Here is a 72,089-nt window from a genome sequence, read left to right as displayed (position 1 = left end):
ACTTGATTAATACCTTTGACTGGAACCGATTTCATTGTGGGAAGTGTTCATCATATTCATATATCGTGTACTGTATGGCCAGTAATTAAAGTACATAAAGCGGTAGTGGTTTAATGATACCATACTTATCAATACAGTCAGGGAATTGTACCCCTCAGTTATGTAACTTGAGTCGGTTGGTCACATGACTCAATGTTACCGTGACTTTTCAATCTACGACTCACGTGGGAAGTCTCTCTGAGGAGTTCCGTCTCTCCTCTGTGGTGAGGGTGGCGGGATGTAAAAATGTAAAAAAAAATTACCCTCGGCTGCGTCACGTGGGATTCATGTCAGTCTGTGTTTCTTTCTTTTTTAATAAAAAAGAGTGGAGAATATGAAGCACGACAACCTTCTTGTCGTTCTCCCAGGCGCCTTGAAGGATCAATGTGGGGTCTGGTTAGACTGTCCATTGATATGTTTTGGGTCCCGACGCATACATAGTGCTGGCTTGGGGTGTTTCTGTTAAGAATCATGCGGGAGGCTGGTACGCCTTGGTTGCTTGTTATTAAAACAGCGTTTTTATAGGGCAACTGGGATGGGGGATTTTTTCCTCTTCCGAGAGCCTGTTACTGGGTCTCGACGGATTCTCGTTCATATCTGGGGGATGTTAACGGAATAGATCAGAACATAGGTAGAGGGGTCTCACGCCCTTGGGGTGGGCCACTGAGCGCGGTATAAATAGGACCGTCTGGGTGGCGCCCTCTTTTCATGTTTTAGATCAACACGCATACCTGCCCCCTCTCCTGGAGTGGGCATGTCGGCGTGGTTAGGGCATGGGACTGGTTCTGGTCGCGCTGGTCCAGGTCAGTTAACCCGTTGTCCGCCGGGGATGCGGATCTGCTGTTCTGGTACCCTGAGGGACTTGTGCTTTTTTCGGGGGGGGAAATGCCGGGTCGGCCCGGGTGTCACGGGGTTAGGCGTTATGGAGACCCTTTGTTGGGTACACGTTGTACCTGGCACTATTATAAGGGGCTGGTTCTCCTTTCTTTCGCTCCTCTCTCACGCATGGCGAAGCGGGGGCTGTTGGGGTGGTCTTCTGGACCTCCTCTGGTAACCCTGTGTGCTTCCCGAGCCGCCGGGCCCGGTCCGAAGTAATGTTTCGTTGAAACCGTAGGCCTGGGATAACCCTTTTTTCTTGAGGGGTTATAGGAACAACCACCGTATGTGGTACCAAGAGGGTGGTTGATTCCCTGGTGTGTTGGAGCAGAGTCAACTCCCGGGTTACCCGGTTGAGTGTGCCCCTGCACGTTCATGACGTCTGCCAATCGTGTCAGCCTTCTTTGCCTCGACCCCTCTGGGTGGGTTTTTTTTGGTGGAGGCTTTGTCATGGTGCGCAACAACGCCAGCATACGCCCCTTCCGCCGGGGGGGCTGTTTTCAGTTGACCCCTTTGGCGCCTGTCTCGTCCGCAGTGCTCCAGGCTCGGGTCTACAGCCTGCTGCCTGGTTTCCCCGGTGCACTGCCTGCTTCCGTTGGTTAACTTTTTGAAAGCTTTACGGCAATGCTGACTGCCTGTGTTGCAGGGTCAGTGTGCCAGGCGGTGTACTAATGGGGGGAAAGGGCTCGCTCTTGGAGGGGCCCTGTCCGAATACGCTGGCGATGTGGTGGGCGGTGTCACTAAGTGACTGCCTGGTGGGGTCTTGATGCCTGGCGTCATTGACCTCTCCGGGTCCCCCTTTTTCCAGGGGATCCAGTCCCTTCAGTGGGTCTGGGTCTTCCTTCGCGCTCCGCTGCTACGGCCTTGCCACGGGGTTGAGTTTGCTCTTGACCCCGTGATTTTGGGGGCAGTAACAAGGGTTGTTCCTTCCGTTCGTTCCCTGGTGGCATGCGGGTTGTGCATGTGCGTAGTCGTGGGGTCAAGCCACGATCTGCTCACCCTGTGCGTTGAGTTGCTTGAGTTCCTCTTCGCACGGTCGGATCCGTCTCCCTCCCGTCCTCCAATAGGGAGGGTATCCTCCATTAGGGAGGGTCGGGGGGCTCGGTCCTCCCCGGTCTGATGGTTGTGGGGGGGCTCAGCGGGGTACATTTGTCGAGCTTCTGGCTTCCGCTCAGCTCCTCTTGTGCAGACTGACGCTGAGCGGAGCCAGAATGAAATAGAACGTAAGGTTATGTATATAACCAAGTTCTATGAATTCTGGTGACGCTCAGCGTCAGGACGCCACTGCAGCCCTTGATCTCACCTTGTGGTGAAAGTTTGGGAAAGAGGCGAGTATGAATGAATGAATGAAAACTTTATTTAACAGATTGCAGAATGGGTACAATACAGTATGGCTCAATACATACAATTGTTAAGGGGATGCAGACCTGAGAAAGACGTTTGTCTTGTTTCCATCAGGGTCCCCCATTTTCAATTCATATAGACATATATGACATACATGACATACAGATAGTCAGTACTGCTACATCTATACATTTATGACATACCAGATTTGCAAATACAGTACTGTTTGTGATACAGAAGGAGTCAAGAAAAGGGAGTATATACATTTGACGTAGAAACTGTACATTGGAGGAGGTTGGGTGGGGGGGGTTGGGTACATTGGGATATTGACAACCATACTGGGTAATTTACATTGGAGGTGGTTGGGTTGGGGGGGGGGGGGGCGGGGGGCACACTGTATAAACAAGTAACACTGTACATTGAGGGGGGGGGGGGAGGAGACACTGTACAAACAAACACAATTGTACATTGAACTATTGACAAAACCATACTAGGTAAATGACTGTACATTGGAGGGGGTTGGGTTAGGATATTTACAGGGGCCAGTGTTGAATTGCAGTCTCCCGTAGGTGTCCCTTGAGAGAGGTTTTGAAAGTGGGTAGTGATCCACATTCCTTTACAGCTTTGGGTAGGGCGTTCCACATTGATGTGGCATAATTGCGAAACGTGTTTAGTCCCTTATTTGAGCCGAATCTGGGTTTAACATGATTTGTGGAGCTCCCTCTGGTGTTGTGATCGTGGTATTCACTGACCTTTGGGAAGTATTTTGACATGTACATGGGTACCTTGGTCGTGTAGTGTATCTTGTAGACCAGGCCCATTGCAAGTTGTTGTACTCTGTCGTCTACTCTAAGCCATCCTAGGTTGTCAAAGTGGGCAGGGGTGAGGTGGGTTCTAGGAGTAAGGTCAAGCAGTAGTCTGACCAGTTTGTTTTGAGATGTTTGTAATTTTGTTTTTAGCGCCTTTGAGGTGCTTTGGTACCATGAGGTGCAAGCATAGTCGTAGTACCCCTGAATGAGTGCTCCTGCCAGAGTCTTCAGGGTGTTCTTGTTTACCAGAGAGGAGATCCGGTACAAGAATCGAGTTCGTTGGTTGACTTTTTTTATTACATTGGATGCCATTTTGTCACAGGAGAGATTAGCCTCTAGGATGGAACCCAGGTAGGTAATTTCATCTTTCCTTGTGACAATATTGTCACCCACTGTAACTGAGAAGCCGTCGGTCTTGCTGAGTTTGTTATTTGAACCGAAGAGAATGGACTCTGTTTTGCCCATGTGTAATGATAGTTTGTTATCAGCGAGCCATATGCAGATTCTGCCTAGTTCCGAGCTGAGGGTTTTTTCAACCTGTAACTTGTTCTTGTCAGAGACCAGCAGGGCTGAGTCGTCCGCAAACAGGAACAAGTTGCAGTCACAAGCTGACGACATGTCATTTGCAAAAATTAGGAACAGTAGCGGTCCTAGTATGCTTCCTTGTGGAACACCACAGCTCACTGTGAGGGGGGGGGATAGGGTACCGTTTACCTCCACCATCTGTTCCCTCCCCTCAAGGTAGGATTGCATCCAGCTCACTGATAGACTATCAAAACCAATTGCTTTTAGCTTGTCAATCAGAATGGAGTGATTGACCGTGTCAAAGGCCTTTTGTAGGTCCAGCATGACCATGCCGCAGTATTTGCCTGCGTCCACCTCTTGTTTGATGTGGTCATTCAAATAGAGAAGGCATGTGTCAGTGGAGTGGGATGTTCTGAAGCCAGATTGGAATTCGTAGATTAGATTTTTTTCCGCTAGGTACTTTTCGACCTGTTCGTAGACTATTTTTTCCATGACTTTCGAGATGGAGGTGAGAATAGAAACAGGGCGGTAGTTGCCTGGGTCTAATTTGCTGCCCTTTTTGTGCAGAGGGGTCACCCTCGCAATTTTGAAGTCCTTGGGGACGTGTCCCTGTTTTATGGAGAGGTTTATTATGTGTGTGATGATTGGTGTGATGGCGGCTGCTGAGTCTCTGAGGAATTTGGAGGGGATGTTGTCATGGCCAGTGGCCTTGTTAGGTTGGAGGGCGCTCAGTTTATTGAGTACCTCATCTGTTGTTACCATTTCCAGCTTGAAGTCGTCCTTGCGGACCCCTAGGTTTTTGTAGTAAGCTACTATGTGTTCTACCCCATAAAGCCCTGAGTGGGAGGGTAGTTTGTTTACCAGTGTTGTGGCTATGTTTGTGAAGAAAATGTTTAAGTAATTGGCTACATCCAGCTTGTCTGTGATGAGCGTGTTGTCCGTTTTTATGTTTATGTTTGAGAATCTGGTTTTAAGTTTTTTACTGCATCCTAGTTGATTATTGAGTAATTTCCAAAGTGCACGTGGTTTGTTTTTGTTTTCCTCAGTTTTGTCATTGATGAAATTCTTTTTTGCAGTTTTGATCATGGAGTTTACGTCGTTTCTTAGTCTGTTTCTTTCTAGTTTGAGTTCAGTCACGTGGGCTTGGAGTTCACTGCTTGTGCTTTTAGTAAGCTTTGACTGACTTTTACGAAACTCAGAGCATTTTTTGTCTCTGGTTTTCATAGCGGCCAGTATTTCGGAGTGCATCCACGGCTCAGCGCGATTTTTTACCCTGGTGGTTCTTAGGGGGGCCATGTCGTTTAGTATTGCTGAGAATTTGGTTTTGAAACCAAGCCATGTTTCGTCAACCAGTGTACCATTGAGTTCATCTGACCAGTCCAGACTCTCCAGTTCAAGGTTGAAGGCCTCGCTAGAGTAGGTTTTGAGGTCTCTAGATGTGACTGTTTTGTGGCAGCCAGCCTTTTGTTTTAGTTTTTTTCGGGTACAGAATATCATATAATGATCACTTAACCCACATGCTATAACCCCTTTATTTGAGATCTTGGACTTGTCGGAGGTCAGAATGAGGTCAATGGTAGTCTGAGTTGATTCACATACACGTGTGGGTTGGGTGATTAGCTGGCTGAGGCCATGCAGATCACAAAACCTACTGAAGGCCTTGAAGACGGGTGCATCTTTTCGTTGCATATCCGTGTTCCAGTCTCCAATAAGAATTTTGTCTACATCCTCAACTCCAGCTAAACACCCATCCAGTGTATCATAAAAGCCACTATGATCTGGCGGCCTGTAGACTGTGCCAACCAGTAGGGATTTCGCCCTTTCGAATAGGATTTCCACCCATACAGTTTCAATTGATTTATGATTCAGGTCATTTCTGTTGATGAATTTGGTGTCCTTGTGTATGTACATACAGACACCACCTCCATGTTTGTTCCTATCATTCCTGATTATTGAGTAGTTCTCAATCTCTATCTCTGGATCTTTTACAGAATCGTCGAGCTTAGTTTCTGAGAAGCACAGTATGTTTGCCTTACCATTTATGAATATTTGTTTGATTTCATCCAATTTGTTTTTTAAGCTGTTAATGTTAATGTGAAAAATGTTCAGTCCATTGGCGTTGGTTATTTCATTGATGTTGGCAGGTTCGAAGTATTGTTCGTTTGTGATCTGTTCCTCTGTGTTGTTGTGGGTGGGAAGGGGGGACCACACACCTGCTTATGAAGGTAAGCGGATAGGGGTGTGGCCAGACGAATGTTGGGATGTAAAGGTACATTGTGGAATTTTTTATTCAGTGCTCGTGCACGAAGTGAAGTGCATGCAGACTGACGCTGAGCGTCACCAGAATTCATAGAACTTGGTTATATACATAACCTTACGATATATATACTTTATTATAACTGGCATTGCAAATTAAGTTGTATTTGGCTTCTAATATAGCAATTCACTTTTCCAAAGTAAAAAGGTCTTCTTTAATATTTATTTTACTGGCTACTTCTTGGGCGGTTTCCTTCTCTGTCTCTGTTCTTTGCACAAGGGCCTGATAAATCACACTCTAATGTGATCACAGGTTTTCTTTGTGTATGTTCCTTTGAAGCTGACCTAGGTGTCTGTATGTAAAGTTGGTCTCTCGGTTGAGACATCCTGCTTGCAGTGGTTAGACAACTCGTCCCTCTATATGACTTTCTAGCTAAGTCACCCAAGGATTTTAATCTAAAGAATTTATCTTGGGTTCCAAAATGGAAGTTTAACACTGATTACTAAGAACAAGTATAATTTAACACAGCAAATTATACTACAGTATTTTCTAATGCAACAGATTGTTGAGATATTTAATGCAACAGATCATTGAGGTATTTTCTAATGCAACAGATCATTGAGGTATATTTAATGCAACAGATTGTTGAGGTATTTTCAATCTAATGCAACAGATCGTTGAGGTATTTTCTAATACAACTGATTGTTGAGGTATTTAATGCAACAGATCGTTGAGGTATTTTCTAATGCAACAGATCATTGAGGTATTTTCTAATGCAACAGATTGTTGAGGTATTTAATGCAACAGATTGTTGAGGTATTTTCTAATGCAACAGATCGTTGAGGTATTTTCTAATGCAACAGATCATTGAGGTATTTTCTAATGAGATCGTTGAGGTATTTTCTAATGCAACAGATCATTGAGGTATTTTCTAATGCAACATATTGTTGAGGTGGACGGTGTTATGTTTGTTGTTTCCTGTATTCCTAACTAGGAATAAACAGGCTAGGCTAGGGTTTCTTTACTGGCTTTTATTCACGTTGTCTATCCGTACATCAAGGCACTCTCTCTCTGTTGTGCATCCGTACATCAAGCACTGTTGCTCTACCCCGGTCCTCGGTCCGGGTACTACAACAGGGCGGAACCAATATTATGTATTATAATAACAACACATCTTCCCTTCTTTTAAACAGAAACAACTTGTTCTTTTCCTGTAGTCGTCTATAACAATATGTTCGTTTCCGACTGTTCTTAAACCTGTACATTCCAATAATAAACATAAATTTTAAACATGAACGTATGCATTCAAACAATAAGCATATGCATCAAATCTTTCTTTAAAATCCTCTTTTTTTTTTTTCATTTAACCATCATCATCAAGTGTCCTCTTTTCTTTACCCTATCCACGTCCACAGTCCACATGCCTTTCAGCACTGTGCAATAAGTCTCTCAGGAGGTTTAACAGTCCTTTTAGGCCTGCAGCAGTATAATAACAACACAGACGGGAGGTCCATTTTGTTGACATCCTAAAGTTCCAGAGCATTGTATTGGTATTTTTTTGTGTTTGCCCTCAACTGCAGAGTGACGCAACTCACATACAAGTAGTAAGTACTTTTTCCAGAAAGATTTCTTTAGACTAAAGTAAAAAGGAAATAATATTGTGAATTTTTTTTGCACAGTAATACCCGACAACATTGGGAAAGCCGACAATGTTAAATAACAATATTTAAAACCTCTTAACCTACAATGTCCCGCATGTGGGAAGTTTTTAGGACTATTTGCCCACCGGCACTTTGGCGACCCCTAGTGGCTCGGATGTGCATATTTTGTAATACAATATATATATATCGAGTTGAAGGCTTATTTGTTGCCTGTCGATAGTGACAAAATCTGACAAAATCCATTCAGCGGTTCTCAAGTTACATGCCGGTATTTGAGGCTTGTGCAAAGTACACGGTATTGCGCAAAATACCACTCCCGACTCTTGGGGCTCTAGTTCCGTCAATCTAGATCCGATATCGAAAATGATTGTGGAGGGTTGTAGCCAATGAGGGTGGCTTTCCATGATACCACACCTGGGGATGTATGAATCAGGGATCTGGTGAAAAACTAACAAGCAAAAACAGGAAGAGAAAAACAGCAGAATTAATTGAAGTCTATGAGAAAACTCAGTTATTCTTTTGTACACAGTTTACCAAAATCACTCCTAATCACTCATTTATGAATGGATCTTTATGAAATTCGGACATGTACTACATAAGGCTTCAGGCTATGGGTCCGTATGGATTTGTAAGCCATACCACCTTCTGGAGAAATACTACCTCTGGACTACTAACTACTACAGAAAGACTTGAGTAACAAGTTTTTCTACAACTCAAGTTCAGACCTATGTTACTCTTTTATATTAGCACAAAATGGAATTTTCTTTCTGGAATCAGAAACTTCAGAATGTCATCTTTCAAAAGAGACCAGGCCCATGCATGTGCTATAAGTATAAAGTATGTTGTTTTGGTTTGCAAAAGAAGTATGCAGTCCTCAAAAATGAAAACTAAAAAGGCCACTTTTGGGGGTGGCAGGTATAATAAATACGATTGCATGGGATCTCTGGGTGGCTGGCTCAATATCATCCTTGATTTCATCCAGAGTGATATTCTCCTTCTAAATATTCGTTCACAGTCACGCCTGGCATTACGATGCCTGCGTCTAGCAACAATTACTGCTGCCATAATAATAATAATAATAATAATAATAATAATAATAATAATAATAATAATAATAATAATATAATAATAATAATAATAATAATAATAATAATAATAATAATAATAATAATAATAATAATAATAATAATAATAATAATAATAATAATAATAATAATAATAATAATAATAATAATAATAACTTTATTTGTATAGCACTTTTCATACAGAGGTTGCAGTTCACAGTGCTTCACAACAGTAAAAATACAGACATGGGTGAGCATAGCAGGGCATGGTAAATCACAGTGTTTCACATTAGGATCTAGCATCCTAATAGGCTCTCTATTCAGTAATACAAATAATAAAGTAGTTTAAAATGATTAAGTTTAAACATTATAAAATAGAACGGACATACAACAACAGTAAAAAATGTAAATAGCAAGGTTACAGTAAAAAGTGTGAAAAATTGTTTAAAATGATTCAGTTTAAAAATAGTCATCAGTAAGAAGTAAAAAGTGTGATAACCGACACATGAATTTGATAAGATAAAATTAGCATAGAAAAGTAGGCAGGGTAAGAATAGTGCAGGTAAATCATTGAAATGCCTGAGCAAAGAGGTTTTAAGCTGTCTTTTGAAGATGTCTAGCGAGTTGGCTTCCCTGATGTTTTGGGGTAGTTTGTTCCACAGTTTTGGGGCATAGTTGATAAAGGCTGCATTACCGATCCTCTTTTGACTGTTTCTGGGAGCCTCTAGTAGTCCAGCAGCTGATGATCGCAGTGTTCTTGCTGGCGTGTAATTTATTAGAGTGTTGGTGATGTAGCTAGGTCCCTGTCCATTTAGAGCTTTGTATGTAAGGAGAAGGACCTTAAAGTCAATTCTAAATGTTACAGGAAGCCAGTGTAAAGCAGCTAAGACTGGACTAATGTGCTCTCTTCTTTTGGTTCTAGTTAGCAGTCGGGCTGCGGAGTTTTGGATTAGCTGAAGCCTCTCTGTGGTTTTCTTAGGGAGACCTGTGAAAAGTGCATTACAGTAGTCTAACCGGCTAGATATGAATGCATGAATTAGCTTCTCAGCATCGTTCTGATTAATAAATGGTCGTACTTTTGCTATATTTCTGAGATGGAAGAACGATGTTTTCGTTACTTTGCTAATATGAGAATTGAAGTTCAGTTCTGAATCTATGATAACCCCGAGACTAGTGACCTCAGATTTGATCCAAGGGGTTAGTCCTCCTAGGTTCTTTATTAACGTTTCTTTTTTAGTTTTGGGGCCGATAATTAGAATTTCAGTTTTGTTCTCATTTAGTTTCAGGAAGTTCTTACTCATCCATTTATTTATTGCCAGTAAGCAGTCTGTAATGGAGCTAATCGCTGTATCATTTGGTTCAGCAGATATGTATAGTTGTGTATCATCCGCATAGCTATGGAAATCTACATTATGTTCTCTGATGATATCACCCAGCGGTAACATGTAAAGGGAGAAGAGTAAAGGACCTAAGCAACTCCCTTGTGCAACTCCATAGTTGTTGTCGTATATATCAGACATGTGCTCTCCTAGTCTAACATAGAATTTCCTCCCTCTGATGTATGTTTTGAACCAGCTTAGCACATGTTCTGAGAAACCGACAAGGTTTTCAAGACGATCGATTAGAATATCGTGATCGATTGTATCAAATGCTGCACTGAGATCTAGCAGGAAAAGGATGGAGATCTTATTCTTGTCAGAGTTTAGCCTGAGGTCACTGATTATTTTGGTGAGGGCAGTTTCAGTGCTATGATATTTTCTGAAACCCGACTGAAATTCTTCTAAGATGTTGTTTTCTTCAAGAAAGGAATTTATTTGAACTGAAACTATCTTTTCAAGTACTTTGCTAATGAATGGTAGGTTGGATATTGGACGATAATTTGCCATTTCATTACTATCCAAGTTAGGTTTTTTTAGTAATGGCTTTACAACTGCTGTTTTAAAGGCATCTGGGAAAATACCAGTTCTAAGGGAAGTGTTTATGATATCTAGCACAGGGCTTGAAACACTATTAAACACCCGTTTGAAGAAAGCTGTAGGTATAGGGTCAATGTCTGAGGGGGAGGAGTTACATTCTGAGACAGTTTTGCAGAGTACATCTAATGTGATGCATGTGAAACTTCTCATGGTTACATTGCACGGTTTGCTGCAATCAGCTTTATTTCCATCATGAGTAATGCTGGCCCTGATCAAGGTTATTTTGTTGTTAAAGAATAGTGCAAGTTCTTCACACTTAACCGTTGATGACTGAGGAGGTGTAGGGGCAGTGTTGAGTAGTAGATTAATAGTGGAAAAAAGGATTCTGGAGTTTCCAGCATTTTCTGTAATGATTTTAGAGAAGTAGTCTTTCCTTGCTAAGCGGATGGTTTTATTATAAGCAGTTAAAGCATCTTTGTATATATCACAGCATATGGTTGTTTTTGTTTTTCTCCATTTTCGCTCTGCTGCACGACATTTCCTTTTTCCTTTGTTTACAGCATTATAGTTCAGCCAGGGCGAGGCTCTGGTTGTTTTCTTTTTCATTTTTAGTGGGGCGACAGAATCTAATACAGATGACAGTGCATCATTGAGATTTTCTACCATTTCATTTAGAGAGCTGTCATGATTGTGTGGTTCATGTAATCTGATAAGATTAATGAACTTTGATTCAGCCTTGTCGTTTAGGAGCCTCTTTTTAACTATGATTTCTTTTTTTGTTTTAGTAAGGGTTATTTGAGTATCAAAAAATATACAGTGATGGTCGGAGACAGGTAATTCAGTTATTGAGACATTTGTTATGCTTAGCCCAGTTGTTGTTATAACTAAGTCTAATGTATTTCCAAGCTTGTGAGTTGCATTTGTTATATGTTGTGTTAGGTCAAAGCTATCCAGTCGATTTTCTAGCTCTATAGTTTTGGAGTCTGTTTTCTTATTAAAATGGATGTTCAAGTCTCCATTTAGGATCACCTTATCATATCCGGTAACACATAATGAGATCAGTTCAGAGAGCTCCTGTATAAATATTGGTGAGTGTCTGGCGGTCGGTAAATTGTGACAATAATGGTTGATTCTGTTTTGAGCTCAATGGCAAGATATTCCATCGACATGAACTCGCCTAGTTCCGTGATTCTAAACAAGCGTTTTGAGGAGAAAATGGCTGCAACTCCGCCAACCCTTCTATTTTTTCTGGGTATTTGCTAAAAATTATAGTCTGGTGGAGAAGCCTCAATCATTATTGATGTAGCTGTGTCATTATTTAGCCATGTCTCTACTAGGCAAATGCAATCTAAGTTATTTTCTTTAATCAGATCATTTACTAAAATGTTTTATTATTCAGTGATCTGACATTTAGGAGGGCTAATTTTATTTGTTGGACTTCTTTAGAGGAGGTCTGCTTTGGCTTGACCTTGATGGCTTTGAGGTTAATAGCAGGCGAACGCATTGATGGTGTATATCTGTTATGGCTTTTACCATGCCATTGGCTGGTTAAGATTACCGGTATGTTTTGAAAGATGGCATGGTGTTTGTACTATTTATTTAATACCCTTGTTGGTGCTAGCAGACTGTCCATCTCCTCTAGTGCATGATGAGCTGATTTGATTAGCTCTCTCTGGGACATTTGATCAAGCGGGTTGCCGGTGGCCATGATGGCCTTGTCTGGGGACAGGACGCCTTGTGCTCGTGCTTGTATCATGAGTTTGATGCCCTTGGAAGTCACTAAGGTATGACGTAGGTTTGCTGCTAGAAGCCTCGAACCAAGGCGGTTTGGGAAGAATCCATTCCTCTGAAAGCGTTCAGGATTATTCCAGAACACACACAAATTGTCAATGAAATTCAGTCCGTGTGTAAGACAGGCAGATTCTAACCATGAATTAAAATTTAGGAGTCGACTAAAGCAGGGGTTCTCAACCTTTCTGCTGCCAAGGCACCCCTGTGTTCAATAAAATATTCCAGGGCACCCCTACATACGATAAAGACTTTCCCGGTCCTGTCTTTTTTGCTACAATGATGATACAATGACTCTTTATTTGCCGTGCTGTCGTTGAGATGTTTTGTTGTTTGTTTGTCTTTGTTGCTTGTTGGTGAATCTGCAAATATGAATTGCCCCACGCAGGATCAATAAAGTTGTCTGAATCTGATGACAAAAGTTTTTTTTTTAAATACAGAAAAGGATCACTAAAGTGCTATCTGTTGCAGCTGCACTGTTCTCCATAAAAATAGCATATTTGGATAAGTTTGACAATTTCTCAAAAACAGAAAATCATGTATTTTTTTTAAATACAGAAAAGGATCACCAAGTTACCATTTCTCAAAAAATATAAATAAATACAGAAAATAAGCACTTGTTCACTCAGTGGACATTTCTAGCTCAATGCGAGGTCCGCTGCTGCTGGCTAATAATACGGTCAATACGTGGGGAGATCTTTGACAAGGCAACACGCATGTCATCATCAAGGCTCAACTTGGCCCTATATTTTGTTTTCAGAGCTGTCATGGATGAAAAGCCAGCTTCACACAGATATGTGGGGCTGAATGGTATCAACACCTTAACTGCAGCATCATGAGATACTTGGTACTCAGCACCACACTCTGAAACTAGCTCTCCAGGTGGTATCAGATGGGATTTCAATGAGTTCTTCCAAGAGTTTGGATGGAGATGTGTCAGGAAGCTTTGTCTCAATGTTGTCTGTAAAGTTTTTTTTTATCCAGAGTAACTTGGTGATACTTTTCTGTGTTTTATTAAATAATGATTTTCAGATTTTTAGAAATGGTAAAACTTATCCAAATATGGTATTTTCATGGAAAACAGTGCAGCTGCAACAGATAGCACTTTAGGGATAATTTTCTGTAATCCAAAAAGAATTTGGATTCACTATAAAGTGCCTGTTCACTATAAAGTGCCACGTTTTGATATATTGAGCTTTAAACTTTAAGTACATTTTTTGGAACACGCAACCTAAAACACCTTCCTCTCCCAAACCGTTCCTGCAATTGTTTTATGTTGCATGATGATCATGGATACATTTATTATGTATTGTATTTTTTATGTTTAAATATCAACATAATCTGTCTGTCCACCCTCAGTACATTTACTATCAATATAATATAGTAGTCTGACTTCATCATCTTTTCAAACGCACACACATAGAGGGAGAATGCCCCCCGCCCCCCCCCCCCCAGTCATCCTTCCAACTAAGTCCCCACCCTGCTGTTCTCTGTCGCTCTGAACAGGGCTTTTAGCTTGTTGTTAGCTTATGGTAACGGGACATTAATTCCGGTCTTAAACACAACGTGGTCATAAAGGAATGGCAAGGATTGCAAAGCATGTTATATGCATTTGACCCGTTGCGGAATAAAACAGCAGGGATTTGTTTTGGGTCGCAAAAACACTACCCTTGCTGTGTTTCAATGTCCACGTTCCAGATCCAGACGCTACTACTACTGCTGAGCTGAGAGACGCTACTGCTCACTGCTCAGCCTGCCTGAGATGCATCCTATTGGCTGTGTGCTGGAGCGGATATGAGTCACGACACATGGATTTTCAAAATAAGAGTATCATAATGACCTTAATGTTGCTAGCTTTCGGAGCCTAGTTATTATAGCTGGAGCTGCGCGTGGGCATAAATGAGACCCGCTATAGGATTTTCAAAATAAGACTGTTGTCATTCTATATTTTTAAAGAACATTGCCAGGCATCTCGCGGAACCCCTGACAGCTCTCCACGGAACCCCTGTGTGCCGCGGAACCCCTGTTGAGAACCGCTGGACTAAAGGCTTCTTGTCCTCTGCGATAGCATGCAATTGGTCCACTGATGGATACATCCTGATATTTGTCTAGTGTGTTCATTAAACAAGTGAAATCCTCTTTCAATGTCTCTGTGCCCGTTTTCCTTCGCAGGATGTCAAACGATCCAGAGTGAATGACAATTTTTGTTATGTCTGGCCCGATGAGTGTTGGAAGTATTTTGGTCAGCTCCTTCACAGATGTGTTTTCTAGACATCGATTTTCTGTGTTTGCCATTTCCACGTACCTTGTTGTGGAATCTCCAATCAATATGCAGTCTGTTTTCTGTGTGAAGTTAGTATTTTTCTTTCCAACAGTTCTGGGGCTGTTTGTTTTTGGATTAGGCAGAGTCTGCCGGTTCTCACCACAGTCTTGTGGCCTTGGTGAAATAGCCTCGCTAGCTGTACCACTAGCCTTCTCAGTAGCCGTCATGTTAATGTTAGTATCGTACCTTCGGCGTCGGCTACTGCGACGCTCTCGTGGCTCTGTTTTCCTCGTCGACTCATCGTTAGCGTGTGCTCCGATGTGCCGGCTGTTAGCTTCGCCAGCATTAGCGTGAGCTCCGGCATGCCAGCTGTTTGCTTCGCTAGTGTTAGCGTGAGCTCCGGTATTCCTGCTATTAGCGTCGTTAGCGTGAGCTCCGTTACGCTCGCTGTTTGCTTCGTTAGCGTCGTTAGCCACGCTTCTAAGTCTCTTTGCTTTGGGTGTTGATATGCATGTTTCCGAGAGTAGGTTGAAACTATTTCCTGGCGGTACCGGGGGTGAGGTCCTGGTTCGTTTATTTCTCCTTTTATCCTTGGTCCACTGCTTTGGTTTAGCTCCTTGGTTGTGCCAAGGACCGTCTTTTGGGTGGTGCTGTTCTGTAGCTACTAGCATAGGCCAGGTCCCAATCATGGTATCGTTGGCTATATTTGTAGTAGCTTCAAAAATAGAGTCAATGAGTCGCTCATCCTGTTGGATTTGGTGCAGGGTAGAAACCCGAGCCTCCAGCTCTACAATCCTCATACTCATCTTCAAGCAGTTAGTACATTCTGTGGGAGAGCCGAGTCCCGGCATCTTCCCTTATTTCTAGGGATGCACCGATATGAAAATTTGCCACCGATACCGATTGTTCAACTAACACAATCGGCCGATACCGATTCCGATATTTGTGGCAACAAATTTTTTTTAAATATTTTTTAAATATTTTTTTTTTGTAATATTTTTTTTTTTTTAATATATTTTTTTTTTTTGAAACTACTGTATATTTGTGTTACAAATTGTGCTCACCGATATGAACATAGGCCTCTTTACTTACTTAAAAAAAGGAAACATCAAGAAATAGCACTATCTCTCTCCCAGTATGTTCTTCAGGGCTGCAGCTAGATACTAGTTCTCCCAACATGGTCTACCTGCTGGGCTGCAGCTAGATACTATTGTCTCAACCAATGAAATTTTGATTGACAGTCGATTCTGCCAATTACGTCACACACCGCTTGCACCCGCCTCTGCTGTTACCACCAATCGGCAAGCGCGTATACATTTTTTACTTCAGCTTTTGTCCGCCATTGATTTTGAGTTGACGAGAGCTTTTCTACAACAACAACAATGGCGGCGCGGCTGACGTTTAGCTTTTAGCTCCGCAGGATGACTTAAATAAGGCATAATAATTTTACTGCAACTAATGTTATAATAAAACAAAGCCTTTCTATACATGTGTCTGATTGAAAACGTTATTAACAGATTGCAGAATGGGTAAAACTCAGGGCTCTGTGAGCAACGGAAGGAACTGAGCTAGTATGAACGCTTGCTACGTTCGGGTAAATAATATGCTGATGTTATTGAACGTGTAACACTAACTATATAACGTTAATGCCACAAAACAAATGCCTTGTTAATCATAAGTAGTAACTTTGATGCAGTAGCTTGTGTGTGTGTGTGTGTGTGGGGGGGACTGGGGACGGCGTTGTGCAGGTTGCGAGTGAACTTTTTTTTGTCTTGACGCTACACAAATTGATGGATATTTATCGGCTACTGCCATCGGCACATTCGAGCTTATAGGCCGATTGCAGTCAACAAGGCACTTATCGGCCGATACCGATACCCGACCGATACATCGGTGCACCCCTACTTATTTCCTGTCTTTTCAGGTTAGGCTAAACTGATGCTAAGCTAGGTACTTAAGAGATAAGATAAGATAAGATATTCCTTTATTGATCCCCTTGGGGAAATTCAGGCATCATAGCAGCATGGGGGGGAGGGGGGAGGGGTACAGGTAGTAAAACAACAGAGCATACAGGTACATTAGCACAGTACATACAGTATTAGCTGGTGGTGGTGGTAGTGATGATGGTGGTGATGGTGGTGGTGGTGATGGTGGTGGTGGTGGTGGTGGTGGTGGTGGTGGTGGTGATGGTGGGTCACTTCACAACCGGGGTCTTTATGAAATATCATACAACAGAGCTGTCTGTCACTCTCTCCTAAACGGGGCAGTTTCCGTCGCCCTGGAGATGTCCGTTTCTCTCCCCTACACAGGGCAGTTCCGTTGCCCTGGAGCTGTGCGTTGCGTTGCTCTATTACTCACACGACCAAACCACTGTCGTCTTCCGTCAAAATAACAAGGAAAACCTCTGTATTCCTCGTCTTTCATAAATATCCTCGCCTTCAGTGGCCGACATAGTCCTTTGTGTGTAGCTGATAAGACGGCTCGCTATTCCTCCCACGGAGAGATCTTGCTACTCGTCCTTTCGACGGAGCACTGTGGTCATAAATCTGAATAGATAAGAAAATTCACAGTACCATAGGAACTGGGAGTTAACGTACAGAGTAATTCAAGTTGAAAGGGCTATAATAAATCATTATAGCGATAGGCAGAAAAATACGGAGCGACAGTAAAAAGCAGCTTGCTTTGCAGAAGCAGGAAGTAGGTAATGATCACCTGTGACGCTGGCATGATGCCTCTTTATAGCGCTTAGGGATTTGCGCTTATTTACCACCATGTCTGTGAAGACGGTAGGTGCATAGCATTAACTGGTCGGTGCAATTGGCGCCGGCCTTTGTGGATATGGAGTAGATTTGGATGAGACTCATTTACATAGAAAGTGGACATGTTCCGCCCATATTATCTCATTTAAATATGCGCCAATTGCACCGGACGCAATGCTGACGGAACGCAGTTGCCACCTCATTTCACCCGTTGCACGTCCTCTGTGGATACCAAACAGAGTTTCGGAGCGATACGCGCCGGCTTTGCTTAGGAAAAAGCCACGCAAACCCTTTGTGGATCCCGCCCCCAGTGATAGAAGCAGTTGGCGCACTGTTAGACCTCAATAGGAGAAGAAATGTTTCCCTGCCATCCGAAGACATCTCCCAGTGACTCACCGCATCTCGTTCTAAGTCTACAAAATTGATTTAATTGATTGAAAACTTTATTAACAGATTGCAGAATGGGTACAGTACAGTACAGCTCAATACATACAATTGTTAAGGGGATGCAGACCAGAGAAAGACTTTCGTCTTGTTTACATCAGGGTCCCCCATTTTCAATTCATCGTAACATATATGACATACATGACATACAGATAGACAGTACTGCTACATCTATACATTTATGACATACCAGATTTGCAATTACAATACTGTTTGTGATACAAAAAGAGTCCAGAAAAAAAAGAGTATATACATTTGACGTAGAAACTGTACATTGGATTGGGTAGGTGGGGGTGGGGGGGGACTGTACATTGGAGGTGGGGGGGGGGGGGGGTTGGGTAGGAGTGGGGGGGGGGGTTGGGTAGGAGGGGTGGGTGGGGGACACTGTACAACTGTACAAACAAAACTGTACATTGGATTATTGACAAGACCATACTTGGTAATTTACTGTACATTGGAGGGGGTTGTGTTCGGACATTTACAGGGGCCAGTTTCGAGTTGCAGTCTCCCTTAGGTGTTTTTTGAGAGTGTTTTTGAAAGTGGGTAGTGATTCACATTCCTTTACAGCTTTGGGTAGGGCGTTCCACATTGATGTGGCATAATTGCAAAACGTGTTTAGTCCCTTGTTTGAGCCGAATCTGGGTTTAACATGATTTGTGGAGCTCCCTCTGGTGTTGTGATCGTGGTATTCACTGACCTTTGGGAAGAGTGGTAATTGTATCAAACCCTTTGTCAGTTGTAAGAGGCTGAGGTAATGTGTTAACCCTTGAAGTGTGGCTGATATCACATTTTATATTCAAAGTGAATATTCCCACTGCAGAGTTATAGAGAGCTTATTGCAGAGTATATGGAATTGTGATAAGTGAACTGCCATATCGTGTGATATATTGGAATATATATGCATATTGTAAATTCATGTTGAGTAACTGTATTGAGCATTCAAAGGAATATTATTACTGTGAAAGTGATACATGCATTATTGTTGTATGACGACCCTCCCCCACATTGTGTTGGCCGGTGTGTCCCAGTCATGATATTAGAGAGAGGCTGCCTCTGGTCTCTGGCTAACTCCCCACATATCTGGTTCCTTTGATTCTTTGGTTGGTGTTTTGGTTTTGCACTTACAACACGCATGCTGCACATACACCACATCCACACACTGCACCAGGGGTGCTGTGGTAATATCAGAAGTGCCTGTATTCTTGTTTATAATGACGTCACGTGCATATACGCTCCCGCATACATGTTCCCTCGTGTGCGCACAGAACAGATGATTATTATGCATAGTAGGAAACATGTTTGTATAGGAAATTACTCGTTTTAGTTTAGTTTTTGTAAATATTGCCTTGAAATAGAGAAGCTGAAAAAGGTAGCAGGATGTAGCACTCAATATATAAAGAAATTATATTGTCAACAGATATGGTTGAAAAACAAACAATGTTTTAAATGTAATTGTAGATACAATATTGTAGTTACAATTTATTTAATTGAATTAACTTAAACTAGAAAAGTAAATACAAACTAAATTAACAATGTAACTTACAGTTTACAGAAGGACAGTTTCCTTCTGAAGCACGAAATGTCTCATCCTTCCAGTCGGGACCAGTATCACATAGTGAGAGCTCCACAGCTCAAGCAAACCCCCACAGGGCTTGTATTTTGGTTTGGCTCTTCTCATTCTTTGTTATGCTATTGGTATCCTATTGTTATAGAAAGACAAGTAGCTAGATAAGTATTAAGTACCGGTACTTGGCGCACGGCACGACGCCGCACGACAAGTCGAGTGGAGCGCATTTTTGTGTGCGCGCGCGTGCACATCCGTGCACGTACTTCTGCTCAGAAAAGTGCTGGGATGGCGTGGTACCGCGTGGCATGACCACTGCATCCCTGCACTGCACACACACTGATACTCATATATATTGGCTGCTGACAAGTTTAATTATAATATATAATAAATTCTTTGTTATTTCTTAAATTGTGCCTGTCTCCCCATTCTTGTTGCGAGCTTAAGCCAGTTCGTAACAGTTTGAGATAATTGACCTCTTCAAAGGAAAGAGTTGCAACGGAAAATATACCAAAGAGAAAGAGAATATTTATTTTTGAAGAATAAATATTTAATTTGATTGACAAATTGAATTAACTTCTCAGGTGTTTGTGAGAAATGGTTTACCTTGGAGTAGGGGCGTCTCACCTATCCTGTTAGACCTAGGGAGGGAGGGTTTATGCTTTATCTAATACTGTTAAGAGCATAATTGTAATTGTAGCGTGAAGTCTTGTGTAGTACATGTCTACATTTCATAAAAATCTGTTCAGAAATGAGTTATATAGAGCAATTTTGGTCAAATGTGAGAAAAAAAAGGTCTGCAGGTTTCCATTTTCTCATAGACTCCAATGCATTCGGTGCATTTTTTACGTTTTCGGTCCTGTTTTTGCTCGTGACTTTTCACCTACTGTAGATCCCTGATTCTATCATCCCCATGTGGGGTATCATTGGAAAGCCACATTCATGGGTTACAACCCTGTCCAATAATTTTCGAGATCGCCAAATGATTGACTACTAGAGCGTCGGGAGTCGGGAGTGGTATTCGAACAAATAAAAAGTCTGCTAAAGACTTTGGAACATGCCTCACATATCGGCATGTAACTCGAGAACCGCTGAGCGGATTTTGTCACCTGAAACGGCAATCGACAACAAATAGGGCTTTAATTCTATATATATATATATTCTATTATATGCAAACATTTTAAACTATGCACACCCGAGCCACTAGAGGTCGCCAAAGTGGCGTCAGGGCACCGGCGGGCAAATCGTCCTCAAGAGCCACAACTTATCTTCTCTTCTCTTTTTGTAATGTGGTAGTGAAAGGGTTAGCCTTATGTAGTGTGGTTGTGAAAGGGTTAACCCTTTGTCGTTTGGTAGTGAAAGGGTTAACCCGGTTGCTGTTTTCCCATAATGTGACAAGAAATTCTGTCAATGAGATGTATTAGGATTTTTTTTTTAGGATAAAATCAGGGGGAAAACAATGACAATAATTCATCACCAAAAAAACATTCTCCCCTTTCTTCCCTGTGCAGCCAGCAACAACCTCCTACCAACTACTACAAGTCCTACAATACCAACTACCTCAACTCCTACAACACCAACTACTACAACTCCTACAACACCAACTACTACAACTCCTACAACACCAACTACTACAACTCCTACAACACCAACTCCTACAACACCAACTATAACTTCTACAACACCAACTCCTACAACTCCTACAACACCAACTACTACAACTCCTACAACACCAACTCCTACAACACCAACTACAACTCCTACAACACCAACTATAACTTCTACAACACCAACTCCTACAACTCCTACAACACCAACTACTACAACTCCTACAACACCAACTCCTACAACACCAACTACAACTCCTACAACACCAACTATAACTTCTACAACACCAACTCCTACAACTCCTACAACACCAACTACTACAACTCCTACAACACCAACTACTACAACTCCTACAACACCAACTCCTACTACACCAACTACTACAACTCCTACAACACCAACTCCTACTACACCAACTACTACAACTCCTACAACACCAACTCCTACTACACCAACTACTACAACTCCTACAATAATACCAACTCTTGCAACTTCTTCAACACTAACTACCACAACCTATACAACACAAACGACTACAAATTCTACAACACCAAGTGATCCAACTCCTACTACTGCTACCAGTCCACCCATGATGCCCCAACCAGTGCACTTCAAGGTTTTGCACACGGGTGCAATCCAAGGCTACAATATATACATTCAGTATGAGCTCGTCATGGACAACACTGGCTCTGGGTTCAGTAACAATGTCTTCACGGCACCCTTCCTCGGCGTCTACTACTTCTTCTTCACGGCCCAGCCCTGCGACTACACTCAGAACAGCTCCTGGGTTATACTGGTCAACCGCAGACAGGCACTGTCTTGCTACTTTACACCTGGTAGACTCAACTGGCAATGTTCCCACCAGCTGTGTCTGAATTCTGGAGACAGGGTCTGGGTTTCTCAGAGGAACGGCTGTTCCTCGCGCATCACCTTCTCGGGGGGAATGTGGGGAAGTAATCGGCGCTGAAAATATCTGTAAATAGTGATAGTTGCCGCATGATGTGAGGCAATGTACTGTAGAGTTAGAGGCGTTTCGTTAAAACAATATGCCATTGCCGTTTTCAGCCTTGTCTGCTAGATCTTTAGAATGTTGCCTATGTGTGTGTGTTTTACATGTGTACTCGGGCTACTGTGTACTGTATTTCACTCCCTGGTTAATAAATACATTCCACTTCCAAAGCCCTTTGTCCAATGCCTGTGTAGCTTGCTGTAGTAGACACTGGGGGGTCCAGAAACCTGTATCTCTACATCTACATAGATCAGTAACCAGGGGTGTAAAGTACTTGAGTAATTGTACTTCGTTACAATAGTACTGTTTTGGGGGATTTGTACTTTACTCAAGTATTATTAGGTTTGTATACTTGTACTTTTACTCAATTACATTTCAGAGAAAAAAAACATACTTTTTACTCCTTACATTTAAAATGCACACCTACAAAGTACAAAGTACAAAACTCTTGCGCAAGTCCAACTATCTGAATTAGTATATTTGTTTCTCTCGCCGAACTAACGTTAACGTTATTAATCCTGCGGCCGCGCTTTATTTAAAAACAATCAATCAATCAATGGAAGATTAACCCGCCTATATACCCATGCTGATTGGTCCTTGTGCACGACTAGAAAGTGGGGATCTTTGATTAAACACCTGCTATCAGAAGAATAGACAGTCAGAGTGACAAGCTACAGAAGATGGCCGCAAACTATAGTACGAGTGATGAAGAGGACGAAACGGAACATTTCATTGCCCAGGAATTAAAAAAAAAGTTTTTACTTTTTAGTACTTAAGTACATTTAAAAGTAGACACTTTTTGACTTTTACTCAAGTGTGTTTTTAGCCAGATACTCTGACTTTTACTTGAGTAAGATTTTGAGACGGTACCCATACTTTCACTTAAGTATAATTTCTGGGTACTTTTTACACCCTTGTCAGTAACTAATTGGACCAACGCCTTAGAGACTTTAGGTTCGTTCGTCACAAGAGAAAGGAGCATCAATTGGTAAGTGTAAGTGGCAAGAGTAAAGAAGACTCAAAGACCAACAGGTAAGTTGGAAAAATTATAACATGTATTCAATATTGACATGTTATAATTCAAGGTTCTTCCAACTACAATTTCACTACAATTTCATTTCACTACAATCCTTAGAGGAATCCAACGTGCCTCTGACTCGAATTGTGGGGACAATGGAAGAAAAGATTCTAGACTGAAGAATGTTAGGAAAGTCAAACGATTTTCATGTGGATGTCCAATCTTGGGTTGATGGTAAATGTAGTCCATTGAAGCAATGAATTTCTCAGTGTGTGCTATACTGACAGAGAAATCTCTGTTTGCTCGCTCACAGAGCTGTGCCGGAATTGCCTACAAATACCAGGATTTGTGCGCAATAAATAATATAAATATAGTGTTCCTCATTTACTCAGCTGTTTATGTTATTAAATACACCTCACTATACTTTATATTCCTCATGTATTCAGTTGTTTATGTTATTAAATATACCTCACTATACTTTAGATTTCTCATTTATTCAGTTGTTTGTATTATTCAATACACCTCACTATACTTTATATTCCTCATTTATTCAGTTGTTTGTTATTAAATACACCTCACTATACTTTATATTCCTCATTTATTCAGTTGTTTATATGATTAAATACACCTCCCTATATACTTTATATTCCTCATTTATTCAGTTGTTTATATTATTAAATGCACCTCACTATACTTTAGATTTCTCATTTATTCAGTTGTTTGTATTATTCAATACACCTCACTATACTTTATATTCCTCATTTATTCAGTTGTTTGTTATTAAATACACCTCACTATACTTTATATTCCTCATTTATTCAGTTGTTTATATGATTAAATACACCTCCCTATATACTTTATATTCCTCATTTATTCAGTTGTTTATATTATTAAATGCACCTCACTATACTTTATATTCCTTGTTTATTCAGTTGTTTATGTGATTAAATACACCTCACTATACTTTATATTCCTCATGTATTCAAGTGTTTATATTATTAAATGCACCCCACTATACGTTATACTCCTTGTTTATTCACCTATATTATTTCAGTACATACCTGTATAAGCCAGTGTATGTCAGTGTAATGCAGGTGTCAAACATTGCTGCTAGCACATCGGCTTGGAACACATCAGAGTGTTGTGGGTGGAGGGTTTCAGTCATACATACTTTTACTATACGCTATTTTTAAAACATTCTCTTCTTTCTTCCGCTTCCAGGCTACCCATTGACTACTGCTGCTACTACTGATGTTACATCCCCTGGTATGTATTCATATGTGGCAGCATTTCTAGTTCAGAGATTTCTTTTTATTGAATTTCAAACCTTTATCTATACTCGAAAGGCAACTGAGGTTTCCCTCATTCACAGTCACGTTGAGTGTACATACAGAGTTAAGCAAACACCCAGAGTTAAGCAAAAAAAAGGCATATACAATCACACAGCATATACAATCATAAAAATTAGACAAGTAACAATCAATTAAAACATTTAAAGGCCAAATTTCCCACTGGATGAATAAAGTATTTCTATTCTAAAACATGTACAACTTGTTTGACAAAAGTTGGAGCTCAAGGTTTTAAACTCTGCAACAGAGAGGAGAATATCAAGCCTCAAGTTGGAGTTCATTCCATGAGCTAGGGGCATCATAGAAAAATGCAGATTTAATAATAATAATAATAATAATGCATTTTATTTAAAGGCGCCTTTCAGAGCACCCAAGGTCACCGTACAGGGTTAAAAACAAATACAATTATAGACAGTAAAAACACAGTATTACAGAGTTACATAGGGGGAGCAGTTATAATAAACTTAAAATTAAAGTGAATATGCCAGAATGAACAGATGTGTTTTGAGACGGGAAACACAGGTGGGGAGATTGTCTATTGCACGGATGTGTTGTGGTAGGGAATTCCAGAGGCGGGGGGCACAGCGAGAGAAGGCTCTGGATCCCATGGTAGTCAGACAGGAAGGGGGAGTGACAAGTTGGAAGGAAGAGGAGGATCTGAGTGACCGATAGGGAGTGTAGGACTGGAGAAGTTCCGTGAGATAAGGAGGGGCTAGGTTATGGAGGGCCTTGAAAGTTAGTAGTAATACTTTGTAGTCAGTGTGTGACTTAACAGGCAGCCAGTGAAGTTGGTGGAGAACAGGAGTGATGTGGTTGGTGGAGGGAGTTCTAGTGATAATGCGGGCGGCTGAGTTTTGGACCAGTTGGAGTTTATAGAGGTACTTGTGTGGGAGACCAATGAGGAGGGAGTTACAGTACAGTTATCCAGGTGGGATGTGACCAGGGCGTGAACAAGAGTAGCGGTGCTGGTAGGTGTAAGTGAGTGGCGGAGACGATTGATGTTGCGTAGGTGGAAGTAAGCAGACCGTGTGATGTTATTTATGTGGGATTTGAATGACAGTGTGCTATCGAGGATGACACCCAGACTCTTAACCTGAGGGGAAGCGAAGACTGTAGAGTTGTCAATGGTGAAGGGAAAACTGTCGGATTTGGCTATGGTAGATTTACTGGTAGGAGTACCTCGGTTTTATCACTGTTTAGTTTTAGGTAGTTGACTGCGAACCATACATTTATTTCCTTTGAACATTCAGTAAGGGAGGTGACCAAATTTCCTGAAGATGTTGCCAAGGGGTAGGAGATAGATTAGAAAAAGGAGAGGGCCCAGAACAGAGCCCTGGGGGACACCGGTGGTAACTGAAGTGGAGTGTGATTTGACATCTTTCAGTTGTACATATTGAGTGCGGCCTGTGAGGTATGAGTTGAACCAGTGAAGAGGGGTGCCAGTGATGCCAATGGAGGTTAGTCTGTCTAGAAGAATGGATTGTGAAATGGTGTCAAATGCTGCAGAGAGATCCAGAAGTATGAGTATAGTGAGGAGACCAGAATCGGCAGCCTCTAGTAAGTCGTTTGTGATTTTAACTAGGGCTGTTTCAGTGCTATGGAGAGATCGAAAACCAGATTGAAATTGCTCAAACCGATTGTTGCTGGAGAGGTGAGTGTGAACCTGGGCTGCCACAGTTTTTTCCAGTATTTTGGCAAGAAATGGGAGATTAGAAATAGGCCAGAAATTATTCAGAATATTGGGGTCTGCACCAGGTTTCTTTAATATGGGAGTAATAGCGGCTGTATTGAGGGAAGATGGAACAAGACCAGAGGTAAGGGAGGAGTGTATGATGGCTGTTATTTGAGAAGACAAGGATGGTAGGCAGGCTTTAACTAGGTGGGTGGGAAGGGGGTCTAACTGACATGTAGAAGATTTAGCTTTTCGGATGAGGTCTGATATGTCACTAACAGATGAGAGTAGAAAGCTAGAGAGAGAGTAGAGAATGGGAGCATCAGGGAAGGAACATGGTGAACTGTAGGTGACATTAGTTGAGGAAGACAGTTGCTCATGTATATTTGTGATTTTAGCATTGAAAAAGTCCATAAACAAATTGCGTTGAGAAACAGAGTGCATTTGTCGAGTGAGAGTGTCAGGAAGCTGTAAGATTGACTTAACAGTGAAGCTTGAGTGCTTCCTGCGCCTGAGCTAATTACACTGGCATAGTGAGTACTTTTTGCTTTGAAGAGTATGTGACTAAAGTACATTTCTTTATGGACAGTAAGACCAGTCTTAGTATGGAGGCGCTCTAGGCCTTTGGCTTTGAGCAGGTGCAGCTCAGGTGTAAACCAGGGTGCAGAGCAAGTAAAGGAAACAGTCTGTGTTTTAAGTGGAGCAAATGTGTCTAAAAGGCTATGGAATCCATTGTTGTACATTGAGACCAGTTCATCACAGGTTGATTCATTGTCATGACAGGAAAAGTTATTGAGTTCACTGGATAGAGCAGGTACATCGATGTTCTTAATATTTTGTGTGTCGATCAGGATGACATTAAAATATATGAACTTATATATGAAAATATATGATCAGAGATGGGCAGGTCAGATGCAGTACAGTTTTGGGGCGTAACACCAGAGCAGCACACTAATTCCAAAATGTGTCCTTTGGAGTGGGTAGGGAAATCAACATATTGTTGAAATCCACAGCTGTCCAGGGAAGATGTGAGCTCCTTGGTAGTAGAATTGTTTATATTGTAAATATTTTTTATTTACCCTGCAAACTCAAGGGACCTTAACTCTTTCTCTGCCACGCTGGTTCCAGGATACGGCTATGCGCTGCCACGCATTAAACCAATGGAGTCGGTCACCTTGTTTGCAGGGCTATAACTATATTCTATATTATAGCTATGGATGCAATACTATGGCCCATTTGACATCGAGTATCTATCGTTCAAGATGTGAAAAAGAAAAAAATTCTTGCGACCTGCGACGTGTATTATACTGAATCCATTGGCATTTCGTCCCTACACACGCTACAATTAAAAATTCAAATGCATATGATCGGCATTATGTTCCATCATGAATGCATGGAAGGGGGGGGGGGGGGGGGGCGTTTCTGATTAATTGATTGTCAATAACAGCATTCGTTAGTACAACAACATACGCTGATCATGGCGATGGCTATGAAAACAAGGTACAATCAAGCTGAAATTGACGTTAAATTGCTCTTACCTGTGGCCGGTGGGATTCCAAAAAGAATATTCCAATTATTTGATTGCCATCTGGTAGATCGTATGTCCATTTGGCCCACGACATAACTCACCACAGCATAATGAATCGGGGGTCCCGAAAATGATTCAATGCGATAGGGTGAAGCCCTAGGTTCAGGTTACTAGAAAAGTCCGTCCGGACAAATATAATCGACGCACTGCCCAATACACAGTTTCAAAGGATGTGCAATACCGGCCGCATCCTACCAGGCGGCGGTATTGGACTTTTGCGATTTCAGACTCATTCCCTATGGTCCCTGGATGAATAATGAATAAAAATATCGAAAAAAAGGAAAACTATCAAATAACGTATATATACATGGTTGGCGTTCAAAGGATGGCGCCCAATAATGTATATAATCATTGTTGGCAGAGAAAGAGTTAAGGACCAGCCAGTCACTACAACGGGTTCCATAGGTACCAAAATTCCATTCCAATAATGATGTAGTATAAGGAGATAGCTTACCAATAAGGGCCTTAAAATGAACAAATACCAGTGTTTGTTGTGCCTCTCCATCAGCGAGGACCAACCAACCTTCTCATAAGTATCGTATCTATCATTAGTGATGAATCTGAGGGCAGAGTGATATACAGAGTCCAAGGATTTAAGGGTTGAGGCCGCAGCATGCCTATAAATTACATCACCATAGTCCAGAGGACTGATGAGAAAACTGCTTTGACAACTCTCTTCCTACAAATCAAAGGAAAGCTGGTTCTGTTTCTGTATTAGAAGCCAATTTTCTGTCACAACTTGGAGGCAAGGTTGTCAACATGGAATTTAAATGAACATTTTTAATCGAGCCACACACACCAAGATATTTATATCCAGTGACTTTCTCAATGCTAGAACCACTTACGGTAGATACATGTAAACCATCATATTCAATGTTTCTGGACCCTTAAATTTAAGTTTAATAAAAGCTTCCTGGAGGGTAATAAAGGAAAGTTGTATGTTCTCAATGGCCAATTGTACAGAGTCAGTAATACAATACACAACAGTACCATCTGCATACAGATGGGCTTGACAACCATTCAGCGAAGACACAATATCATTAATATAAAAATATTGAAACCGGTATGGGCTAATCCTTTTATTATAAGATACATTTGGATAAAGTAGTGACAATAATGTAAATTATAATAAAACAATTTAAGGGGAGACACTACAGGTGAATAGGGTAAAAAAATTAACTAATAGATATCACAATGAAAATTCCCCAGTTGATTACTTATATTAAGACAATACTTTTTTGTATTACAAGTTTTCTGAAATTGTATGTTTAAATATGCAAATGAGGCATTATCTACTTAAATATGCACTAATTTGCATATAATTCCAGGACAGAAATCTGAACATTGGATAAAGCCATTTTCAAAATTATAGTTTCATTTTGTTGGCATATTAGAGCCACATGTTATTACAGAGGGGATTTTGGATATCTCTTTTTATCACTCCATAAATCAGAAAATACTCCATTCAGTCCATTTTTATGGTAAAATTCCATATTTCGCCATGTTTTTAGGAATAAAATGTGATATAAATCAGGGTATGAATGCGATATCAACAAACCCTTCTGTAAATACCTTCAGAACATAGATATGAATAGAACTGGAAGTTTTGGTGTATGTGAGTGCTACTGAAGTGGAGATTTCTGGCTCAGAGTATGAGGAAAAACTCTTAAAACTCATTTTTGGGAAAACGCCTTCAAAGTTCTGTATTGTAAAATGCCATACTTTTTTTTTTGAAACGGATATTTACAAACACAATATCTAATCAAACCATTAGTAATAGACAACCTAAACACATGCCTGATAACTGAATAATAATAATAATGATGTTATTGAACTGAACAGAACTACACACAGGCTACAAACAGTGTAGTACAGTGTAGTACCCCCTAATAGGCAAAACATATTTAAATAGATATCACTATGAAACTTTCCCAGTTTGTTATGTACATATAAACTAAGAAAAAATATATTGCAAGTTTTCTGAAATGTATGTTTATATATGCAAATGAGGCACTTCCCCATTAAATATGTGCACATTTATGGATGCAATAAGGCAAAATGAAGTAAAATAAACAACTAAATGTGTGTTATTGACGTTTTATTGTCATTAGTTTCATAGAAGACATGTTTAGGAAGCAAAATATAACAAAATCTCAAAATCAACAAAAAAAGTATATTTGCCTATTCACAGTGTCTCGCCTTAACATTCTCCCCTTTCTTCCATGTGCAGCCAGAAACAACCTCCTACCAACTACTACAAGTCCTACAATACCAACTACCTCAACTCCTACAATACCAAGTGCAACTCTTACAACATCAACTACTACAATACCAACTACAATTCTTACAACGACACCAACCACTACAACTCCTACAACACCAACTATAACTCCTACAACACCAACTATAACACCAACTATAACTCCTACAACACCAACTATAACTCTTACAACACCAACTAATACGACTTCTACAACACCAACTAATACAACCTCTACAACACCAACTACTACAACACCAACTGCAACTCCTACAACACAAACTACTACAACTTCTACAACACCAACTACCACAACCTCTGCAACACCAAGTGCTACTATTCCTTCTTCCACTGCCAGTTTACTCAAGAAGCCCCGGGCGGTACACTTCATGGTTTCGCACATGTGGGTGCTCCAAGGCTACAATCTCTACATTGAGTATCGTGTCATCATCGACAACACTGGCTGCGGGTTCAGTGACGGTGTCTTCACGGCTCCCTTCCCAGGGGTCTACCTGTTCGTGTTCACCGCTCTGCCCTGCTACTATTCTCAGCACAGCTCCTGGGTCATATTGGTCAACCACAGACGGGCCCTGTCATGCTACTACAGACCCGGCGGACTGGGCTGGCCCTGCCTCTACGTGAGTCATCTGGATCCTGGAGACAGGGTGTGGGTGTCTCAGGAGAGCGGTTGTTCCTGGGGGATCACCTTCACCGGGGGGATGTGGGGAAGCAGTTGGCATTGAAGAGATCTCTGAATAGTGATCATTGACCGCATGATGTGGTAGTAACCTTAATGTTTTGTATCACTATGGGGCGGCTGGGTGGCGCAGCGGAGATTGCGCTCGTCACCAATGCAAGAGACTCCGGTCTCAAATCCGGGTGTCAGCATTTGCCTTATTTCAACCAAAAATGCTTAAACAATAATGTTAGTGATAGAAGAAGGGAACTCATTTTGTGCAAAAATGGAAAGCTTGCCAATGTCAAGTCAAGTAAAGTAAATTTTATTTATATAGCACATTTCCAGGCAGCGGCAGCTGGCACCAAAGTGCTTCACAGGCAGGTTGATAAAAACAAAATAATGTGATGCAAGATGTAAGATTAAAAACATAGTAAAGCAATGAAAGTAATAAAAACAAAATAATATGATGCAAGATATAAGATTAAAAACATAGTAAAGCAATGAAAGTAATAAAAACAGGTAGGACACAGTAAAACAAAGAGGATAGAAGGGCCAGGGGTCTAGTGGTGATTAAGTGGGGGGGAAGGCCAAGGAGAACAGGTAGGTTTTTTAAAGTGATTTAAAAGCCTGCACGGTCTGGGCGGTCCGTACGCTGAGGGGGAGGCTGATCCACAATCTAGGCGCTGCGGTGGAGAAAGCTCTGTCTCCCCTAGTCTTGAGCCTAGTTCTAGGCACCACCAATAGCAGCTGGTCAGCTGATCTGAGGGATCGGTGGGGGGTGTGGCGGTGCAAGAGCTCGGACAGATAGGGAGGAGCCGTGCCATTTAGTGATTTAAAAACATTTAGGGCTCATTTAAAATCGATCCTAAAGCGAACAGGCAGCCAGTGGAGCAAGGCCAAAACTGGGCTGATGTGTTCATGTTTTTTTGTTTTGGTGAGGAGGCGCGCGGCTGCGTTCTGCACCAGTTGTAGGCGGCGAAGCAGGGATTTGTCGATGCCCGTGTAAAGGGCATTGCAGTAGTCGAGGCGAGTGGTGACAAAGGCATGTATCACCGTCTCTAGGTTACTTTTACAATAATATTTACATAATTATTACAATAGCCGATAATCCATTTTCCAATGATAAATCTCTAAACGGGTGGGCCGGGTGGGCCGCGTGGGCGGTCCAAAGTGACGTCAGACTATAGTGATCATTTACCGCATGATGTGGTAGTAACCTTAATGTTTTGTATCACTCAGCAATTAGGTTTGCTACAAATGTCTCCTATTCAACACATCATTGTGACTGTATATTGGCCATTGTTACACTCTCGATGAGAAATTCATTGGTTTACACTTGTTTACAAAACAAGGTCTGACCCCTCCTTATTTGATACACCTGTTAAAATCGTCATCTACTCCCTATAACACCAGAGCTGCTCACCATATCTCACTGTGTTAACGCTTCCTTTCCTTCCTTTCCTCCTTCCAATTTGCTGCTCCCAACTATTTGGAACGAGACTTTGAAAATGGACAAATTGACCCCCCTCGCTACTTTTAATAAGGACTCTATTGCACAGTTGTTTACATACATCTGCAACTGTCACCCAGCATGTTAACTGGCATTTCAATTAGTCTGTTCTGCTTCATGTCTTGCATGTGTAGTGGCTAAAATACAGAGAGCGCTGAAATAAAGAGTCCAAACTGAGTCTGATAGTCAAACAGAAGTTAAAGTTTATTTTATTTTAAAGTATTTAAAGTTTGCTGCAGCAAAGAGCACATCCCTAACACAGAGTACACAGAGGCAGTCTGTCCAAGGAGATGCTGCCCACAGATCACAATACAAGATGTTGTATACCCTATTTATCCCACGTACATAATATGCCAGCTGCACAACTTAGCTGAACAGAATCGCCTTCACCTTTGACATAATGGAGTGGGATTAAACAGATACCAACATGGAGCAGGTTGTTCTTAACTCATTGACAGCCAAAAACGTAATATTTCGTGTTTCGCCGCCAACCGTTGACCACCAAAAACGTAATATCTCGTTTTTAGATCCTTTGATATTTTTCCTTTGATCCCCGTTCTACACACTCTGCCGGAGCTCCCTGAGTCACCTTGGCACAGCTGGCTTGGAATTGCAATGACGATCGAATCCCGCCAGGTGGCAGTATCGCCTACCTTATGAAAATGCATGGCCCAGTTTAGTGCTCCCCACAGCCCCCAAACAACTAAGGACTCGTTGAGAGCAGCAGTGAGCAGGACGCATTCGACAATCGTGATCGCCTAGATTGGATATTATGAAAAAGACAAAACAGATTATATGGATGATGATTATGGATGATAAGGTGCGTTTCCACCAGACTATGTTGGACTCAGCACTACTGGTAAAGCATAAAAAAATACTATAATCAAACCGACCGATGAGGAAATCTATTTGGCTCCGTGGTATAGTCTGGCCCGAGCACACAATAGTAACCTGTTAGGGGGCTGCGGTAGCTGAACCCAATAGCAGAAACTCAGGGAGAGAGAGAGTGGAGCGTTTTAGGATATTTATTCCAATAGGTACCATGAGGCAAAGTACAACAATGTAATGTGCAGAATGTTGTATCAGGAGCGCTCTTCGTTCTCCTCGGGTTCGCGGGGGGCGGCGTCTCGATAGACAGCGTAGGCCGGCAGCGGATTGTCCTGGGCACAGGGAGAACAAAGGTTAGCGAAGGATTGGCAAAATTAGGAGAGAGCAGCAAGATAGGATACGTCCTCGTACCTAGGTTGGCTAGTTAACACTAGGACGATGAGCGACAGGATCCGTGGAGTGTATTGATGAGCGGATCACTCTCAGCTGCATCGATTGCTGCCAGTTGACAGCGTGTGAATGCTGCGGCAGGAAGCTGCCCATGTAAGGGCACGGAAGGAGGGGGACAGAGGTAGGCCCGGGCCGTGATTGTGACAGTAACCTGCAATGCAATGGTGAGCGAACTATTGGATATTATGAAGACGAAGACAAAACGGATTATATGGATGACGATTATGGATGATAAGGTGCGTTTCCACCAGACTATGTTGAACTAAGCACTACTGGTAAAACGTAAAAAAAAAACTATAATCAAACCGACCGATGAGGAAACCTATTCGGCTCCATCTATAGTCTGGCCCGAGCAGATGAAGAAGACGGATGAGGGCTACCTAATGTTATATGTATTGATCCTGTTCTGATTCAAGACACTTTTGGACTTGAAGTGAGAAATGGAGTACCTCTAAAACAAAGGTAACATCTTTTTTACGTGTACTTTACCGAAACTCCATCATAAAACATGCGTTTGTATGATCGCAGCTTCGGATAAACGACCCCCACCCCCTTCCCCCCGGCTTTGTGAAGAAACAAGGTAATGTGTTTACCTTTGACCTGGCAATAATATAGGTTTCAAGCGAGCAGCCGCAAGATTTGCGCATACGCTGCACAAAACGTTAGGTTATGACTATAACCAAGTTCTGTTAGTTAGGGGCGATGCTTGGCTTCGCCTTCTGCACTATCTCGCGTACGTGCACGCGTACTGAATAAACCACAAATGTACCTCTAATACCAGTATTAGTCTGACCACACCCCTCATCAGCTTACCTTCATAAGCAGGTGTGTGGTCACCTGCTCTCCTCCTTCCCAAGCTTTCACCACAAGGTGAGGTCAAGGGCTGCAGCGGCCGTCCGAAGCCAAGCATCGCCCCTAACTAACAGAACTTGGTTATAGTCATAACCTAACGTTCTGTATCGTTAGTGGCTTAGCTTGGCTTCGCCTTCTGCACAAGGGAGGCCAAGCGGAGCCACTTGGCTGACAAATACACCCCGCTGACAGCCCCCCAAAACCATCAGAACAGGGAGGGCCGAGCCCCCCCGACCCCCCCTAATGGAGGGTAGCCCCCCTATTAGGGACGTCACGGGAGGGCGACGGACCCGACCGTGCGAAGAGGCACTCAAGCAACTCAACGCACAGGGTGAGCAGACCGTGGCTTGACCCACGACTACACACACGCACAACCCGCATGCCACCCGGGAACGAACGGAGGAACAACCTCGTTACTGCCCCCAGAATCACGGGGTCAAGGGCAAACCCAACCCCGTGGCAAGGCCGTAGCAGCGGAGCACGAAGGAAGACCCAGACCCACCAAAAGGACTGGACTCCCTGGAATGGGGGCCCGGAGAAGTCCATGATGCCAGCATCAAGACCCCACCAGGTGGGCACGTAGTGCCCCGCCCCCCACATCGCCAGCGTATTCGGACAAAGGCCCCTCAGTTACTGCACCTGGTATTCCCAGGCGGAACCAACCAGGCCAGTAAGCCGAGCGGGCCCCGTCCCCCCAATAGTACACCGCCTGGCACACTGACCCTGTAGAATAGGCAGTCAGCATGGCCGTAAGCACACAAAAAAGGTTAACCAACGGAAGCAGGCAGCGCACCGGGGAAAAACCAGGCAACAGGCTGTTAACCCTAGCCTGGAGACTGCGGACGAGACAGGCGCCAGAGGGGACAGCTGAACACAGCCGCCCCGGCGGAAGGAGCGTAAGCTGGCGGTGTTGCATGACCAAGCCTCCATTTAACAACCCCCACCCAGAGGGGTCGAGGCAGAGAAGGCTGACACGATTGGCAGACGTCATGAACGTGCAGGGGCACCCTCAACCGGTGAACCCGGGAGTTGACACTGCTCCAACACACCAGGGAATCAACCACCTCGGTGTTACCCAATGCGGTGGTTGTTCCTATAACCCCTCAAGAAAAAACTCAAACACACCTGCGGGTATACACCGGCTATACCGCAGTACAAGTGTTTCAGTTTCCAAAAAGGGTTAACCCAGGCCTACGGGTCGCAAACATCACTTCAGACCGGGCCTGGCGGTACGGGAAGCACAGGGTCACCAGAGGAGGTCAAAAAACCACCCCCACAGGCCCCTCTTCGCCATGCGTGAGAGAGGAGCGAAAAACAATGGAGAACCAGCCCCTAAGCACACCGTACCTGGTATTCCCCGGCGGTCTCCCAACCAAGTACTAACCAGGACCAACCTGTGTAGCGGCCGAGATCCGACGAGATCGAGCGCGTACAGAATGGCATGGCTGTAAGCCATGACGACAGTGCTGAGTAAAAACATACCCAACCAGGGTCTCCATAGCGCTTAACCCTGTGACACCCAGACCGACCTGGCATTTTTCCCCCTGAAAAAAGCCCAAGTCCCTCAGGGTACCAGAACAGCAGATCTGCATCCCCGGCGGACAACGGGTTCAACTGATCTGGACCAGCGTGACCAGAACCAGTCCCGTGCCCTAACCACGCCGACATGCCCCAGGAGAAGGGCAGATATGCGTGTTGATCTTAACATGAAAAGAAGGCGCCACCCAGACGTCGGGACGAACCGCGCCTGGTGGCCCACCCCAAGGGCGTGAGACCCCACTACATATGTTCAGATCCATCCCGTCATCATCCCCCAGACATGAACGAGGATCCGTCGACAACCCACCCAGGTCATGGGATGTGGTCGCCGGAAGAGGAAAAACCCCCATCTCAGTTGCTTTATAAAAACGCTGTTTCAACCACAAGCAACTAAGGCGTGCCAGTCAATCGCCTGTTTACAGCGAGCTAGCACTATACGTGCGTCGGGACACACCCCCATCAATGAACAGGCTATTTAGACCTGTCATTGAATCCCCAAGGCGCCCAGGGGAACGACAAGAGGGGTGTGACACTCCCTAACTCCAACACTTCTGGAATAGAAAGAAGGAAGCATCAACAGTATGTATCCCAGTCTACACAGCCGGGGTAAAAAATGTTCACATTTTTACATCCCACCACCCTCCCATAGGAAAGAAACGGGGATCCCCAGAGAGACTTCCCACGCGAGCTGTACAGATTGAAAAGAATATATTGCACCTTGAGCCATGTAAAAAACTGGTTTTAGGGCCTCCGGGGAAGAGGCACCGAACCCATACACACTCAATAAACGAATTGAATCGAATATACATACAATAGAAAAGGACCCTTCTAGAGGGTCCACTCACTTTGACAATCTGAGGAGGAAGGCTCTGTACTCTGATGGAGGCTTCCTCACATGGATCACATGGAAGAAGGAGTCCGAACTCACAGAAGGCCTGAGTAGGCGCTTGGTGAGGAGGAGCCCTGACCACCCCCCCTGAAAACAGATCCATCACATGGACCTGAACAGCACACGGAAGTCCTACCAACAGAGACGCGCACGGTGACGTACTCTATGGCGGGGGAATTCCTGCGGTGCACACGCCCAATATACCAGGCCGTGGGACCAGGAGCTTCATAGGTTAGTTGCCTTAGTAGTGAGTACACGGTACACATAAACACCATGATGTTTCTCACACAACAACCAGATCAATACATCACGACCTGCACGGAGAAGCTACTGCCAGTGACAAAAACAGCTCACACACAACCCGCAACGTATCTCAAATGCATTGCAACAACACACGTTTTGGGAAAAAACACCGTCATTCACAATACATTTAGCAAGGTAAAACCAGAAGACGTGTTATGAGGGTCTGGCCAACCCCGTACCTGCCCGGAACGCAGATCAGCGAAGTGCAGTCATAAGCCACCGTAGAACACAGCCCTCTTTGTTGACGCAATCCCCGTCTAGGCTCAGGCAGGGTTGACGAACATCCCCTGTCAAGGATGACGTCGTGGTCAAGAGTGTAAAACATGTTAAAAATCAAAGCACGTTCAACAGAATAGCATCAAGCTAACGGCTGCTCCAACCGTTCGGGTGCTATCGCTTCCGCTCGCGAGACGCCGATCTACGACGCACGCGATCAGGAGCGAGCTCCCGGCGGCGCGCGAGAAGCCAAGCTACCCCGCGCCAGGCCACCGACCGGCTAACCGTAAGCTATGAACATGTAAACAATGACATAACACTCACCCAGACAGGCCGCCGTTCTGAACCCTCCTCACTTTTTAAGAGAAAAGAGAAAACAAGACGTCAACACCGCTTCACAACGGTGACATTAACACGTCCGGCGGAATCAGCACAGTACCAACTGGCCTGTATAGCTGACTTTGAACATGAATCTGCCGCTATCGCACATTACATGCACATATCCCCTCGTGAAGGAATACTCTCATTTGGATATGAAAGATGGGGTCTTAACACGGTGACAGAGAGAATCCACTCGTCCAGAACACACAGGGATCACCAGTGTCAATGGTCGCGGCCCACTAGTTAAAACTATAATGGTCGCCAGACCAAGGCCTTCTGTCGCCTAGACGGCTAAACAAAGGACCCTAGCCTGGGGCCGGTTTCCATAAACTTTGTCTAGTAGCCCCCATAGCACTAACAGACAAGTGGAGCCCGCCAGCAAACACTACTCACCCAACCTGGAACGCACCGCTCCTCACAACAGCGGCATGTCCGACAGTTCAGCTGCGGCCTGACAGGTTTCACCCCAACAAACACAGCAAGGAACTGCAGTTGAGAAGCATGCAGCGGCGTGCTCCCAATACGAAAACCGGTGGAGGGTTTGTAGAATGATCATCATCTTCTAGACACTCCAGTACGAAGACAATATCGCCGTATTTTCTCGAAAATAGTGAGAGAGAAAATAAAGATATGATGTCAACGTATCCTTGTTTCCCAAGCTGTTCCTAATCCAATTTCTTCCATCATGGTGTCAAGTGTGGGGATCTACCGAGGCACCTCTTCCTTGTGGTGAAAGCGAGAAGGAGGAGAGCAGGTGACCACACACCTGCTTATGAAGGTAAGCTGATGAGGGGTGTGGTCAGACTAATACTGGTATTAGAGGTACATTTGTGGTTTATTCAGTACGCGTGCACGTACGCGAGATAGTGCAGAAGGCGAAGCCAAGCTAAGCCACTAACGATACAGAACACACTTTATCTCACGATCTAGAAAACCAGCCTTTTCTTTTTGAAACAGGGCAATGTTTAACTTGGGATTGTGAACGAACAAGGGTATGTAGAAACGAACAGTTTTTTACATGTTGGACTATAGTGTCTGTCAAATGAGCCATACTATTGTCTCCATAGCTATAATATAGAATATACAATAGCTCAGCAAAGATCGTGAAATATCGTGAAAATGGTCACAAAAAAGCTGGCGCCAGACAGTACAGATGGGGAAAGAGTGTGGCGCTCAATGAGTTAAGCAATGTCACTGTCACCCTACCCAAACCTTGCAGAAATGACAGGAAAAGAAGTACTTTTAAGGCTTGTCCAGTGACTTAGGCCTGGAGACAGAGAACACTGTAATTTAAGATGACTTAACATAAATTGAAGGAAAGGGTAAGATAAATTAAATTGGCTATTACATTCCCTCCTTTTGATCAGTCCTTGATCAATACAAAATACAAAATACAATTTCATAAACCAGAGTATAAGTGATAGGGTGGACTAAATGTATATAAACCCATTAGTCTAAACATCATGTCAGCAGTTGTGAGAGTTTAAAAATAAACATATAAAATATTTGGCATGCTGTTCTATCATTACAACTAAGGTGCAATTTCAATGCAATACTGTGTAACCAATGTGGGATCATATAAAAAGTGCAACAGTTCAAGGTGAAAACAGCGTGGAGTTTGAAACACTCTGTGAGAGTAATAAGTGCAATAACTGTGTAAAGAGTACTAAATGTAATACCTGTGAATGGGAATAAACAAAATCAACACTTGTTTACTTCCTCATTGACCAGTGTGGTCATAAACTAAACATCAGATGGTACAATCCGGTTTGAGCAACATTCTCATAAGCAGGATCCTCATAGTAGACGGTGTGATCATGATCAGCAAAGGTAACAGTGGATATTCAAATGCATATACCTAGATGACTTATATAAAACACTTTTATCCAAAAGCACAGCATGCAGGAGTGAAAAGACCTGTGATCTTCACAGGAAAAACTTGTGCTGGCGCCGTTCCTCATTGGCACCCATAATGTTGTGTTTTTGTTTACATTTGTTTACCTTTGTGAACCATTATTGTTGTAAATTCCCCATTATTTTCTATGCTGTGTATTATTATTATTAGTATTTCCAGTCAGGCAATTCTTTGGACCACCAGGTGTCCTATTACTTTCTAGTCAGGCATCACTCTGGACAGCCCAGGGGTCCTTAGTCTGGTGATTAAATGCAGCGGCCATCTTGCCGCCACATGTTCTTTCCGCGTGTCTACTTTCCGTAGCTCCATTTCTGCAGACCCCTCTCTGATTGGCCGAGCGAGCGCATGCGCATGAGCCGCGACAAGCGCCTCTAGCCAGGAATCGAAACTCCGTTAAGCTCCAGAGAGAGAGGCTGAAAACCCACAGTTCTTGCCCGACGGATGGGAGCCGAATCCCGGATCCGAGTTTTCTCATGAATACCCCCAAAACATGGAGGTCGCGAACGCAATTTATACGCATGGAAGTATTGATTACGCCATAACAAATCATTCAAAAAATATACCGTTAACTGGAATATGTTGTGTGTGCCTTTACACATATGTTGGATTATGTAATTGGTTTGTCATTAAAAACCAATAATAATCGCTCGCATCGCCGGCTTCGCTGACCAGAGCTCTCTCAGATTCAAAGTTTTAATTGCAGCCTGGAACATATATGTTTCGGAACCAATGTGTAACTAGACAGTTACAATATAACATTTATATTAATTAACCCAGTTAATGCCTTAAGAGAAAGAGTCTGGTGGTCAATGTCGGATTGCTACGGAAATGTTGTGTCTTACTAATAATAACTAATTCCTTGGTCAATAGAAGTCTCTGTGATACTTTCTGAATATGATTTGGGAACATCAAATGGGCAGGGTTATAATAGAAGAAAGACGGTGTAAACAATATAATTAACTCTGAATATAATAATGAGGAAAAAGAAACAGGATACACAACAAGGTGCATGAGATGAGGTTATATGTAGAACATGGTACAGTTACAGTAAGTGGGGAGTGCGTCATGGTACAGTTACAGTAAGTGGGGAGTGTAAACACTAAACAGTGATTCAACCCCCCTCAATGTACAGTTTCTGACAGCTGGGCTGTGTTGAACTTGTCACGTGAAATAACGTTATGTGAATAAACCGCGAAATAACATAACGTTATTATATAACGTTACAATGTACAGTTTCTGACAGCTGGCTGTGTTGTGAAATGTGCCTAACGTTATGAATAAACCGCGAAGTCACGCGAAATAACGTTATACGCGAATCTGGTAGTACATTTCTTTTTATCTTCTTGATATGATAACATTACATCCGCCTTTTACCGCGTGACGAGCTAAACCAATCGCTCAACCAATCAGAGAGGGGCTTCGCTCAACCAATCAGAGAGGGGTCTGCAGAAATGGGCTCAACCAATCAGAGAGGGGTCTGCAGAATGGAGCTACGGAAAGTAGACACGCGTTGTTTCCACTGCTGTCTGCTATCACATGAGAGTGTGTTCATGAAGAAGTAAGTCAATAGCCTCCAAACGTGATGTCTATTGTTGTATGATAGATAAATGTCATATGTAGGTTATATTATGTCGCTAAGTGACTTATATATGACTATAGCTTGGGTTTGCTACTTGGTGCTATGTTTGTTTCAAGCTGCTAATTGAGCTAATGCATTGAGCTAATGCTATGCCAATGCTAATATGATATAGCATCGTTTCAGTTATGTGAATAATCTAGATGCCAGCATGTTATGACTAGGAGGTATGTATTCTGCTAATTCCCTGTATATTTAAGTTTTTGAAAGTTTGTTTTATTTGTGCATGATAATTGTTGTAAATTCACAAATAAAACAAACTTTCAAAAACGGAATCAAACTTTCAAAAACGGAATCAACAAGATCCCCCCTTGAACGGCCCTTCTAAGGTTTCTCTCCTCCACATTGCCTGTGGTGCTTTTTTCCTGCTAGGTTTTTAGTGAGTTTTTCTGTACCTTCATGGGTATGTCAGGGAGTGTTGCATTAATTTATTCATTTAACATTTTATTTTGGACTTCATGGTGTTTTTGTTTTGTTCTTGATTTATTGTGATGTTTCTTCTTGACTTGTTTAACACATTCGGGGCCATTGGGATTAGACTATGAGGCCAGCTTTTCATTACAAGTTTTCACTGTGCGTGAGGTTGTTTGTAGAGCTAAATCTATATTTTATATTATTGCTATGTGTCCATTGTCATTGTCAATTGACAGTATAAACCTTCCCTTCAATATGCCATAAAGAAATATTTTTTTCATCAATACGTTCCCGTTTTATAGCGTTGTGAATATGAACTATATACCAGAATGGTCTGGGGGTAATTCCTGCAAAGCTAGTTATAGGGCGCTATGCTAATAACGTTAAATCGATTGGCATTTCGGCCCTACACAAGCTAGAGTTAAAAATCAAAATGCATTATGATCGGTATCATGGTCCACCATGAATGCATGAAAGGGGGGGCGGGGGAAGTCGTTTCTGATTATTGATTACCAATAATGGCATTCGTTATTGCAACATCATACGCTGACCGGGTGGATGGCTATGAGAACAAGGCCCAATTAGGCTGAAATTGACGTCAAATCGCTCTTACCTGTGGCCGGTTGGATTCCAAAAAGAATTTCCCAGTTATTTGATCGCCATCTGGTAGATCGATATGTCCATTGGCTGATGCTATTCCTTTACTGCATACTGAATTCGGCGTCGCAAAAAGTATTCCAGGCGATCTGGTGAAGCCATAGCTTTAGGCTAACAGAAAAGCTAACCTGGAGCGAAAGAAAAGTGACACCCGGTCTGCAACAGGGGAAACTGCATTCTCGAGACAGCGCCAATACCAGGATCTGGCCGGTACTGCACTTTCAGAGTCCCAATATGCCTTTTCCAGCCAAAATAAATACTCTGTGACAACATCCGGGATATTAAAATGGAATAAAAACAAAAACAAGCTTACCACGTATATTTAAGATGATCGACAGAGACTGTTAGGTTACAAAGACACATACAATGCAGCAGCATTAGGGGTAGTGATGGCGTCTGCAGCACGAGCTGTCTCTAACCACGGAGACACTGACGTAATAACCAGAACACAGACAAAATAACGTGCTGCGGGGGGAGGTGCCGATTTCAAAATAAAAGTCTTAGCTCCCAAAAGTGCCAATAAATAATACCAAAGCAATAAAATAAAAACAAAGCAATAAAATAAAAAGGATTATTGGTAGAATGTATTAAAGTGTATTTTGTGATGGGGTGTAATTATCCATACAAGGCAACAAGGCACTTGTTACATGTGGTTGGCCGTCAAGCGCTGGCTCCCAATCACGTATATATGTGGTTGGCCCCGAATCAGTTAAATAATACGTGTCCACCCCATGGGGACATTAACGTGTGTTGTCGGGCCTTACAAATATATTTGATTTGATTTGAACTTTTCCTATAACCTTTCTCCTTCAAACATCCTATCACCTCACAGGTACCCATGTACATGTCAAAATACTTCCCAAAGGTCAATGAATACCACGATCACAACACCAGAGGGAGCTCCACAAATCATGTTAAACCCAGATTCGGCTCAAACAAGGGACTAAACGCGTTTCGCAATTATGCCACATCAATGTGGAACGCCTTACCCAAAGGCGTTCTAGCACAGTCTCTGGAGCGTAACAGTAAGAAGCATTTTGTATGAAAGTATTCTGTACTTCTGTATGACAACTATTAAAGAACTTGAACTTGAAAGCTGTAAAGGAATGTGAATCACTACCCACTTTCAAAAATACTCTCAAAAAACACCTACGGGAGACTGCAATTCGAAACTGGCCCCTACAAATGTCCTAACCCAGTTGTACAGTAAATGACCAAGTATGGCTTTGTCAGTATTCCAAGGTACAGTGTGTGTCCCCCTACCCAACCCCCCCACCTCCAATGTACAGCCCCCACCCACCCACCCAACCCCACCCCACCCACCAAACCTCCAATGTACAGTTTCTATGTCAAATGTATATACACTCTTTTTCTGGACACTTTTGTATTACAAACAGTACTGTATTTGCAAATCTGATATGTCATAAATGTATAGATGTAGCAGTACTGTCTATCTGTATGTCATGTATGTCATATATGTTATGATGAATTGAAAATGGGGGACCCTGATGTAAACCAGACGAAAGTCTTTCTCTGGTCTGCATCCCCTTAACAATTGTATGTATTGAGCTGTACTGTACTGTACCCATTCTGCAATCTGTTAATAAACTTTTCAATCAATCAATCAAAACCTTCAATACCTGCCCTCGTTTTCCTCAATACTTGCTCAATACTTGCTCAATACTTACTCCTGTCTAAACAGACATTATAATTGTATTGTCCAGTAACCCCTCTCATCTTCTTCATTCTCTTCTCCTGTTTTCCCAACATACCTGCCCCTTCACAGTTTAAAACCTCTTAACATGCGGGCAGAAAAGTGGCAATTTTTTTTTCGTTTTTGAGGACTGCATACCTTCTTTGCAAACCAAAATACTATACTTTATACTTATAGAACATGCATAAGCCTGGTCTCTTTTGAACGATAACATTCTGGAGTTTATGATACAATAAAGAGATAATTTTTTGTGCTAATGAAATAGAGTAACATAGGTCTGAACTTGAGTTGTAGAAAAACTTGTTACTCAAATTTTTCTGTAGTAGTTAGTAGTCCAGAAGTAGTATTTCCCCAGAGATTCGTATGGCTTAAAAATTCCCGCCTTATGTAGTACATGTCCAAATTTCATAAAGATCCGTTCAGAAATTAGTGATTAGGAGTGATTTTGGTAAACTGTGTACAAAAGAAAAATAGACTTCAATTCATTCTGCGGTTTTTCTCTTCCTGTTTTCGCTCGTGAGTTGCGAACCTAGATCCATGATTCGTACATCCCCAGGTGGGGTATTATTGGAAAGTCACACTCATTGGCTACAACCCTGTCCAATCATTTTCGAGTTCGCCAAATGATTGATGGAACTAGAGCCCCAAGAGTCGGGAGTATATTTGCGCAATATCGTGTACTTTGCGCAAGCCTCAAATATCGGCATGTAACCCGAGAACCGCTGAACGGATTTTGTCACCTGAAAGGGCTATCGACAGGCAATAGATGGGGCTTTAATTCGATATATATATTGCATTAAAGAATATGCACACCCGAGCCGCTAGAGGTCGCCAAAGTTCCGGTTGGCAAATCGCATGAGGGCCCTTGCAGCTTAAGAGGTTAATAATTTGTATTATCCTGCTCCAATCTTTCTTTTATTTGTTGTTAATCTGTTCCATAAGCTACAGGACATTGACATCAACCCAACCATCAACCACTGGATCCTCAATTTCCTCAGCAATAGAACCCAAACCGTCAAGGTAAACAATAAATCATCCCGCCCTCTGACCCTCAGCACTGGGGCCCCCCAGGTCTGCGTTCTTTCCCCTTGGCTATTCTCCCTCTACAGTCTACACCAACCAGTTCACCCCCCTGGACAGTTCAGTCAAGGCCTTCAAATACGCAGACGACACCACCATCCTGGGCCTCATCTCCAACAACGACGAGTCCATTTACCGGCAGGAGGTGGACAGAGCAGTGAGGTGGTGCTCAACCAACAACCTCCTGCTCAACACCTCAAACCATGGAAATTGCCATAGATTTCAGGACTTACAAAAAAACACCCATACTCCCAATAACCATCTCAGACCAACCCATAACCCTAACTGAATCATTCAAGTTCCTCTGCACCCACATCAGCAATAAGCTCAAATGGGACATTAACACCACTGCCATCATCAAAAAGGCCCAGCAGTGCCTGTACTTCCTCAGGCAACTGAGGAAGTACAGAGTCCAACAACGTTTGCTGGTCCAATTCTACACCGCCATAATTCAAAGCATCCTCACCTCATCCATCACAATCTGGTACGGTTCCACCCACAAACACACCAAACACAAACTCCAACACATCACCAAGACAGCCTCCAAAATAATTGGCTGCCCCCTCCCCTCTCTGGACTCCATCTACACCTCACACACAGTCACCCGCTCTGGTAAAATAGTCAACGATCCCTCCCACCCAGCACACCACTTATTCCAGAGCATGCCCTCAGGTCGCTACAGGTCCATTTTAACCAGACACGCATGCTTCACAACAGCAGTCCGAACACTAAACACCCTTGCACAGACGGGCAAGCATCCTAACTGAAGTGAACATGAACTGAATTGAACTGACACTGACTGGCACTTGTTATATGTGACTGTTCTGTATGTATTATGTATTTATTGTGGGGATTGGGAAGTGGGATGGAGGCATTTGATGTTCCATGTTGATGTCCCAGTGCTTAACTAACATGCTGTACCGCAAACAATTACCACCAACCATAGTTGTGTGGCACTAAAGTATCTTGTATCTTGTGTGTGAGCCTCCTGCTGTTTGCTTCAGACTCTGATTCAGAGGATGAAAAGGGGGCTAACAGTGCTCTGGTGCTCACACAGCAGAGCCAACCATTTTTTCTTTGTCTGGTTTGTTTATACAGAATATTGAAAAAATAAGAGAAATTGAGATCAATCAAGATGTTTCTTTTTTTCAATGGTCAACTGCTCTGGAATGTACTTGAAAGTACTGTGTTTTACTTTTACCTCAAAAGTGCTTGAGTTTACAAAAGGTCCTTTGCGCTATATATATATTATTCCTAAAAGTGCTGCACTTTGTTAAAAGATTTCATTGATCTGTTGGTCTGTGTAGTAGCTAATAAACAAGATGTTGCTGCTTAAACTTATGTATAATGTATATTCATTGATTCACTTGTATACCAATATACATTTGAATTGAAACATTTTGCTTTTCGCATCAAATATTGATAAATTAATAAATTCCACCTTCAAAGCTGTTTGTCTAGTGTATATGTGTCTTTACAAGACTGTTGATCTTTAAAGTTGGAATATGTAATGTTGTCAAACAGCAACCTCTAGACAAAATAGCCCCGCCTACTATTTTTAGTTCTCATCTGATGTGTGGGGTGGAGCTGAGGGGGGAATAGGGGAGGGGTTACTATTGCTGGCCACACCTCAGGCTCTGCCATATTGTACTATATTATAGCTGTAAAGTAATGTATAGGCGGGTTTCAAAAAGGAGGCAAAAAGGAATGTAATCCTGGTCAGAACAATGGGGCAGGTTACAATATATTTGCATTCGTTAGCCATGCTAGCGATCTAAACAATCAATCCTTGCCAAAGATATTGATGGCTGAAACGCAAAACCTCCTATCTGCACCTATTCAGTCTGTCTGCAAGATATTTTCAAAAAGCCAAAAGCAGTGTATTGTATTGGGTATCCTTAAAAAAGATTTTCGGATAGGAGGTTTTGCGTTTCAGACACCCATTATGTAAAATGTGAGTAGAGCGCGCGCCATAGTGCAGGGCAGTCCCGGCGCCATGGGCGGGCATTAGGGGGCCGGGCCCGCCCACTGAGTCAGCTGTGCCCACCCTGGTAAAAAAAATTAAAATTATAATTTTTTTGTCAAAGTCAACTATCCAAATCCTTAGTCGGGGACAGCCCTAGTGGGCACTGATGTCAACAACAACACTACTGAAGCTAGCACGGCACTCTGTGAGAATTCGTTTTCTACCCTCAAGAACGTCTTTACAGAACATCGCCTTAGTATGCTTCATCGACGCAACTAAGGCCAATTTAATTCAGTTGGCATTTGAGAAGGACTTAACAAAAAAGTTCAGGAATGAGTGGAGGGACAGTGTTTTAAGAAGATTTCACTCTGTCCCCAAACACCGCTTGCCTCTCTACTTATGATGGTGAGTAGCCTGTGGAGGAATTTTGATTGCTTTTTTATGCACCTTATTTTTGTCAGTTCAGTTCAGTTTGTCAGTGAATTCAGAAGTGTTGAATAAATGGAGACTTTTCAAAGATATAGAATAGAATAGAATAGAAATGTATTATCCTGAGGGAAATTTGACACTGCAAATCACTCAACATTAAACATTTAGACAGAACAAGTCACAAATATGAATAACAAAACAAATGGCCTAAGAATAGAATAAAATGAAATAGAATAGAATAAAAATAGAATAAAAGATACAGTAAAAATATACTGAAGTCTACAGTAGGTGTAATATTGCACAGTGCTGTTTAAAAAGTAAGAGTCCAGGAAGATGGTAACTGTCACTCTGTGCTCAGTGATGCAGTGAGGCACAGTGATGCATTGTATAGTCTGATGGCTGTCGGAATGAAGGACTTCCTGTGCCGTTCAGTGCTGCATTTAGGTAGTGTGAGCCTATATATAACATGCTCCTCCTGTCAGCCAAGTCTGTGGGTGGGAGGGGTTTTCCCTGATGGCCTGGAGCTTAGCAAGGTTCTTCCTCTCCGCCACCCTCGCTAGAGTCCAGCTCCACCCCAACCACGCTACTGGCCTTCTTGACCAGCTTATCCAGCCTGTTTGTGTCCCCTGCTCTCAGTCCGCTGCCCCAGCAGGTCTGTTATATATATCCGTTCAGTCTGTTTTTGTATAAGTGAAAGTTCTTAAGATTAGATTTTTCAATTGCCTCTCTGCTGTTTAGTTCAGCACCGTGGGCAGCGCCAAGCAAGCCACAGCGCCGCCGTCCCAGCTGAAACGTATAAAAGGGAACCTGTGTTGAAAAACCATTGTGCCCCCCCGAGAACATTTTATGCCCCCCCACTAATTTGTTTCTGCAGCCTGGTCTGGTGCAGGGTGTGAGACAGACACGGAGGGTGAGACAGACACGGAGGTGTGTGAGGGTGGTACAGAGGGTTGTGGAGGTGAAACCGTAACCGTTTCTCCATAGAGCTCCATTATACTTTTAGTCAGGGCCCAGGGGAGTGCCATGGTTTCTCCATAGAGCCCTGTTGTACTAAATGGTGCATTTATTTTTATCCAAAGCGCTTTACAATTTTGTTCCTCACATTCACCCATTCACTCACACATTCACACACTGGTGGACGCAACCATGCAAGGACCAAGGTGCCGACCTGCTCATCTGGAGCAATTAGGGGTTAAGTGTCTTGCTCAAGGACACTTCGACACGCTGCCCGGGAGGAACGGGAATCGAACCAGGAACCTTCCGATTACCAGACGACCGCTCTACCTTCTGAACCAGTCGTCCCAGTGATCCACTGTCGCCCCAGACAGTATTTTAGCACAGCAGCTCACACAGGTAAGGGGCAACTCAGTCATGTGATTCAGTAGGTATTGCTGAATCGGTGTGTTTATGAACAAGAAACTATTATAGTTTCTATTATAGTGAGAATTCCTCCAGACCTGTGTTGGTGGTGTGGCCAGCTGTAGAAAGCAGTCGGCTATCCCCCATCAACTCTGATTCTCGTCTTGATCGTGCACACTAATGCGGTGCTAATGAGGCCATAATAAAGTGAGTTCTACAGTTTTACGTTTACGTATTTTTTTGGAGTGAGATCATCAATCATTCCTGACTCTTTTGATTCACAACAATGCACATATTTTGCACATAATCTCACACATTGCAAAACTCAAAGCCCTTTTGCACACAGAAATAATGTCACACATAGAAACAATAATGTCACTCCTCATACTGTAAAAGGAAAGGGGTGAGACTAAAAAAAACTCGAATCCAACACGTTTGACCTTAAAATGAGCCAGGAGGAAGGATCCTTTCAAAGGTCTAAAATGTCTCCGTCACACGTTTGTCCCCTGGTAGATCTACGTTCTTCTTACTGGTATTATGATACTGGTGCAAAGACGGGTATGAATAAAGGACACTGAAAGACAACAGTAGGAGACAACAATGTGAGAGCGCGGAAACTGTCAACATGCGGCATTCACATGAATATCATGTTGGTGATATAAGCGACATAACCAAGCAAACGCCCTCAGTGTGTGTGTGTGTGTCTCTGTGTGTGTGCGTGTGCGTGTGTGTGTGTCTCTGTGTGTGTGGGTGTGTGTTGGTCTATATATAAAGTTGTTTCCAACTGAGTGAGTCCAGAGTTAAATGTTGCAGCTCCCAGGTGTTCCCTGTTCACTACTTACCTCCTGTGGACATGGAGCCTTTACCAAGGTATGTTATCTTCTAACTTTATTAACCTGCTTTACATTCAACTGGTTCACATTATCAAACTGCTTTACATTCAACAGGTTCACATTATCAACCTGCTTTAGATTCAACTGGTTCACATTATCAACCTGCTTTAGATTCAACAGGTTCACATTATCAACCTGCTTTAGAATCAACAGGTTCACATTATCAACCTGATTTAGATTCAACAGGTTCACATTATCAACCTGCTTTAGATTCAACAGGTTCACATTATCAACCTGCTTTAGAATCAACAGGTTCACATTATCAACCTGCTTTAGATTCAACAGGTTCACATTATCAACCTGCTTTAGATTCAACAGGTTCACATTATCAACCTGCTTTAGATTCAACTGATTCACATTATCAACCTGCTTTAGATTCAACAGGTTCACATTATCAACCTGCTTTAGATTCAACTGGTTCACATTATCAACCTGCTTTAAAATCAACTGGTTCATATTATCAACCTGCTTTAGATTCAACAGGTTCACATTATCAACCTGCTTTAGATTCAACAGGTTCACATTATCAACCTGCTTTAGATTCAACTGGTTCACATAATCAACCTGCTTTAGATTCAACAGGTTCACATTATCAACCTGCTTTAGATTCAACTGGTTCACATAATCAACCTGCTTTAGATTCAACAGGTTCACATTATCAACCTGCTTTAGATTCAACTGGTTCACATAATCAACCTGCTTTAAAAAGTCAACAGGTTCACATTATCAACCTGCTTTAGATTCAACTGGTTCACATATTATCAACCTGAGGCAAGAGAGTAAGTGAGTCCACTAAAGTCTGTCATTGATATGTTGTCTTTTTAACAGAGTATGGACGATGTCGCTGGTTGCCATGGTGATGATAGTCTCTCTGGGGAGTGTGGCGGCCGAGACTGTGTGTGAACCTTTCTTATTTAAAACAAAGACTTATTATGTATCTCCTCTGTAGAGATACCTATACGCATGTTAACTGTGTGTGTGTGTGTGTGTGTGTGTGTGTGTGTGTGTGTGTGTGTGTGTGTGTGTGTGTGTGTGTGTGTGTGTGTGTGTGTGTGTGTGTGTGTGTGTGTGTGTGTGTGTGTGTGTGTGTGTGTGTGTGTGTGTGTGTGTGTGTGTGTGTGTGTGTGTGTGTGTGTGTGTTTCAGGTTACAAACGAAACAATGAAGTCGGGGAACGATACCGGTTATTACGGAGGATGTGAGTATAAGGAGTGTTATCTTATCATTTATCCTTTTATTCAATTGTTCATGTAATATGTGATTCAAATGTAAACAGATGGACAGCCCCACCAATAACTTTTTTGAAGCATTGATGAAGTGTTATTGTTTACAATAGACACACAGTACAGAGTTTTCCTTTTCTTTCAGCTTGTTTTCTAGGGCCTGTCTCTCTTTGCTCATTGCTATTTTCTCTATCTTATTCCATTTTGCAACCCGTGCCTGAAATCTCTTCACGTTCCGGAAGCGGGCACTTCAGCATTTGGTAGGCCACCACTGCCCCTTAGGTTAGCCTGGCGGTTAGGTTAGCCTGGAGGTTAGATTAGTCTGGAGGTTAGGTTAGCCTGGAGGTTAGATTAGTCTGGAGGTTAGGTGAGCCTGGAGGTTAGATTAGTCTGGAGGTTAGGTTAGCCTGGAGGTTAGATTAGTCTGGAGGTTAGGTTAGCCTGGGGTTAGATTAGTCTGGAGGTTAGATTCGTCTGGAGGTTAGGTTAGCCTGGGGGTTAGGTTAGGGTGACCAAACGTCCTGTTTTGCCCGGACATGTCCTCTTTTCATGCCTTGACCAGGACGTCCGGGGGGGGGGGTTTATAAATTCCTGAAGATGTCCGGGTTTCAAAGACCTGCGGTGAAGTAAAAAGACTGACATATCGTCATGTAACTCGAGAACCGAGGCACGGAATTGGTCGAGTGACGTGGCATTCGAACGGCAACAAATGGATCTTTCGAACGGTATATTATATGTTCGGCGACAAATGCAAGACGACCCGACGCGGTACCCCACCTGTTAAGATTAATACGCACATGGACAGGCCCGGACTGGCCATCGGGAGCACCGGGAATTTTCCCGGTGGCCTGGCCTGCACAGATAAAAAAAAAATTATATAAAAAAATAAAAAAATAAAAAATTATTATAATCTTTTTTTTTTTTTTTGCCAGGCCATTGTTTCTAGTTGTGGCGGCGGCGCGGCGCGATAGTTAGATAACCTAGGTGGGTGGGGAACAACCAGGATTTCACTGTCTGCGACAGAGTTGGAGAACTATCTGACTCTCTCCCTCACGCGGATCACAATGGAGCCGTGCTGCCGCTTGTGATCGGTGGAGGCGGGACCAGGCGATACAACTGATTGACAGCGGAGGCGGCGAATGTAATGGCAGACGGCACTCAGATGCAGAATAACAGCCAGGCAATGAGCCAGGTTGATTGATTGATTGATTGATTGATTGATTGATTGATTGATTGATTGGTTGATTGATTGATTGATTGATTGATTGATTGATTGATTGAAAACTTTATTAACAGATTGCAGAATGGGTACAGTACAGTACAGCTCAATGCATACAATTGTTAAGGGGATGCAGACCAGAGAAAGACTTTCGTCTTGTTTACATCAGGGTCCCCCATTTTCAATTCATCGTAACATATATGACATACAGATAGACAGTACTGCTACATCTATACATTTATGACATACCAGATTTGCAAATACAGTAATGTTTGTGATACGAAAAGAGTCCAGAAAAGAAGTATATACATTTGACATAGAAACTGTACATTGGAAGAGGTTGGGTAGGTGGGGTGGGGGGGGGGGTACTGTACATTGGAGGTGGTTGGGTGGGTGGGGGGGGGGTTGGGTAGGAGGGGTGGGTGGGGGACACTGTACAACTGTACAAGCAACACTGTACATTGGAATATTGACAAGACCATACTTGGTCATTTTTACTGTACATTGGAGGGGGTTGTGAGGGACTCGGGAGAGATACAGTAGAGCGAAAGTCAATTAACGTTGATGTCAAGATGGACAGTGGAAGAAAGAGAAAGGGTGGAGGAGAGAGGGATAAAACAAAGAAAAAGAAAGGCCCTTACAGGAGAGAGTGGTTAACTGTATTATAATAGTAAATAGAAAAATATGTTGTGCTCTTGCTTTTTTCTTTTTGAAGGTGGAGAGAGTAGCATTGCTAGTGCCACAACAGTTTTATTTGATGTCCATAACAGTACATTGTACTAAGCAATTGTTGGCTCATTAGTTTGTGATTCACATGCACTAAAATTCACCAGAATGCAGGAAATTAAGTCTTTGTAACAAACAATGTCCTGGTGGGGGACCCCCAGACCCCCCGCTTAAAAAGTGGCCTGATTGGGGCTATATTTCGCGCTATATCTCCCGGTATGAATTATTTCCCCAGTCCGGCCCTGCACATGGACACAGAAAAACCTTTTTAAAAAGCTGTGCAAGGTGAGAGTTTGTCTGCAAAGTTGACCGAATTCTTTGTTAGACCCAGGAAAACAGAGGATGCTGTAAATGTGTTTGCATTTCATACTACAGATGCATGGATTGGGAAAAATACATTTCCAGACTCTGTCACTGCCAAAATGTTTAGTAACCTTATATTTGGTTCATGGTGCCTCAAATGTTTTTGGTTTGATTTATGTAATAAACATGTCATAAATATGTCATGTTCACTAATGGAAAGTTATGCAAATGTACAAATCCAAAACAGCATAGTGCACTTTTAAAATAATTAGATTAGTATATTTGTGAAGTTACTGTTACTGCATTAAAAAAGTATTATTATTTACATTGAAAAGATACAGAGATAATTTGTTAAAGCTGGATTTTCTACAATAGGTATTATTTAGAACATTATTTCATATTTTTTTTGTTATTTATTGTTGTCCAGTAAGACTTGAAAAGAGAGCTATTATTGTGTTACATGTTGATTTTTAAGTTATTCTTGTGCAATTGAGATTTGTCAGAGAGATAATTTTAGGCATAATAAAGCATGTTGATTGTTGAGTAACTTTGGTTTGGTGTGTCTTTGGTTATAGAGAGATATTATTGTGTTATATAAAATAATATAAATAATAATTTTCTATCCATACAGAGGAGGCATACTTTAAATATAGTATAACAATAAGGCATATTTAGGGGTGGCTGATTGGCGCAGTGGGCAAGGCGCTCGCCACTAACGCAGGAGACGCTGGGTTCGAGCCCAGCTCTCGGCGTTGCTACCGGCTGGCCGGTCGTTCATACTAACACAATTGGCAAGTGTTAGAGGGTGGGAAAGCCGGTGGGTGGAGATTGGATGTTGTGGACAGCGACTCCTACAGGTCGGTTCGGTGACGCCGGTGCGGCGGAAGCAGGAAGTAGCGGGGGCAGCGTGAGCCTCCCACGCATTACTCCTCGCCACTGAGAGTTCGAGCTGCTGCGGTGAAAAGATGCGACAGGCTGCCTCCTCGTGTACCGGAGGGGACACGTGATGCAAGGCTTCTGTCCTCACTACAACCGACCAGTGGGAGGCATAGTCTAGCAACGTTCAAGACAGGGGAGGGAAGAATTGGATAATACGAAATTGGGATGGGAGAAAAATAGAAAATGGGGAGAAAAAGTGGATAAAAAAAATAATAAGGCATATTTGAGTAAACTTTGAGCATCATTATGTATCTCGAGGCTGGGGCCAGCATGTCCTCTTTTTTGGAAATCAAATATGGTCACCCTAGAACCGTTAGCCTGAAGGTTAGATTAGTTTGGAGGTTAGGTTAACCTGGGGGTTAGGTTAGCCTGGAGGTTAGGTTAGCCTGGGGGCAGTGAGGCCATAGATTACTTGTAAAAAATTATCTGATTACTGATTACTCCTTTAAAAAGTAATCTAGTTACTTTACTGATTACTTGATTATCAAAGTAACTTAATTATTTTGAAAGAGTCGTCGTCGTCCCCCCTGCTGCTGCCACAACATAAGAATGACAACAGTTTTTTAAATAATGCTTTATTGAAAGTGCATAATGTCATAAATCATGATTGGCTGCCCAGACAGGTCATCATGAGACGTCATCAGCCATCAGGCCATATAAGGTCACAGCTGTCCACTGCTCAGGCACTCTAGGACAGTGGTTCCCAAACGAAATAAAATAGAAAATGCATATAATTTTAATTAAAAATAAAATTGTAAAACCGTTGTGTAATATAAAACATGGTATTATAGTTTGTTATTCTCATGTGTGTGTGGCTGTGTGCATGCGTGCGCAAGCGCACGTCCCATCTCCGGTCTAGCTGACTGTACCCCTGGCTCTCTTATCATCAGCATTATGAGATAGTAGCTAAATAGTAATGCACAGCCACTTGGAAAAGTAACTGTATTCAGATTACTGGCTTGTAAAAAGTAACAAGTTAGATTACTATTTACTGAAACAAATAATCAGATTAGAGTAACTAGTTACTAGTAACTAGTTACTGGCATCACTGCCTGGGGGTTAGGTTAGCCTGGAGGTTAGATTAGCTTGAATGTTAGATTAGCCTGGAGGTCAGGTTAGCTTGAAGGTTAGATTAGCTTGAAGGTTAGATTAGTCTGGAGGTTAGGTTAGTCTGGAGGTTAGGTTAGCCTGGAGGTTAGTTTAGCCTAGAGGTTATAGGGTATCCTGGAGATTAGGTTAGCCTGGAGGTTAGTTTAGCCTAGAGGTTAGGGTATCCTGGAGGTTAGGTTAGCCTGAAGGTTAGATTAGTCTGGAGGTTAGGTTAGCCTGGAGGTTAGGTTAGCTTGAAGGTTAGATTAGTCTGGATTGGAGGTTAGGTTAGCCTGGAGGTTAGATTAGCCTGGGGTTTAGATTAGCCTGGAGAATGTGTCCTTAGTCTAATAACCTAAATAAGAATGTGTTCTTAGTGGACTAGCCTGGTTAAAATGTATGTCTTCTTAGTGGACTAGCCTGGTTAAATAAGAATGTGTCCTTTGTTGTGTATTCTTTGTCAACTTGCTTGGTAAAATAAAGGTTTCAACTAAAGAAGAAAAAACTAATTTCTTCCTATCCAGACGACTATGAACACCACACTGAAGCCCCCTTCTCTCAGACCGCCCACTTCATGGTGGGGCAAGCGGGAGAGCTCCATGGCTTCCACATACCCGTGGAGTTTAACCGAATCATCGCTAACAGTGGCCTCGGCTTCGATAAAGACGTACACGTTGGCTACGATAAAGAAATGTCCGTCTACAACGTGCCCTTCCATGGATATTACCACTTATTGTTGACCTCCTTGCCTTGTGTCGGCTGGCAGGAGAGCGCCTGGGCCATCTTTGTAAATGGCTCTCCAAGACAGTCGTGTACAACCACTGCAGGTCACTCCGACCGCTGTGTTTATAATGACTGGCTGAATGAAGGAGACCTAGTGTGGGTTAACCAGAGGTATGGTTGTTCTTGGGCTCTGACTTTCTCTGGGAGTTCAGTGGAAAGCGAGTATGATTATCTGTATAGGTAATATTGTAAAATAGTAGTATTATAATAGTAGTATAATAGCGTCAATGCTTACAATTTATATTTTTTCACAACTGTCCCAGAACCGCCCCACACTGACACAAACAAGACTAAGAGTTTAAAAGCCCTGCTAGCAACATGCTGCTCCTTTTAGATTTTAGAACCACTGGTTACTACGTTGCCATAGAACCCCTTGCTAGTACGTGCCACCCTAATGCTGAGTGTTTGCTAGCGAAGGGAGGGATATTGCTACAGAGAGCGGCTCAGCTGGGGATCATCTCCATGTCACCTTACCCAAGCTTAAGTAATGCTCTTTCTCCCCTGAATATATGCTTAAACTGTGAACGAACATTTATTGTAAATTTGTTTCGAGGGGGTTGCGTTAGGACATTTACAGGGGCCAGTTTCGAATTGCAGTCTCTCGTAGGTGCTCTTTGAGAGTGGTTTTGAAAGTAGTGATTCACATTCCTTTACGGCTGTGGGTAGGGCGTTCCACATTGATGTTTTATTGTCTGCCGACTCAGGGTCAGCAACATCCCATTCCCCTCCCTCAATAGGTCGTCTCCCCCATTTTGTACCTCCCTTCCCTCTCCACTTATTGTGTTTTTAGCATAGGTAAGTTGTAGGGGTGTGGTACACAAAAACCACGGTTCAGTACGTACCTCAGTACAGTGGGGGAAAGTTTGGCTTTCTATGTTCCACTCAGGGGTGATGTAGTGCAGTAACTAATTGTACTTGTAGGGCTGTCAACGAATATTCTATATTGAAATTAATAATCGACTTGTCAAAAAAAAAATTATAATAATTATATTAGATTGTGAAAAAAACAGCCCCCGGTGGGCGGTCGTTAGTCGTTAACGGTATGGTGCACACTGAAACGGTTCGGTACGGATAATAACCTACAGGCCATTGAGTGTTTGCCGGTCTGCTTGTTAGCATTAGCTTAGCCCTTGTGGCTCTCTTTGTTTGCTGTGTATCAGAGTGGCCCCTGTGTTGGGCGTGATACTAGGTATAGGCTTGCATAACCACGACTTGCATTAACTGTGTGTACCTTCACCATTTTGGCCCAAGTATAGCTCCCCCTTTCCTGTGCTGCCTTGGGACGAGAGAGGGCCCCTGATAACAGGTTTATGTGCCTGGTGATTGACAGCCAGGGCACTGAATACCAAGAGGGACATTTCCCAATTTGCTCTATACTCTTGACTTGTAAGATTGAAATGTATGCAATAAAATTCCCTGTTATTCCTTTGTCTGCTGTGTATCTGTGTTGCTGTTTGGAAACCTACTACCCTGTGGGTTATTCTTCAAGACCAGGTTGATTCAGGTTGTCCTGTGACATTGGCAGGATGTCATTTGATACAGTCATGTCTTGTACACTCAGCTTGAATATTTTTTTTGTAGTTTTTGCTGTGATGACAATGTAGTGAGAATGTGGTTGGAATTGCCACAGCAGTGTAGTTAAATACTAACCAACCCAGTGTGATCTGCTTTGGTCTTTGTCATTAAGTTTAGGCTCTTCACCAGGGTTAGGGTTAGGTTTAGGCTCTTCACCAGGGTTAGGTTTATAGTCTTCACCAGGGTTAGGGTTAGGTTTATAGTCTTCACCAGGGTTAGGGTTAGGTTTACGGTCTTCACCAGGGTTAGGGTTAGGTTTATAGTCTTCACCAGGGTTAGGGTTAGGTTTACGGTCTTCACCAAGGTTAGGGTTAGGTTTATAGTCTTCACCAGGGTTAGGGTTAGGTTTACGGTCTTCACCAGGGTTAGGGTTAGGTTTACGGTCTTCACCAGGGTGTTACATACCATCCTGAGTGATATTAACTTTACATGAAATTAAGAAATGTTTATCATCTTCTGAAACAACAATGGACCTCATTGTTGGAACAGTTTCTTAACCTGTTCCACACGATGTGAAAATCTGCATAAAATATATACCTAGGTAAATGGAATATTGCTCCACTTCTACAAGGGCTATTTGCATATTCTTGGTATCTAGGTACATCTATGGACCTCAGGGAATGTATTCACAGTGTCAGAAATATTGTGTCTATTACTAGGCTTGCTTAAATTGTGATGAAACAAAGGAGAATATGAATTATGATTTTTCTTTGCATCTTTGACAGTGAATAACACCATGATAATAATGACCAAACTTTAAAAAAAATGCCACTAATCTCGTTCAGTACCCTCTTGAGATCATGTGTAAAAAAAAATCTAAGGAAATTAATAAAGGGAAGATGATAAAACCGAAGGTTCTGTAGATACAGTACTGAATTATCCCATCCGGACCAATGCAATTTGAAATATTATTATAGAATATAGAATATGATGCTTATACATTACCTTATTATAGCCAATTCGCACATTTATATATATATTAGGGATGTCCGATATTATCGGCCGACCGATATTATCGGCCGATATCGGCAGTAAAATGTGATATCGGAAAATATCGGTATCGGTTTAAATTTTTTTTAAAACAATAACAATATTTGTTATGTATATATCCAGTGAAATTATTAGTTACCTGAAATTATTCAGTTTTTTGGACGGGGAAACCCTGCATATATCGGTATCGGTTGATATCGGTAGATATCGGTATCGGAAATTAAGAGTTGGACAATATCGGAATATTGGTATCGGTAAAAAAGCCAATATCGAGCATCCCTAATATATATATATATATTTATCTAATTTCAGATCTAATTGTTCCTACATGCTAACAATAGGGAGGAGAAACTAACTGCGTTTCAATATTTGTCAAAAACGTTACCTTTTGTGGCTTATTATCGCGAATCATAACAGTGAGCATATGGCATATGGCTCGCTGATAACAAACTATCATTATACAACGGCATGCAAATTTCTCGATTCTGATTGGCCATTCACACGTCTTTATTGGCAACAATCCACGGTCCTGGGCTCAGGACCCGCCCACAACCGAATCACATAACCCTCCCCGGCTCACTCCGGGAGAAAACAAGATCGCGGACAACAAATGGTTATGTTGAAAGCACCATAACGACTAAATATGAAGCGATTCTGTCAAGGGGAATGTGTTAGTCCTTTAAACAATGTTGGATGATGTAATTGATGGGTCTTGAGTCAATCTAGAACAAAAGAAAAATCGCGGTTTGATTGATAGATTAATTGATTGATTTAAATTTCGACTTCCTTCTTTCTACTGACTGCAGCGTTCTCTCTCACACTGTCCGACGCTGGCGTACCCACAAACACACACACACACATACACACACACACACACACACACACACACACACACACACATACACACACACGCACGCACACACACACACACACTGTGACACACACACACACACACACACGCACACACACACACACACACACTCCTGTCTGCAACAGCGGGGGAGTCAGACTGAGAGAGAAGCAGCGCTGTTTTAAGTGAGCATGGTCTATTGAATTGATTGATTGGTTGATTGCTAATTTTATTACTGTACCCCTGGTTTCCAACTGGTTAAGTTTAGGCTAAAAGAAATAAATAAAAAAATAGGGCAAAGAAAACGTTTTAATTTGTTTTACCTACTTTATATAGAAGCATCTAAGAATGAAGTTCTATGGAAAGTAGGTCTGCATTCCCTTAACAATTGTGTGTATTGAGCCGTACTGTATTGTACCCATTCTGCATCTGGTAATAAAATTTTCAATCAATCATTCCAATAATACACAGTTGGATGTGTTAGTTGGTTGGATGCACTTCAAGCTGCTTCCACATGAGGCAACTTCTCTCAATCATTCCAATAATACACAGTTGGATGTGTTAGTTTGGTTGGATGCACTTCAAGCTGCTTCCACATGGAGGCAACTTGTCTTTTTTGTAGTTGTGGGAACTACTTTTTCTGGCGGATGGTTTTTTCAATAAATCTTCGATTAATGTGTGTTTATTGTATAGAAATAAGGTTGGATGAATCTGGCAGTTGTATAAAAGCTTTACACCACGTGCAGTCGTGGTTTGTGACCAATAAACCATGCCTAGGGGGGTCTAACGACCCTCGGCTGCGCCTCGGGCCTAACGACCACCCCTAGGCATGGTTTATTGGTCACAAACCACTCCTGCGTGTGATGTAATGCTTAATTTTACACATGGGCAAAACAGAGTCCATTCTCTTCGGTTCAAATAACAAACTCAGCAAGACCGACGGCTTCTCAGTTACAGTGGGTGACAATATTGTCACAAGGAAAGAAGATATTACCTACCTGGGTTCCATCCTAGAGGCAAATCTTTCCTGTGACAAAATGGCATCCAATGTAATAAAAAAAAGTCAACCAACAAACTCGATTCTTGTACCGGATCTCCTCACTGGTAAACAAGAATACCCTGAAGACTCTGGCAGGAGCACTCATTCAAGGGTACTACGACTATGCTTGCACCTCATGGTACCAAAGCACCTCAAAGGCGCTAAAAACAAAATTACAAACATCTCAAAACAAACTGGTCAGACTACTGCTTGACCTTACTCCTAGAACCCACCTCACCCCTGCCCACTTTGACAACCTAGGATGGCTTAGAGTAGGGTGACCATATTTTGATTTCCAAAAAAGAGGACATGCCCCCCCAGCCTCGAGATACTTAATGATACTCAGGCATGCGTTGCTCATGGGACGACTGGTTGCACTATGTTTTAATGACGCCGCGCTCGCGCTCCCGCGCATGCACATAGATGTTCCCTCGCATAGCACAGACTAAAGACAGTGCCTAATTGCCTCTACGAATGGAATGTAACACATTTCATTCACAAGTTTTGTGTGAATGTATCTGAGAACGTATTTGAACACACCTGACGACCGGCCATATTGTTATGCAAAGTAGTACTTAGCGAGTTGGCGCATCAGTCGGGTGCAGCGCATTCCTGTGTGCACGCGTGTGCACATCCGTGCATGTGCGTGCTTCTGCTCACAGACTGGTTGCACGGCGTGCAACCCCGTCCCATGAGCAACGCATGCCGATACTCAACGTTTACTCAAAGATGCATTATTGTTTTAATATATTTAAAGTATGCCTCCTCTCTATGGATATACAATTATTATTTATATTATTTTACTGTATATAACACAACACTATCCCTCTATAACCAAAGACACACCAAACCAAAGTTAACAATCAGCATGCTTGATGATTATGCCTAGAATTATCTGACAAATCTCAATGGCACAATAATTACTTAAAAATCAACCTGTAACAAAATAATAGCTCTCTTCAAGTCTTACTGGACAAAAATAAATAACAAAATATATGAAATAATAGAAAATATCTTTTTCAGACAAATCGGTTTTTTTGCCATGTTTCAATGAGATATTATGCAATGGTTTCTGCTGTCTCATTTGGTGTATTTAACCTCGATTCATTTTGTTTGCATGCCACCCATCTTCCAGTCAAAGTACTATTATGATTGGGAATATTGTCACTGCTCCGTGGTTACTCCTGTCTGTAGAAACACCACAGTACTGGATTTGATTTGAGTGCTTCATGTGCGACATCAATCGAGTCGAGTGGGGCGCTATAACACATTGGCTTCGGATTTAGTGCGCGCACTAGTGAACTTCGCCTCCCATTTGTTCCGACGGGTAGGTACATTTGGAATTTCTTCTGCAGTTCATCTGTAAAAGTACATTCTTTGGCATTGTGAATGTGAGCTGCGCTCCACTCTGTCCCCTCTTCCTCTGTTTGTGTGTGAGTGTATGAATGAATGAATGACCTTTATTTATATAGCACCCTTCACAGCACGAATGCACAGGGTGCTTTACACTACAGCTTAATATAAAAACACAATAAAAACAAAATCAGAAATAAATGACAACAACAACAAGCAGCAGTTGAAAACAGTGAAACCAAGTGTAGTTGTAGAGCCGCCCACAAAGCTTCGCAGGGATTACCGTAGTATTCTGTGCAATGCGCCAGTCAATTTAAGTATATGCAAACGGTCCGTGAAAGCCGGACATTTTCATGCATTTATAAACCCCACCCGGACGGCCCGGACAGGGCGTGAAAAGAGGACATGTCCGGCCAAAAGAGGACGTTTGGTCACCCTAGCTTAGAGTAGACGACAGAGTACAGCAACTTGCAATGGGCCTGGTCTACAAGATACACTACACGACCAAGGTACCCATGTACATGTCAAAATACTTCCCAAAGGTCAGTGAATACGACGATCACAACACCAGAGGGAGCTCCACAAATCATGTTAAACCCAGATTCGGCTCAAACAAGGGACTAAACACGTTTCGCAATTATGCCACATCAATGTGGAACGCCCTACCCAAAGCCGTAAAGGAATGTGAATCACTACCCACTTTCAAAAACACCTACGGGAGACTGCAATTCGAAACTGGCCCCTGTAAATGTCCTAACACAACCCCCTCCAATGTACAGTAAATGACCAAGTATGGTCTTGTCAATATTCCAATGTACAGTTTTGCTTGTACAGTTGTACAGTGTCCCCCACCCACCCCTCCTACCGAACCCCCCCCCCCCCCACCCACCCACCCAACCACCTCCAATGTACAGTCCCCCCCACCCACCCCCCACCTACCCAACCTCCTCCAATGTACAGTTTTTACGTCAAATGTATATACTCTCTTTTCTGGACTCTTTTCGTATTACAAACAGTACTGTATTTGCAAATCTGGTATGTCATAAATGTATAGATGTAGCAGTACTGTCTATCTGTATGTCATGTATGTCATATATGTTATGATGAATTAAAAATGGGGGACCCTGATGTAAACAAGACGAAAGTCTTTCTCTGGTCTGCATCCCCTTAACAATTGTATACGTATTGAGCTGTACTGTACTGTACCCATTCTGCAATCTGTTAATAAAGTTTTCAATCAATCAATCAATCAATCAGTTATTGATATGATTCATTCAGAATGCTGAACTTTGAACCCCCACAGTATCTGACAGGAAGTGTAGTTGGGAAAAATTGTGTATCTGACAGGAAGTGTAGCCGCAAAAAGACTACAATTCCCATGGTTCAAAATTTCCGTTTCCGTCTTTGAATAGACGATCGAAAATCGGAAACTTAAAACTATCTAATGGCACTTTTAACCTATTGCTAAACTAACGTATTGATGATAATATACATTCTACATGCTTTTGTGACATGTTAGTGATGTTAATACTTGAAAACGTTTGATGAAAAAATCGCAAAAAATATGCAACACTGAAAAATATTGATTTATGACCATAATGTCATTTTGGGGTCGGTACCGACCCTAAGGGATGGAACAGGTTTTAAGTGTCTTCTTAAATATATTTACAAACTTCGTAAGACCAAACCTAAAAAATATCCTCGCCGGATTCATGAATGTGTGGAAATATGTTCTTAACAGCCAAAGTGTTCTCAACTGCGCTGTCCCGAAAATTTTTATTTAACACACGTTCTCGTACACCCGAATTTGCATACACAAATGCCCCACCAGCTCCTTTTTTTTTTTTTTTTTTTACTTTATTTTTTAGCGTTTATCGCTTTTCTGGTCAAGCATGACCGACAGATGTAGGGTGAAACGGGAGAGAGAGCAGGGGAAGACATTCGGCAAATGACGGCGGGTCCGGGAATCGAACTCGGAGTCAACCAGATCCGTGACGCAGCACGGTATTCCGCGACGCAGCGCGGTACATGGTGTGCTACTGGAGCGCCCCACCCCACCAGCTCCTTATAAGAGCATGCAACCACAGGACAGGTGAGGTTAACGTGGTGTCCGGAGGGGGGCACACAGCGGCTGAAGTGAAAAAGAAATGGGCTGATGTGAAATCAGAGGCCAAAGAAAGAATCACAAAACAGAGGAGAGGGCACATCGAGGCCATCATGGGTGCCACAGCAGTCGCCGGTGTGCCAGTTGCTGTATCCAAACACATCCAGCATCTTTTCAGCAGCCTCCTTGCTCGAGGTGCACACCCACACAGAGCTGTTCTGTAAGATCATGTAGGAGTCATGTGCACCTCCTGGGAAGCAGGAGACCACGTTGAGCATAGGTGCTTCTGGGCGTCGCAGGTTTGATTGATTGATTGATTGACTGATTGATTGATTGATTGATTGATTGATTTATTGATTGATTGATTGATTGATTGATTGATTGATTGATTGATTGATTGATTGATTGAAAACTGTATTAACAGATTGCAGAATGGGTACAATACAGTACAGCTCAATACACACAATTGTTAAGGGGATGCAGACCAGAGAAAGACTTTCGTCTTGTTTACATCAGGGTCCCCCATTTTCAATTCATCAGGACATATATGACATACATGACATACCGATAGACAGTACTGCTACATCTATACATTTATGACATACCAGATTTGCAAATACAGTACTGTTTGTGATACAAAAATAGTCCAAAAAAGGGAGTATATACATTTGACGTAAAAACTGTACATTGTACGTGATTTGAACGTTGGTGGAGTGGTATTGCTTTCTGTCGAGATATGGAAACACATCTGGGGAGGGTGCCTTGATGCGCTCGTGCAGTCAATTGCGCCGATTGTGTTGGGTAGACCAGCATAGGCGGCGCGTGAACCGGACATTAGGGTAGGCTATATAGCGGGGATTGCGCAAAATATTACCTTTTTTGTCAATACACACACCCACTAGGCTATGCGAGCCGAGCCCCACTCATTTAATATATAGTGCAAATTAAGTGTTCAAATGAAGGCATCCAATAATAGATTAACCATTGTCTTACCTTAATGCAGCAAAATGCAACGTTTCGTCTTGGCATCAATGATCTTTTCTGCTTTAACTCTGTCTGTGAGATCACTTTCAATGTGAAGCAGACTGGCGCATTGTTGTTCTTAGCCAGTTTTGGATGTGATGTGCCTCATTGCTGAGAAAGACTGTTCACAACTTGAATCATAAGTTGCAGTGCTGACAGCAATGAAGGGAACGTTTTTCGTAATTTAGATCTCATCATGCTTTGAAAACAATGTACATACAGTAGCTCTAAAAAGTTTCCACGATTTGATGAACTCGGACTCTCATCATGTCCTCTTAGAGCAAGCGCTTGTTTGCCAAGATAAAACATACAGCCTCAGGTGATCGGTAGTTATGCCCAGGGCCAGCCCGGTGCAGCTTTTAAATAACTTTGTTTATATGCCTTGGAAAAATACCGTATATCCATTTTGCTTTTTGAAATTTGACTCAAAATAGTGCGCTGGTGTTCGCTACAAAGCGATCGGCGGGCTGAAATTCGGAACGCAGATGTTTGCTTTACTCGGCCTGCGGGATCAGGATGATCATGTGAATGATGTGATTGGCTACATTATTTAACCTGAGCCTATGCGTGATTGGTTACTGCCTGTACCTGGAATGTTAAACGCTGCCACCGATTGACACCTTCGTCGTTGACACCTCGGCCAGCGGGCTGCAGCACAAGACACACACAATAGCCAGCAGCCTGCGCACATTATATATACATTTCAAAATTCCCAGCATAATATTTTGGGTAGGCATAGCCTAGCCTGGCCTTATATACCCGCCGCCTATGCAGACCAGCAATGGCATGGAATCTTCTCTTGACTGGGATCTGTTGTTGTTCACTATATGGGAATCGGATGTATTGTGTGGCCAGTTGTATGATTCCATCCACGACTCTGTGTGTGTGTGTGTGTGTGTGTGTGTGTGTGTGTGTGTGTGTGTGTGTGTGTGTGTGTGTGTGTGTGTGTGTGTGTGTGTGGGCCTAGGGTGCCCATATAGCGCGATTGATCACTGATTATTGGATGGCATGGTTCAATTGACATGATTGATGTTCAAGTCCATGTGCAGGTTCAAGGTTTTATTTGTCACATGCAACAGCATACCACTAAGATGTGCAGTGGAATGTTTCTCCACTCCACTGGCTCTTACATGTGCAAACTAAGCAAGGTCAAATAAATAAAGCCAACAATAAAAAAATAACAATAGAGAACAAGACAATATATGGACTAGTAATCCCAGATTCAGCAATGCCAGAATTGTCCTGGGGACTTTTTGGAGTGAACTTTTTCATAACTGCATACGAACGAAAATGAGGTATCTTGGTGATTTTAATCTTAATAAAATGTCCTTGGTAATTTCTCTGGTCTCTCTTGTTGAGACGAGTATTAAAACCTTGGGACAGAGAAAAGGTTGGAGTACATGTAGGGGAGAGGGAGCAGCTATAGGACTGAACGGCCAAAATACCTCCTCTCAGGCTCAGCTCTAAGCCAGTAGATGGCGCCACGCAACCGCCACATACAGTATGGGTCCATGCAATAATCATGCAGGATCTACAACACAGTACACACAGTATAAGATGAACAAAAGTATTGGAACTGAACTTGCCTAAAGTCCATGTACACACACCTTCTCAACCCCAACCCATAGGTTACACTACCTATGATACAGTAGGTATATATTGACCCCCCCTCCCCCCATGTTCACATACATTCTTGAATCATTTGATTTGTAGATGGAAGAAAGCTTCAACATCGGTTTGTTTTACTCTTATTACTTACCTTAATATTTCAGCCAAAAAATACAGCAAATGTTATTAAAACCTGTTACTAATAATATATATATATATATATATATATATATATATATATATATATATATATATATATATATATATATATATATATATATATATATATATATATATATATATATATATATATATATATATATATATATATATATATATATATATATATATATATATATATAAAAATATATAAAATATTAGTGAAATTAAACTATTTCACACTTTACTGGGGACCCCCTGGAACCCACTCAAGGACCCGATTTGGATAACCACTGGTCTACTCTAAGCAACATCTGTCCCATTAACCATTCTGGTTATTTCCCCTGTTTAAAGCTTCTCCTCCTTGTTGGACAGAGCTTTTTGACCAGGATCAATGCTTTTATGCATGCGCTAAGCAGATTCTCTGTTTGTATCTAAATTGAATGTATGTTACAATTCCTAACCTGAGTCTCCCCTGCTTTCTTATTGCTGACCCTTGTCTATCCTTTTTGGTTTATAGGTAAGGGCTGGGTTTTCATCTATCCTCTCAGTCATGTCCTCTAACTATGTCGGTTTTGGATGTATGGCTGTGCATTCTTACACATGTGGAACCTAGACCTTCTGAAGGTTATGCTATAACTTATTCTGTCATAGTCTTGTTTTTTCTCTTATTACCTACCCCTTGCTTATCATTTCGGGTTTGACAGGGGCTGGAGCCTTATCTCTCTCCTGTTTTTTTTGGGCCAACAGCGGGTATACTGATCAGGGCTATGCTCCAGCTTTGCCTATTAGTCCAATAGTTGAAGCAAGATGCAGAGCAGCCTGATATATAACAAAGGTTATGAATTATAATTATATATAAATATAGTTATATGACTGCTGGCAAATCTTGCTTTTCTTCCCTATTGTCCTGGGTTTTATTTTGCATGAAGTAAACCAGGGGTCAGCAACCCTAGGCACGCGTGCCCGCATTGGCACGCGGGGGCATTTTCATTGGCACAGGGGGCAGCATAAAAAAAATAAAAAAAATAAAATCTTTTTTTTACTTCGCTTTGAAATATTATAGTGAAATATTTTGCACTGTTGTCGCATTTATCTTGTTGAAATCCTCCCACAGGTTCTTTTTTGTAACTCGACTGTTTTGCACACCCCTATGACAGCTATACAGCTGTTCCCAGGGTGCTCAGCTGTCAGCAGTCAGCTGGCCTCCCGCGCCCGCTCGCAGTTCCCAGGTAATCACACAGTGCTGCTTTTGCATTCTGTATACGCTGTCTTTCATGATGGCAACCCCGCTAAGAAAGTTAAAGCAAAGGAAATTCGGGCATTCCAGCCCTCGTGGACAGACGACTACGGGTTTGTGTGTCAGAAGGACCGTGCTGTGTGTACTTTATGTTTAGAAAATGTAGTTTGCAGAACGTCTCGAAAGTCATGGAGAAAATAGTCTACGAACAGGTCGAAAAGTACCTGGCGGAAAAAAACCTAATCTACGAATTCCAATCTGGCTTCAGAACGTCCCACTCCACTGACACATGCCTCCTCTATTTGAACGACCACATCAAACAAGAGGTGGACGCTGGCAAATACTGCGGCATGGTCATGCTGGACCTACAAAAGGCCTTCGACACTGTCAATCACTCCATTCTAATGGACAAGCTAAAAGCAATTGGTTTTGATAGCCTATCAGTGAGCTGGATGCAATCCTACCTGGAGGGGAGAGAACAGATGGTAGAGGTAAACGGTACTCTATCCCCCCCCCCTCACAGTGAGCTGTGGTGTTCCACAAGGAAGCATACTAGGACCGCTACTCTTCCTAATTTATGCAAATGACATGTCGTCAGCCTGTGACTGCAACTTGTTCCTGTTTGCGGACGACTCAGCCCTGCTGGTCTCTGACAAGAACAAATTGCAGGTTGAAAAAACCCTCAGCACGGAACTAGGCAAAATCTGCATATGGCTCGCTGATAACAAACTATCATTACACATGGGCAAAACAGAGTCCATTCTCTTCGGTTCAAATAACAAACTCAGCAAGACCGACGGCTTCTCAGTTACAGTGGGTGACAATATTGTCACAAGGAAAGACGAAATTACCTACCTGGGTTCCATCCTAGAGGCAAATCTTTCCTGTGACAAAATGGCATCCAATGTAATAAAAAAAGTCAACCAACGAACTAGATTCTTGTACCGGATCTCCTCTCTGGTAAACAAGAATACCCTGAGGACTCTGGCAGGAGCACTCATTCAAGGGTACTATGACTATGCGTGCACCTCATGGTACCAAAGCACCTCAAAGGCGCTTAAAACAAAATTACAAACATCACAAAACAAACTGGTCAGACTACTACTTGACCTGAACCCCAGAACCCACCTCACCCCTGCCCACTTTGCCAACCTAGGATGGCTTAGAGTAGACGACAGAGTACAGCAACTTGCAATGGGCCTGGTCTACAAGATACACTATACGACCGGGGTGCCCATGTACATGTCAAAATACTTCCCAAAGGTCAGTGAATACCACAACCACTACACCAGAGGAAGCTCAACAAATCATGTTAAACCCAGATTCGGCTCAAACAAGGGACTAAACACGTTTAGCAATTATGCCACAACAATGTGGAACGCCCTACCCAAAGCTGTAAAGGAATGTGAATCCCTGCCCACATTCAAAACCGCCCTTAAAGAGCACCTACGGGAGGCTGCAATTCGAAACTGGCCACCGTAAATGCCCAAAACCCCCACCACCTCCTAATAGACAGTCTCCTCCCCACCGCATGTATATATTCCCTCCCCGCCGTATGTATATTCCCCTCCCACCCACCCACCCCCTCCTAATGTACAGTCCCCTCCCCATCATATGTATATACTCTGTCAGGATCTAGGGGTAACAGTACTGTATATTTGAATACCGCCTATGTCACAAATGTATCAGTACTAAATACCTATATGTCCCTATGCCATAAATGTCATGTATGTTATGTATGTCATAAATGTCTATATGAATTGAAAATGGGGGACCCTGATGGAAACAAGACAAACGTCTTTCTCAGGTCTGCATCCCCTTAACAATTGTATGTATTGAGCCGTACTGTATTGTACCCATTCTGCAATCTGTTAAATAAAGTTTTCATTCATTCATTCATTCAACGTCAGGTGTGAAATGCCATTTTGAGACGAAGCATCAAAAAAGTTTCAAAGATCAGGCGGATAAGTGTTCACGACTGCTAAAAACCACGCAACTGAAGCAAGCACTGAAGCAAGCTATCGCATTGCTCATTGCATTGCGAAATGTGGAAAGCCATTCACTGATGGCGAGTATATCAAGGAGGCTTTTCTCTGTAGCTCAGATGTTTTGTTTGAAGGCTTGCCAAACAAAGAGACAATCAAATCAAGGATCTCCCCATGTCAGCTCAAAGTGTCGAGCGACGCATCAACGAAATGTCAGAAAATATCAGAGAACAGCAAACAGCTGGATTAAAAGATGCTCCGGTGTGCAGCTTAAAGTGACCAACTACAGCCCCCAGATAACAGAGCTCAGTAAAGCAAAACTGTTTGTCTGCATTGCACCCCCGCCCCAACTCAGATTTAGGGTTGATACAACCATCATAATAATATTGTTAATAATAACAATAACAATAATGATGTAATCATGTAAAAAATTATCATTAAAAATACCTGATTATGAGAAAAAAAATTACGATGCATGGAATATTGTTGATATGGCACACTAGTTACAACTATATTTCAAACTGGCACTTCATGTCAAAAAGGTTGCTGACCCCTGAAGTAAACTATGGAAGGGAGAGTGCATGCCACTACCCTGCTTCTATACTAGCGTGGCCCTGGTCAGTGATAGGTGCATTGGTATAAATTCTTCAGCAAGCGCGCCTTTGGTGCACCGGACAGTCCAAGTAAGATCCAAAGTAAGTAGTAGTAAGTATTCCCTAGATGGGAAAAGCAAGGCATACACACATTAGGAGATGTTTTCAACAAACAGGGTTTTTGTAGTTATGATGAAATACACAAAAAATGTTATCTCACCGGTTCCACATATTATTTTTACGCACAGTTATTGTTATGTTTGAAGGCTCGCGGTGTTCCATTAAGGATACCAATTGTACACCACAGATACCACAAATTATTCTATGAAAGAGAGAAATCGAGAGGTTTTGTATCAGATTTTTATCATCAATTACTAACGACCTCGTATGAAACCCTCCACCTAGACTCAGTCTGGAGGAGGGATATACCAGACCTGGAAAAAGATTTTGATTGGCAAGAAGCCTGGGCAAATGTTCGACTTGCATCAAGGAACCCGGACCATCAACAAATCAATCTTAACTATATTCATAGGACATACTTGCCTCCTATAAGACTGAACAGAATGGGTCTTAAACAAGACTCCAAATAATCCTTATGTACAAATGGGGACGAGGGGACATTTATGCACATGTACTGGGACTGCCCACCAGTTAAGATATTCTGGAAAGAAGTGACCCAGCAATTATCAAATCTCTTAACTCTGAATATACCTGTACACCCCTCTGTATTACTGCTGAATGATGTTTTTGAGTGTGCAGTACCTATACAGCTAAAGAGATTGGTTTTATCTGGTATCACAGTGGCTAAAAAGCTGATAGCATCACGATGGTTTCAACCGGAAAAAATGTGCCGGAAGGTCTGGATTCTTACATATCTCGATGTGATTTATCTAGAAATATCTAAAGCAAGAATTTTGGGTCTCAATGAATCCAAAATGTCAATGTGGTTAGAAGTGGTAGAGAGAATAAAAGCTAGCATATAATGGTATAGTGTCTGGTTAGGAGCGAATGATAATGGATGGATTATCCAATGGGAGGTCCAGGGGGGGGGGGGGGGGGGGTGCGAGCAAGAGCATAATTGTGTAGGGTATTAGATAGCAGGTATTAGGGGTATATCTTGTATAAGACATTTATCTAAATGGTGATTTCATTGGATGTGCACTGTTAATTAATGCTTGTATATCTAATATTGTGTTGTCATGTTTGTTTATGTGTTTGTTTAAAAAATAATAAAAAAATAAAATACAAAAAAAAGATCCAAAGTAAGATGCTTGGCCAGCATTCATATAACTAGCTTCCAGTCCTTGTGCTAAGCTAGGCTAGCTGTTCCTTACTGCTGCTTGTGCTAACTGCTCCCTACTGCTTCCAGTTCTTCTACTAAGCTAGACTAGCTGTTCCCTAGGGAGCATGTCTATGTTCCCCGGGTCCTATGTTCCCCGGGTCCCATGTTCCCCGCTTGATTGATTGATTGATTGAACATTTTAGACCACCAGCCCTGATTCCAAACTCTAACCTTAACCAACTTCGAAAGAGGGCCTAAGCTTAACCAGTTCGAAACAAGGCGGACATTAATTAATAAGTAATAAAATAATAAAAATTTATAACATTTTCAATCTATTAATCAATCAAGCGGGGAACATAGGACCCGGGGAACATAGGACCCGGGGAACATAGGGATGATCCCGTTCCCTACTGCTGCTTGTGCTAAGCTAGGCTAGTTGCTCCCTACTGCTTCCAGTTCTTCTACTAAGCTATAGGCTAGCTGT

This window comes from Notolepis coatsorum, assembly GCF_963971535.1.
Source record: "Notolepis coatsorum genome assembly, chromosome: 14".
In the NCBI taxonomy this organism is placed as follows: domain Eukaryota; kingdom Metazoa; phylum Chordata; class Actinopteri; order Aulopiformes; family Paralepididae; genus Notolepis; species Notolepis coatsorum.
The sequence above is the reverse complement of the archived record's forward strand: the minus strand, read 5'-3'. Positions refer to the sequence as shown.